The sequence below is a fragment of the Quercus lobata genome, chromosome 11 (assembly GCF_001633185.2).
Source record: "Quercus lobata isolate SW786 chromosome 11, ValleyOak3.0 Primary Assembly, whole genome shotgun sequence".
NCBI lineage: Eukaryota > Viridiplantae > Streptophyta > Magnoliopsida > Fagales > Fagaceae > Quercus > Quercus lobata.
The window spans coordinates 16,043,728-16,115,816 of record NC_044914.1 but is presented as its reverse complement, the minus strand read 5'-3'; the positions used below and the strand labels follow the sequence as shown (position 1 = coordinate 16,115,816).

Below are 72,089 nucleotides of genomic sequence, written 5' to 3'. Positions count from 1 at the left end.
AAAATGTCCTTCATGTGCCTAGGATAGCTATGAATCTTCTTTCAGTACATAAATTCTGCCTTGATAATAATTGTTCTTGTCATTTTGATGCTCATGAACTCAAAATTCAGGATATTCCTACGGGGAGACTCCTCTACAAGGGCTTGAGTGAGAATGGAGTGTATCCAATCTACTCAAAGAACTTCATCAAATCACCCTCTGTCAACACTTCCGTCAACACTTCTGTCAATTCCACTGCATCATCACAGACTTCATCTTTTCCACATTTTCAGTATCTTCTGTTTTTCTTGTAAATAGATCAAATAAATGGCTTTTGTGGCACCATAGGTTAGGTCATCCAAGTAATAAGGTGTAACGCCCCAAAATCATAAGTAATAAAAGTCTATTTAATTTGAATAATCCATAAAAGTATTAAATAAAAGAAACCAACAACCTTAAATCTCATCACAAATGTTAGAGCTCTAATTCACCAAAGACAAAACATCCTCAAAATAATTCTCCAATACAATGTTTAATGCCATAAAAATAATAATAAAATTCTTAGTTCCACAAAATAGTTCGTAACAGCTGTCTCCCAAGAATCTCTACTCCAATAATCCCACTAATGTATCTGTAATGGGAAATAAAGGGGGGTGAGATAACTCAATAAGTGAAAATTCACTAACATTGGGGTGTGGGAATAAACTTTTCAAATATATAATACTTATAACAATTTCATAACTTGTAACTCATCAATATTTCACATAAAAAAAAATATATCTTTATATTGTGAGCCATCATAATATATATATATATATATATATATATATATATATCAATACTATCATATAAACAATTACCTAGGTTTTCTTGTGGTCAATGTTTACACCCCGTTGACAGGGTTGTGCTGTCCCATTTTTGGGACTGGAACCTCCTTTTCTTCCCTTTTCTTAAGGATGGCTCATTTGGAACCTAAAGGTGCACTCCCTTGCTAAGGAGCTTCCTTTTTGGATCCTCAACAGCATACTCCCTTGCTAAGGAGCTATCAAATGTGTACTGTCCCCTTTTCTGAGACCATCCTTTGCTAAGGACTAGCTGCAGTATGATTGTCCCTTACTAAGGACTAAATACAATACTGATCTTTTAATCACGACTTGCCATAGGTTTTCAAAATATATTCAAGATGTTCACTAAAATAATCAATTCAAGATGCTTACAAAAATAATCCATTCATAATTCTCAAAAATGTAAGGATATATTCAAACATACAAGTTTAAATAAATTTGGGTTGTCCCACAAGTTTTTCATAAAACGAATAGTAAATGTGCACATTAAACATTTAGAAAATATCAATTTATATATAGAATATCAACATATTCATTGATATAAAATAGTTTAATAATCAACACTGTTTAGGAAAACCCCCAAAATTAGTAAACACCACTTACATCTTAGTTGCCAAAATAAAAGAAATCAACCTCCCTTGAATCACAACAATTCAGTAGAATTAAAACCTAGCAACACCAAATATAGGTTTATCAATACATAATTTCCCACGTAAAAATCTATTTTCACACTTAAACGGTTTTATCCTAGACAATATTAATATATCCAAAATTCTCCATTTATTCACCTAACTTTCCAATTTAGTTTCAGCTTTGATCAAATTTCTGGACTTAAAAATATTGTTGCCTAATTAGATTTTTTCCATTAACGTAATCATAGATATTAATGAAACTTCAATATGGCTGAACCTAATCGTAGGGTCACATGTATGGAATAGCTTCAAGTAAAATAAGACTCAATATAGGCTGAATGATGGATGTTTGATCCATCTAACAAAAGAAGCCATATTATATATATATATTAGAGCCACTCTTTTCTGGCCGGTGGTAGTGTGGTTGTGTTCTTTGTCTTCTTGTCCGTGTCTACCTGAACGCTTAATATTCCGTTGTTGTGTTCCCTTCTTACCGTCGTTGGCGCCACCCTAGTCGTAAAGTGAATTCCTAGGACCTAACTGTAAGGCCCGTTTGAGCCAAGAGAGGGCGTGTAGGGCATGAGAGGTATAAGTTTGGTTAGGGTATGTGTTACGAAATGCAATGGTTGTGAGAAAAACATGATAACTGAGTGTTGAACCTAGGATAGTATGGATAAGTTGTGGAGATCCAACTCTTCTATCAGCTCCAGGACTAGTTGTCCTCCTGATATTGTAAACGAAGAAGATCACACTATTGATGATAATGAGGTGATCCCTGATTTTCGTAAATGGACTATTCCTAAAGTTGATACTAAAACTATTTATAAACTAGTTTTGTTGAAAGTACTTTTCATTCTGCTTATAAAACTAGAACTGTTGAACAAATTTTCTCTATTTCGAGAATTCATGAAAAATGTTGTTTATTCACTAAAAAGAATATTAATGATTTCATTGCTGCTAAAAAATTCTATTATTTACATATTGGTATGGTTCAAGTTGCTATTAAACCGCTTACCCGAAAGGGTATTAATGCTTCTGTTCTCATGTGTTTAAGAGATGCTAGGTTTAAGATTTTTAAAGATAGCATTCTTGGTATGATCACTGCTTCTTTGTATGATGGTCCTGTTTATTTTAACTGTTATCCTGATCTTACTCTTGCTTTGGATGATCCTAATATTGTTAAAGCTTTAACTTTGAATATTGCTTCATCTGGCTATCACATGGAAGAGGGCAGTAAGCCTTTTGCTTTGATCTATTGCATTTATTACAAACTTATGGGTACTCAAATGAATCCTTGTGCTATAATGCCTAGAGAACCTTCAGGTAAAACCATGTTAATTCAATGTTCAACTCCTATGCTAAAATCCAAGTTCCAAAAATGATTCAATGGCAAGATGTTAAACTTCCCAAGGATTGGTTGTTAGAACAAGAAACCCCTCCTGCTAAACCCATTTTTGATGAGCTTGATCTCACCCATATTCAACAATATCTTGATGGTACTGTTAAAATAAGTTTTCAAAACAATCCACCTTTGAGGATCAACGAAGGAAGACATTCCTTTGCTGGATCTGAAAGTATTTCAAAAAGAGATCGCGAGATCAATGAATTTTTGAAAAAGAATTTGGAAACATCCTTTGATTTAAAGCTAAAAGGTATTTCAAGTGATAAATCCCAATTTAGCTCTGTTTACTATTTAACTAAACTTGAAACTTCCACTCCATTTAGTAAAACTGCTAATGAAGATGAGGAAGATACTGTTTCTGTTACTCCATCTGATTTTGATTCTCCTATTGAAACTCCTCCTGTTTACCAAAATCAATTAAGAGTTTTGACTGTTTTAAATGATGATTTTGAAATTGATTGGGATTCTTTGTACAATGAGTTTATGCTTGCAACAAACAAAACCAAGAGAAAATATTTCCAAAATAATTTTGCTCAGTCTGATAAAGACCGTGTTAAAAGAAAATGGTTGGAAATGATGAATCAATTGAAAAAACATATTTTGTTTTTTGATTTTCTTGAAAACCATTATGTTCCAAATAATGAGGTTTCAAAACAACATTTGAATGTGATAAAGAAATCAAATTTTGTTAAGATTGATAAAACCATTATTAGGTCTAGTCATCCTCCTCTTGATTCAATTTTGATAACTACTAAAAAAGATGAAGTGACAAAAGAGGAAGTGAAGGCCTCTCCTTTCAAAATTGCTAATGATCAAACTCCTATTGTTAGCCTTATTGAACAAAACAATTTTACTAACCAATCTTTGCATATTATTGGTCAACAGCTTGACCGTATTGAAGAAAAATTTGTTGAAAAATCTGTTTCTGTTTCTGAAAAATCTGTTCCTGTTAAAACTGAGAAACCTTTGATTGATTTACCCAGTCAAAGAGAAAAAGTTATGTTTAAAACTTCTCAGTCCAAGACTCTTGAAATCGTTGACAAAATGCTTTCTAATCTAAAGATTAAAACTGAGGGTTCTGGTACTTCTACAAGTACTCCAACTGCTCGAACTATTTCCAAAAAAGAAATTGTTTCTGAAGAAAGTACAGATTCTGATACTGTTTCTTCTGTTTCTTCTGTTCCTGCAAAAAGAATCTTTGATGACGATTTCCTAGAAATTAAAAGATTTGTTGGGAACTCCAAACCCATGTCTTTTACAAAAAATTGGTATCCAAAACCTACTCCTCCTGATATGCAATTTGAAGAGAGATCTTTTCAAACACAGTTTTCTGTCTCTGCTGATAAGCTCTATGAATGGAATATTGATGGTTTGTCTGAACAGGAAATCATTAATAAAATGAGTCATATGTCTATGGTTGGTATTGCTTATCAAAACAACCATGATCTTGATCAACTTGAAATTGTTAACTTGCTTCTTACTGGTTTTTCTGGTACTCTTCGTGGATGGTGGGATTCATATATCACTGAAGAATCCAAAGAATCTATTAAACATGCTGTTAAAAAGAATGAGGAAGGTTTGCCTATTTTTGATGAAAGTATTGGTCGAGGTATTCCTGATGGTGTTAATACCTTGATCTATACCATTCTCAAACATTTTGTTGGAACTCCATCCAATATTTCATCCCGTGTTTCTGATTATCTGAATAATTTGAGTTGTCCAACTATGTCTGATTACAGATGGTACCAAGATGTTTTTACTTCCAGCGTGATGCTCCGGAAAGATTGCCATAAGCCTTATTGGAAAGAAAAGTTTATTGACGGTCTGCCTCCTATCTTTGCTCATAAGGTAAAACAAGAATTAATGGGTAAAAATGATTCTATTGATTATGATAACTTAACTTATGATGATATTTTCAGTACTATTAAAAAACTTGGTATTAATATGTGCAATGATGAAAAATTGTTAAAACACCAATTAAAGAATAAAAGAAAAGCTAAATATGAAATGGGAAATTTCTGTGAACAATATGGTCTGCCTCCTATTGCTCCCTCTAAGAAAAAAAGTAAAAAACATGATAAAAGCCATAAAAACTATAAAAAATACAGAAACAACTTTGTTAAACCCAATGATTTCTATGCTAAGAAGAAAAATGTTTCTAAAAAACATGTTAAACAGAGGTCAAGTAAAGGTAAATGTTTTAACTGTGGTAAACCTGGACACTTTAGTAAAGACTGTAAAGAAAAACCTGGTAAATTGAAAAACAAGTTCAACATGTTAAACATTGATGATAATGCGCAAGAAGAATTATTCAGAATCCTTGAATCAAACAACTCGTCTGATTCTTTGGAAGATGATTTCTCTTCTTCATCTGATTCTTGCTATCAATCTGCTGATGATTCTTCTGATTCTCCTAATATTAAAATTGGTTGTAGAGATTCTTGTTGCAATGTTATTAATGCTCTCACCAAGAGTGAAGAAGATGAAAAATTAATAATTCAACTAATAAACCAAATTCAAAACCCTGAACTCCAGAAAGAATATTTGGATAGGTTTAAGAAAAATTTGATAAGAGATGAAACTGGTAAAAAACCAAAATCTACTATAAGCTTTGAAGAAACTTTGGAAAGATTTAATAAAAAGAAATCTAAAGAACTAACTGTTAATGATCTCCAAAGTGAAATTCATATTATTAAACATGAGATAAACGAATTAAGACATGAATTTAAAAGCATGAAAAGTGATAACCATAATCTCAAACAAGAATTGACAATGCTAAAACTTGATAAAGATTTTAATAAGTCCAGTAACGAACAAAATGAGCACAGTGATGGAAATGAGCCCAGTCAACAGACTCTTCTTTCTGATAAAGGTACTCCTGATACTTTCATTAATCCCCAACTTGCTTTTGTTAATAAATTATTTCCTCCAAAATGGTTTACAAAGGTTAAAATTGCTGTTTCTCCTGATTATCATTTCACTGTTATTGCTATGATTGATTCTGGTGCAGATATGAACTGCATCCAAGAAGGATTAATTCCCTCAAAATACTTTGAGAAATCTACTGAAAGATTGGTTTCTGCTAATGGTTCTCAAATGAAAATTAAATATGAATTGAATAATGCTCAGGTGTGCCATGATAATGTTTGTTTCAAGATTCCTTCTGTTCTTGTCAAAAATATGACTGATAAAGTGATTCTTGGTCTGCCATTTATTAATGCTTTGTATCCCTTTCTTGTTGAACATGATGGAATTACTACTGATCCATTTGGACAGAAAGTAAAATTCAAATTTGCTTCAAAGTTTGAAATTGATATTGATAATCTATCTTATAAGAAAGACTCTCCCATGAATGAACTTGTTCAAGAACTAATAATGAATTCTGATGATTTTAAAGGTAATTTTCATAACACCAAAATGTTAAAAACTATCCATTATCCTAACAATATTAATGGTTCTTTGCAGGAACCGGATAATGATGCGTGGATAAATACCACTAATAAGTGGGACAATAATAATATTCATATTTATACCACTACTAAGTGGATTATTATGGAAAGGAAAAACAAGGGAAAGGCTCTTGCACAGGGCTATTCTCAAAACAAAGGGTTCCCAGTGGGACGACCTTTTAAAATGCATGAAGGCGCATCTTCTAGTGTAAAACCCAGTGGATCAACATCCCTTCAAGGAGATGTCCCGGCAGAGGTGACATACTCTAATGGTGATATATTAATTGCTTTACAGGAAGTTTTGTCAAAAAATCTACAATTCCACAATGGAACCTATTCAGAATTACCAGATTCTATAAAATTCATTCTTGATAACCTTCAGTTTGCTTTTACCAAAAACCACAGTAATGTTTTTCACAAAACCCTTAGAGCCCTTGAAATCCACCTTGTTAACCTTACTACTCAAAACGAGATTTTTATGAGCCATTATGGTAACCTTATTCCAAATAATGACCTTGCTTCAAATATTGATTTTGTTCCAGAAAATAACCCTGTTTCAAAAAATGAGGCTCTTGTGAGCCGCCTTAAAGCCTACATTAGTCAACTCTTTGGCAAAGAGGAAATCCATTCGACGGATAAAAGGACTATAATGGGCACTGATTATGCTAGATTGAGTCTTAAGACCCAATCCATGTTAAGAAGTGCTGTTGCCAACTTGCCTTCAGACTTACAATCTCGTATTCTGGATAGCAAGGCTATGTCTAGGTCTTTTGACCTATGGTGCAAGTATTTCAGAAAACTTGTTACTACTACTATTCCTGACCCTAATGAAATAGACGAAGGTGATAATGTCTTTATTCAACTTGAATGAGAAGATCACTTTGGGAGCAGTCTTAGAGTATATGAAAAGAAACATCCATTTCCTGGTCTCCTTATTAATTTTGATGATGGTTCATATTTCACTGATGAAGATTCAGATGATAGTGATGATGATGATCCTAATTCTAGCTGGCTTTCCCAAATGTTTGAATATGGCTTTGTTAGGTTTATAAAGTTGACAAGTCATAAACAAGCCAGCCAACTTCCACAAATCATTCAGAATGCTATTAAAGGGTTTGAAAACTCTTCCACTAGACCTTTTGTTCCTATTAGATGCTGGAGCACTCTGCCAAAATGGGAGAAAAATAACTGGATGAATGTTAATCCCTCAAAGCATCTCATTCTCATTAATGGTTATACTCACCAAGGGCCTTGGTTCAAGGGAAATTCTCAATTGTCCTTTAAAGATCCTTTTGGTCTTGCAAAATGGTGGAGAAATTATTTTAATAATCAAATTCGCGAAGTTGCTCATGATCTATGGAAAAATTATCATTTCATAGGAAGCACAGGTAGAATTGCTGTTTTTGGTCCCAAACCCTATGCTGATGCCTTTGTTCACCTACAAACAAAAGATCATCCTAATCTAAACAGTCTCTTTATCCCAGGAAAAACTCCAAAGTTTGAGCCAATTTTATATTGTGGATTCTGTAACAAGTATGCTATTTACCATGAGCATGTATGTGATTCTCCACAAGGTCCTTTTGATCCTTTTGATGGTTATCCCTCCGATGCTCCCTCTACTGATTGATGAGGTCACTACTATTTCGAGACTGGTGTTACTTTATTTGTCTGGCTTGCACAACAGCCAAAATATTTTATTGTCCTTCACAAATATGTTGCGGAAAATCCGGAACTAATTCATGATACTCCGGATTTTGCGGAAGATTTTGATTCCCCTATTTGTCTAGCTTGCACAACGGCCACTATTTGTCTAGCCTGCACAACGGCCAGATCTATTACAATATTCAAAATAGTTTGAAAGGCACAGGCCATGATGGTTGTGAAGAAATAATGCTCTGACAAAGGCTTCCTTTTTGTCTACACAAGATGTCACCTTTGAAGTCTTTTTAGAAAAGAATGGAGCATCTACGTACTTGGTGGTGGCATGCATGCTTCTCCTTTTGCCTTTAGCCATGCTTCTCCTGACATGTTGGACCTAATAATTGTCAAAAGTTCAGAAGTTTTATTTCAAAAAGTGGAAAAAACACTATTCACAGATTACTGTTCACGGATTACTGTTCACGGATCATTGTTCACAAAATACTATTTACTTTTACTGTTCATGACACTATTCACTCCGAAATTTTGCCTATTTAAGGGGGGTTGTCCCTTAAATTTCAGGGTTTTTCAAGTCAAGATTTACTTCTGATTTCTCTTCCCTTAGAACTAGCCTTCTTAGAGAGAGAACTCACCCTACTTCTACTACTACTACCTTGTTCATCCTTATTCACTAAAAACTTTGTAATCCTACAAACCTTGTAACTAGGACTAGTTCAAGTTTTGTAATTGTTAACCTGTAACTGTTGAGATCTTGTATTCACTACTACTACTGTAAGTGTTTATCTTACTTTCAATAAGAAGTATTTTCAGTTCTATGTTCATTACTTTATTCGTTGCTACCACCACCTTGGACGGATTACCGCCATACCGGATGGTTCTAAATTGCTTTCATTTATTTTGAACTATTGTTCTTATTTACTTTGAAATTATTTTGATATATACTGCTTGGCTGGTTCTACCGCCTTATTATTGTTCTTACATTCAAGTTATTTACTTTCAAGCTATTTATTTTCAAGTTCTTTACATTATTTCCATTTACAATATTATTGTGCTTCCACTCACACTCTTCAGCTGTGCGTCCCCTTCCCCTTTATGGTATATATATATATATATATATATATATCCATTCACTCTAATATTATATATATTCAATCTAGTATTGGAAGCCATGTGATAGCCCTCAATTTATCAGTCTAGTTGCCTACAATTTTCCCTTGATGCCGTTGGACTAGTACTTGGACCATAACAAAAGTGTGATGGTTTGATGGTCAACAATTGAGGCTATATGCGATTACATATTAACCACAAGAACCCTTTGCCCATTAAAATAATCATAGTTTTAGATCCAAGATGGCCATATACAGATATACATATAAAACCACAAAGAAATCTTTTCCCTTTCACATGATAAAGTCCAAGCCTATTACTCTATTAGGTATAATTTCAAAGCTTGTGGCCCTTTTTTGACATATTGATCATTCCTTATCTAATATAATACAATTATAGGAGCCATTTTCTATTAGTATAATGATAGTCTAGGTTCATGGCAATTGCTAGCTATTGACTATTCAAACTTCTTAAATTTAGAGCAAGACAAACCATACTTGAACTACTTGTGTACAACCATAGAGAAGAAAAGAAACAGCCCAAACGTGTGTTGCAGTTGAAAACAAAAATGAACTTTCTTATGTACATACACGTGTAACTTGGAGAAAATTGGCAAATGCCATTTTCAAAAAAAAAAAAAAAAAAATCTAGCATTTTGCCCCCTTTCCCAAACTAATTAGAGAAATACCCCTCTTTTGAAACTTGATTTTCTCAAAATCAAGTTAAGCCTTATAGTGGTATTTTTAAGGAGCCTATAGTGACGCTTTAAGAACCTATAGTGGCATTTTGAAACTCGAGCTCCATGAACTCGAGTTATAAGTAAAAAAAAAAAAAAAAATTTGCATGTAACTCGAGTTCACGGAGCATGAGTTTCAAAATGCCACTATAGGTCCTTAAAATGTCACTATAGGCTCCTTAAAAATGCCACTATAGGTCTACAAATTTTTTTTTTTTTAACTCGATTTTGAGAAAATCGAGTTTCAAAAGAGGGACATTTCCTTAATTAGTTTGGGAAAGGGGGCAAAATGCTAGATTTTTTTTCTTTTTTTGAAAAGGGTATTTGCCCATTTTCTCCCATGTAACTTAAAAGGTAAAAGGCTAAGGTTATCAAGACTCATATATTTATTTATGCCATCTCACTTGGGCTTCATATCCCATAGTATTTATCTTATTTTTAATATCTTAGGCCCAAATCAATTTAATCCATTCAAATTGTAGGCCTCATTTATAATTTACGCACAATAATTAAATTGGTACAAAATTATGGGGTGTTACATAAGGTGCTTAGTACTGCACTTTCTTCTATTGATGTATTTTGTCCTTTACCAAGTGGTGGAATTGTATCTCATTGTATACATTGTCTCAATGGTAAAATGCATCAAATTCCTTTTCCTACATTTGGTTTTCATGCCTTTAGACCTCTTGAATTAGTCTATTCTAATGTCTGGGGTCCAGCTCCAATTACTTTCATAAATGATTTTCAGTATTATGTTCTCTTTGTTGATGCCTATTCCAAATTCACATGGCTTTATCTCTTAAAACACAAGTCAAATGTTCTAGATGTTTTTAATTTTTTTAAAGCCACTGTTGAAAATCAGTTAAACTCCAAAATTAAAACTTTAAGATTAGATAATGGAGTTGAGTTTAGTTCTAATGCTTTCAACCTCTTCTATTCTTCTCATGGAATTATACATCAGTTTTCTTGCCCTCACAAACCCCAATAGAATGGGGTGGCTGAAAGAAAACATAGACATGTTGTTGAGTGTGCCTTTACCTTGTTATCTCACTTAAAATTGCCTCAGTCTTACTGGTCTTATGCAGTTTCTGCTGCAGTTCATTTTATCAATAGGCTTCCCACACCTAATCTCCATAACCAATCACCTTGGGAAGTTCTTTTCCTGTCCAAACTAGATATTACCCATCTTAAAACCTTTGGTTGTGTCTGTTTTCCACTCTTAAGGTCTTACAATACCTATAAGCTTCAACCACACACTACCCCATGTATTTTTCTAGGATATCCAGCTCTTACAAAAGGCTATATCTGTAAGGACCCTATTACTTCTAGGATCTATATTTCAAGACATTTTTTGTTTAATGAGGCTAAATTCTATCCCTTTCGGTCTTTACCTACTAGTCCAACTTCACCTCCTACCTCACAGATTCCTAAACCTACCTTAATTTCTGCCTCTCAGTCATGTTCCTTTCCTACATCCCAGTTTGGTACATAGTCTAGTTCCCTTTCTCCATCATTCCCAGAGTCTGCTTCTACCCCCCAGTCTACACCTCTATCTCTTCCTTCACCTCCTATCACTCAATCTAGTCCTAATTCTGGGTCAGTTTCACCTTTATCTGTCCCTTCTCTCAGTGCCAGCCCACAGGTACCTGTTCCAGCTCCTTCATACACTCATCCTATGATCACTAGGTCCAAGGATGGCATCTTTAAGCCTAAAGCCCTTGCTACTCAGCTCACTCATGATTAGTCTTTATCTGGCCATTTTGCTTCAGCTGTTTCTCTAGTCAAGGCTGTCAAGTCTATTAAAACCACATCTGTCTCCAAGATTGACTATACAATTACTAAACCTCCTTCATATAGAATTGCAGCTCAATATCCCCAGTGGTGCTTAGCTATGGATGATGAATTTGCTACTCTTCAAAGACAAGGCACTTGGTCTTTGGTTCCACCTTCACCTTCTTAGAATTTAGTTGGGTGCAAATAAGTTTATAAACTCAAACACAACAGTGATGGCAACATTTCTAGATACAAAGCTAGGTTGCTGGCTAAGGGCTTTCACCAAAAATATGGGGTTGATTTTGAGGAGACTTTCAATCCTGTGATCAAACCACCAACTGTTAGAATCATTCTCTCCTTGGCTGTTTAATTCAATTGGCCTATTAGGCAGCTAGATGTAAGCAATGCCTTTCTTCATGGTTACTTAAAGGAGGATGTTTACATGGTTCAACCCCCAGGTTATGTTGATTCCAAGTTTCCCAACCATGTTTGCGGGCTTTGGAAATCTCTGTATGGACTCAAACTGGCTCCTAGAGCTTGGTTTGAGAGATTTTCTACTCAATTACTACATATGGGGTTTCAGGCTTTTCTTGTAGATTCTTCCTTGTTTTTTCTTCAACAAGGGAAGTTGGTTGTGTATCTCTTAGTTTATGTTGATGACATTGTCATGACTAGCAATTGCCCTTAGTTTCTGTCTTCCCTGATTGTTTAGCTCGGTACTGCTTTTGAATTGAAGGATTGGGCCCTCTTCATTATTTTCTTGGTCTCCAAATCACTTGGACTTCCAAAGGATTGTTTCTTAGTCAGTCCAAGTATGCTCAAGACCTTCTTCTCAAGCTTAATATGCAGTCCTTTAAGCCTGCTGGCACTCCTTGTGCTCCTCATCTCAGATTGGTGCCTTATAAGGGATCAGTTCTTTCTAATCCACATGAATACAGGAGTTTGGTTGGTTCACTACACTACTTAACCTTCACACGCCCTGATCTAAGCTTTGCTGTCCAACAGGTGTGTCAGTTCATGTCTGTTCCAACTGATACTCACATGGTTGCTGCTAAACGCATTCTAAGGTATCTTAATAGTACTCTTAATTTTGGGGTTTACCTTAGACCTGGCCCTATTTATCTCTCTACCTTTTTAGATTCTGATTGGATTAGGGACCCCTTTGATAGGCGTTCCACTACTGGATATATTATTTATCTAGGCTACAATCCAATTACTTGGAGTGCTAAGAAGCAAGACACAGTTTCTAGGTCTTCTACAGAGTCTAAATATCGCGCTTTGGCTTCCATTGCAACTGAACTTTATTGGCTTCGCCAGGTGTTAAAGGATCTTGGTCTATTTCTCCCTTCTCCTCCAAAGCTCTAGTGTGACAATGTCTTTGCTTTGGCCATTGCTTCCAACCTAGTGTTTCATGCTCGTACCAAGCATGTGGAAGTTGACTATCACTTTTTTCATGAAAAGGTCCTACGCCGTGATCTTCAAGTCAAATACATTGCCACTGGTGATCAATTGGCTGATGTATTTACTAAGAGCGTGTCTACTTACCATTTTTTTTTCTTCGTTCCAAAATCATGGTGTTTATAGACCCCATGGTTTTGAGGGGGAATGTTAAAGAGAGTAATGACACCGGAAAATAGAGATTGAAATTGGAAGAAGAAGAAGGTCAACGGCTAGATTTTAACGGCTAGTACAATACGGTGTCATTGTATTAAATGTATTAAATGTGCCTCTTAAGTTGTAATAGAAAAATGGTGACGTTTTACTTTAGTAGAACGGTGCCGTTTTAAGGCTTCTTCAATGTTAGAACTTTGGGCACTGACTCTTCCCTCTTCTGTCTACAAGTTGATGGTCATCATTGTGTGCTTCTTGAAGATAAGCCATAGCTCCACAATTGTCTTGGTAATTGTCAGTCCTGGAATCACAGAGAGTATGTTACAGAGGTGGTTATGAGTCTGTAGATTGAAGGTTCTAGAGGTTATCTAATCTAGGTCCTATAAATAGAGACTAAGTTATACTCTGTAATTTTGAGCTTGTATAATCATTTTTTCTTAGTTGCTTAGTAAAGATCACTCTCTCTCTCTCTCTCTCTCTCTCTCTCTCTCTCTCTCTCTCTCTCTCTCTCTCTCTCTCTCTCTCTCTCTCTCTCTCTCTCTCTCTCTCTCTCTCTCTCTCACAGAGTCATACTCATCCGCCATTGTTAATCTCACATAAGCTCCAAAATCTTACAGAAGTAAGTTAGGCCTACACTCAACTATTAGATTGTATTCTTATCGAAGCTTCTTCATGACAAGATTGACTCAAAGAAGCTAGTATTAGAACCGTCAGATTGTATTCTCATCAAAGCTTCTTCAAGACTGGGTTGACTCAAAAACGTTTTGAGGTGGAAGGTGATAACATTAAATAAGATATTTTTGTATATCCATTCAACTTTGTTTATTATTTCTCAACAAGAAAAAAAAAAAAAAAAAAAAAAAAAAAAACAAACAAACAAACAAACTTTGTTTATTATCAATTTCTTTGAAATTGCTAAGAAAATTATGTATTTAAGTTTGAGTAAAGAATAGGCCTTTTTGGATATACACCATTGTGAGTTTCTTTAAAAAACCTTATCACCTCTCCCAATGTGTGTGTGTTAAAAAATACTTAGTATTCTAAAAAAATAAATAAATAAATAAAGTTTGAGTAAAGAGTGTATATAACATACATAAAAAATAAAATAGACTTGTTTATCATAAATATGACATAAGCGAAAATTTTTATGAATAGGAAACATAATGAGTTGTTTGATAATAATATATTGGTTATCAACGCTCCATTTGTTTCGAAGTAAAATATTTTTAAGAAATAATTTCACATTTTACAGTGTTTGTTTTGCGGTAAAATATTTGGTCAAAAATAAAATATTTTCACCAACCAAACAACTAAGGCAAATTTGTGTAAAATGTTTTACACTTGAAATATTGGTAAAATTGGCACTTTCTTTTCTTTTGCAATCTTCCATGATTCTATACTTGCATTTTAAAAAAAAATTTAAAACACTCAAATTCTTTATTAGGATTTTAGGAATTCTGCATTGTTACAAAGGAAGGAAAAAAAAACAGCATTTTTAACAACAAAAATAAGCCTCAAAGCCTTTCTTTTCAAAGTTCTCTCTCTGTTGGTGTGAGTGTGAGTTTCTGTTTGAAATTTTACATATATGCAGTTACTTAGTTACTGGGATAGTGAGTGATTGGGGTGTATATGTTTCAATTTGCTTAGAGATTTCGGGAACTTTTGGCATATTTGTTCTAATTTTATTTTATTTTCCTAGTGTAGAACTTGATTTTCAAGAATCGAGGGTAGTTCTCTATGTGGTCCTTGTAGACCAAAAGTGTTTTGTCCTCTATCACAATGGTTTTAAGATAGTCCTTTTTGTAACCCTTGTAGACTTTGATGCTCCCTCATCCGCTTCTATGTATTTTTGGGAAGTTAATAAAATTAAAAAAAAAAAAATTAATAGTTTTTTTTGTCTATTTTACATTGTGCCAAACATCGGAAAATATTTTACTCAACATTTTCATGTACACAACCAAACACTGTAAAATGAAAATATTTTCTTGCAAATATTTTAAATGTAAAATATTTACCTTTGCAAATATTTTACATCGAAAAAAGCAAAGCACAATAAATGTTTTTTGAGAAAAAAGAAGAAGAAAGTATTTGTAGCTTTCTACTTAGAGCATTCCATTTGAGTAGTGCAAAAATGCATTTTGCAATAAAAAAAAAAAGAAAAAAAAAAAAAAACTAAAACACACTCCATTGGCTTATTCATTACTATATACGAGGAATATAATGAAAATAAAACAGATGAGAAAGGGCCTAGCTTTTATAACTAAATAGGCTGAATGACACTACTTAAAACCAATTGGCATTATCTAGCCAGGGCAAGCGCAATTGAATTTTCCAATATACTTCTCTTTTTGGGAGATAGTTTCAATGCTTCTGCTCTTAATGTTAGCTCTTTATCATTAAAGTAAGATATCAATAAATTTTTAGAGTAGACAATAATTGAACTCCAGATTTCTTATTCAACCATTAAAAACCACCAAGTAAACTAACTTGAATCCACTTTCCAATATATTAAGAGCACTATACCCAACTGAACCATCACTTTTAACCACTATACATTCTTGATGTGGTAGTCACTCTACAATATATAAATGCTTGTAGGGTGTAGGGGGTAAGGACCGGAATTCAAGTCTCAAAAAGGGAGTTTCACACACATATATACTTATATTAAGTTAGAGTATAAATTTTATCTTAAAAAAAAAAAAAAAAACTCTATAATAAAATAAATAAAAATGATCACATTTTAGTCAACCAAACAAAAAATTTATTCATGGAAAGTTATGTAAAAATATATAATTGAGTATTTAATGAAGAAAGATAGTAAATGATAGTTGTGTATACTATATGATTAAAAAAATCAATATTTTAATTAAATAGAATTTAAAATAGATAATATAATTTAAAATATGTTAAAAAATGAATATATAAAATACAAAAAATAAGTTTTTATAGTAAAATAAACAAAGTTTTGCAGGAAATGCTCTAACACAATCTATTTATAATATAAAAAAAATTACAAATGCAAAATCTCCTGTAAATAAAACAATAAAAGAACACTAACTCATCGTAGCAACTAAAATCCATTAATTAGTTAGCCTAAATAAAGTACAACTACATGATAACTTAACTACATTATTAGGTTCACTAGGAGGACTGCTGACGTAGTCTTCCCTGACCTTCCAACTAATAAAATATTCTTATTTATACAAATGTGACATCATCTGATAATTTTTATTTTTTATTCCTTATACTGATTAGAAAGCTCACACATACATTTACATAGATGGTATTATCTCATTGGTCAGAGAGGATCACTGGTCCTCTAGTAGTCCTCCTGGTGTAAATAATAATTTCTCCAAAGTCCACACAAATTCTGGTGCATCTTCCCTTGGCCCAACCAGTGTTCGATACAGGTACATCTTCTCTACTTTTTGATTGTCCTCATGGGCAAATTTCATCCTGTCATTTTCATTTATTATCTCCACATTAAGCCTTGGCATCTTCTTCGCAACTGTCTTGCAGCCTCCAAGAGTTACATCACAGGACGACATCCAAAGGGATCGCATTGTCTCATACTTTCCCACGTCCCTTAGAAGTGCCATGTCCCCGAAGGAGCTGTCCCTAATCTCAAGCTTGCGAAGCTTCTTGCACCCATTCAACACGTACAGCATTCCCTTGTCACTTTCGCCAGCAAATGCAATAGAAAGCATTTCAAGCTGCTCTGCATACATTCCAATGTAAAGGAAAACCCGTTCGGTAAAAAGGCCAGAGAGTGACAATCGCTGAAGACGCTTGCTTGACCGAACAATTGCTCCAAAACCTTCATCTAGTGGCTGCATGGTTACGGGGTCGGGGTTTATAGGGTCGAGGCACAACGTGAAGCGGATAAAATTTGGACAGTTCTTAGCTACAGCTATGAGAGCAGCATTTGTCATTTGCTGACAGTAGTACAGCAATGAATTAAGCTTTGGGCAACCACTGGATATAGCAACCAGGCCAGTTTCTGTTACAGCAGCATGCCCAGCCCCAACGGGATGACATGGGAAAACCCTCAATTCCTGCAAGTCTTTACAAGTTGAAGCTACAACTTCCAGTCCCTCGTCTCCGATACAATCCAAAATCTGAAGTAATTATGAAAACTATGTCATTGATTTATATAAAAGAAGAAAGTAAGCTTCAGTTAGACCAGGTTTAAAGGATCATACCCATAAGCGCTGAAGTTTCCCACAAAGGCGAATTAGCTTGATTAGCTCAGAACCATTAATCCCTGCAGCATAGCTCAGGTTCAAGCAAATAGGATATATGGCTGGTAGGCAGCGAGGAGCAGCCTCTAAAAACCCTGACAAATTCCTAATTGATCTACACTTCAGAATGGTTGCCCTCAGTTTTCTGTAGGTCTCAAAATCATCAGGATCACGATCAAGGACAAAAGATCCTGTTCCTAAATCCACTAGTTGAGGTGCTCGCATCAAAATCCTTTGAAGTGCCTCAAGAGGCACTGCACGGTTCAACTTCAAACCCTTAAGATTAGGATTTCTAGCTACAAGTCTCTCAAGAGCTGCTAAATTAATTTCTTTTAAGCATGCAAAATTCAGGGAGACTAGTGACGTGCAACTGTCGGGGAAGCAGCAAAGCCAGTGGTTTTTCTTTTCCTCAATTTCATTTTCTTGCAGGTCCAACTCCCTAAGAAACCTGCAAGAAACAAACGAGTAGAAATAGGATGTTAAAAAGACTAATCTCCCAACCAACTCTCAGCAATCAGCATAACAAAATCTATCACATACTATATCCTATAATCATCAAGTTCTTTGAACCTCCCTGCCAGTCAATTTTAAACAGAAACCCCCAAAGAGAAATATTACAATCGAAATATCAAGACCAAAAAGCTATTATACTACTGTTAAGAAACACTGCTCATAAACTCAATCATAATCCAAACCCAATGAATCCTAGACTAACCATATTCAAGACAGCACACGCTAAAAGACAACTTAAAAAGATATCAGCTTAACTATTTACATTGGGACGTCAGGGCATAGCTGCACATAAAGATTTTACCCAAACCACAGTTCACCCCACAAGGACTATAACCATACCTGCTGGGTAGACTTCAAAGATTTCAAAGACAATCACAAAACATTTCAAAAGATGTGCAATTTAACTTTCTTTAGTTAGCTACTAGCCACATAGCTGTCTAATAAGAAGCATAACCCAACATCAAGCCATAGAAAAATAATATAATAAAAATGCTTTAAAAAGAAACTCTAAAACAAGACATAACCCTTCTCTTAGCAGAATAATTTAGAAAGCAACAAAAACAAACTATCATACTCCATACATACCAAAAATCAACACTCAACTAGTCTAAGACCCAGTCAAAGAAACCCATTTATAACAATTGGAATCTTATAGTAAAAAATTAGCAAAATTATGCCAGAAAACCAAAACAAGAAAGAATATTTCTTACCTACAATTAGCAGCTATAGCTGCAAGGCCATCGGTGGTGAACCCTTCACAGCTAACAAGCACCAAGGACTTGAAATTTGTAAAAGAACGAGAAAGAACATCGAGGCTTTCATCTGAAACCACCATCCTCTTCAACCTAAGCTCCTCCAACCCAATACGACTTCTAGCCAAAGCTTCGATCCATGGCTGCACATAGCCTCCCCAATCATGAGGAACCAAATTGAAGTCCGCGAAATGAGGCTTCCCTTTCAAAGTCAGAGCTTTTACCCCAGGAAACCTGGCGATCAATCTCTCTGGACTGATTGCATAGCAGTTTCCTATGAACACTTGCTGCCTTCTAAATCTCTCTACGTTGTACCATAATTTACACACCAAAGACACTGCGTTTCGGTCTCTGTGCGATGTTACGAAATCGAACACGTGCTCTAAAACCTCGTCCGGAAAATAATTCATCATCGTTAACATCCAATCCAACACCCACAATTTTCCCGGGAAAAAAAATATTAACTTTCCGGAAAAGTTTTTTTTTTTTTTTTAAATGGAGGATTTTGAGAGATCTTGCTGGAACTGAGCTGAGATCTACACGAGAGGGTAGATCTGATGTGGGTTTAATCGGAAACTCTCTCACATAGCTTAGATCTGCGAAGAAAGAGAGACAGAAAGACAGAGAGATGGAAAGAAAAAAAAAAATCAAAGTTTCTCGAGAAAAAACGTGGGAGAGAAATGAAAAGAAAATGTTTTCTCCTCAGTGATCATCTTTGAAATCAAGTAAGTGATGATTGCAGCGATGAAAAACAAAAAATAAAAATAGTAACCCAAAACAAAACAAAAACAAACAACGTAGCCAAACAAATCAAAATTCGTAGATCTCAGAATCTCATAAAATCTTGACTAAATCGAAACCTTATGATTCTAAAATCTGAGAGAGAACAAAAAAAAAAAAAAAATCCCTACTCTCTCTCTCTATAAAAAAATAAAAACCCACACTTGCTATCTATGTGAGCGTTTGGTTTCAACTGAAACCTGCGTTCACGTTTTTTTTTATTATTTTTTATGCAAACTATGACAATTTTATTAAGAAGAAGAAAACATTACATAGAAGCTACTAATTGCTCCACAAAAGGAGGACAAGTTCCTAACCAAATGAAAGAATTCGGTAAGGACTTAGCGTGTTGGGCTAACCCATGCGCTACTTTATTACCACATCATGGCACAACAGGAAACAAGCAATCCCTGAAACGAGTAGCTTGAAGCAAGGCTCCTGAGATCAAAATTGTAGATACTGGTTGGAGGAGTAACAGAACCTGTGAGGGAGTTATGAACTACCAACGAGTCACCATCAAAGATTGCGTTCACGTTTTCATTTCACTTTTTTTTTTTTTTTTTCTAGTAAATGAACAGTAAATTTATGTACTGTTTACCTACTATAACAGCACTGTTTATATATTTAAAAATATTAAAAATAGATCCTACAATACTGTTTTCAATGCTCAGTATTTTCAGTTTTCAACTTTCAATTTCAATAATAATAATAATTTCAATCCAAATCAAACTTATAACTTTACGTGAGTTTCTCTAATCTCAAAGACACACATACCAAACAGAGAGCCTCGTGTTAAACTCAGAGTCAGAGAGAGAAACCCAGAGCTTTGAGCTCACTAACCAAGGTTAGTGTTTTAACCCCAGATTTTTTAACCATGGTTGGTTAAGTTTTTCGATCCAACGGTCATCATGGACTCGATAATAAAATAATGGAACTTGACTGTTGAATGCATGCGTCCTTATCACTTGTTTCGAAGAGCAAGCCCCTCTATCTGCCAAAGTCTTACTAAAGGGATTAGTAAATGGTCTGTCAGGTAAATGACACTGGTTTTGTATCAAAATACCATACAATACATTTACATATATTTATTTCTACTACGGCGAGTATGGTGAACTCGCCAACTTCGACAGAGACACTTCCATCAGTTCCATGTGAAGCATCTTTTTGCCCCACTCTATGCGCTGTCGTTTAATAAAGGCGAGTACTTGTATTTTCTACTCTGATATTTAAAACTATTTTGTGTCAGATATATATATTTTTTTTCACTTTTACTTTCTGGATTTTTTTTTTCTTTTCTTAAATTCATTTTTTAGATGTGAATAACTGGAATCATGGCTCTTTTTAATGATCAGGAAATTTCAGTTTCAGTATAGAAAGTAAAAAAAGAAAAGAAAAAAAAAGAAGTAAAAGTTCAAATAGTGAAAAAAACACCCTTAAACGTTTAGATCCTTAATTTACAAATTATCAATTCAAACTTTATATCAAACAATTAATGTGCGGAACATGAACAAAAACTTAATACAAAATTTGTAAACAATCTATGCCAATTAAAATCATATCCACAGCAAAAAATAAAAGGCAAAGATAAAGGGAAGAGAGATGCAAACACAAGGACAACACACGATGTGTTATCGAAGAGGAAACCGAAACCCTCAGCGTAAAACCTCTCAACTGCCCTCAAAGCGGTAAACAATCCACTAAAAAATGTAGTTGAGATACATGAACAGCAATAGACCCTCCAAGCATAATCTACGCAGTGTACCTAAGCCCTCCAAGCTTCTTGCTCCAACAAGGTTGCGCCGAACCTATTTCTTTTCTAGCTTCTCGAATTCTGCTACTTGACCATAGCATCAACTAATGTAAATTGATTCCTTTCTAACTGCTTCCCAGAACACCAAATAGCCCTCTCACAGTAATGGATATGGTGAGAAAAAGGTTTTGGTAAAATGCCTCTCAAGGATTTAAGAGCATCCACACCAGCTCTTTTATAAATGTGTAAAATATACATTTTGACAACTTTTACACATTTTGAACCAAAAAACCTTCTACATCAGTCCATCTAAAAACTTGTAAAATCATCTAAAATTTTCAATGAGCTACAGTACCTGTGTAAATTTACGCGGGCACTGTAGCATGTGTATTTAATTTTTTAGTAGTTTTTTCTCTCTCCTCTACCTGACTCTCACTTCCCTCTCACTTCCGCACAACACAGCTCCCACTTTCTCTCATCTAATCCATTTTTCTTCCTCTAGCTTCCACCGATCGCCATCGTCGCCGATGAGAATGAGGACGAGCAAGCCGAGTCGCTGGACGAGTCTGTCGCCTACAACACAAACAGAGTTCTTCGACGGGTCCGTCGCCTAGAATCTCGTGGGTTTTGATCCATTTTTGGTTGAGCTTGAAGCCGGCGACTGTCACGAGGAGGTGACGGTGCTGCGAGGCACTTTGGTTGAGGCCGACGGCCGTCGCGAGGAGGTGGGTTTTGATCCATTTTTTTCTAGTTTTAAACCATCTTATAACCCCATGCAAGCCACCCGCTTGCTCCAACACAACAACCCACCACAAAACCAATCACAAATATCACAAGTACAATGCCTACAAGTATTGAAATCGAATAAAGTAATATTCATCACATCTAATCAACAAGTTCCATTCACATTTGCAAGAAACTAAAAACACTCCTAATATGAATTTAAACCACCTTACAACACCATGCAAACCACCCGTTTGCTCCAATACAACAACCCACCAAAAAACCAATAACAAACATCACAAGTACAATGCTTACAAGTATTGAAATCGAATAAAGTAATATTCATCATATCTAATTAACAAGTTCTATTCACATTTGCAAGAAACTAAAAGTACTTCCAATATGAATTTTAACCACTTTATAACACAATGCAAGCTACCCACTTGCTTCAACAGAACAACTCACCACAAAACTAATTACAAACATTGCAAGTATAGAATGTTTACAAGTATTGAAATCAATTAAAGTAGTATTCATCACATCTAATTAACAAGATTCATTCACATTTGCAAGAAATTAAAAATACTCCCAATATGAATTTAAACCACCTTATAATACCATGGAAGCCACCCGTTTTTTCCAACACAACAACCCACCACAAAACTAATCACAAACATCACAAGTACAATGCATTTTATAGGTATTTAAATAGATTTTACTTACTATGATCAAGCTAAGTGTACAAATTTGATTTGTTGGCCAAGCTTTGGTCTTTGACTTTCACAGATCGAAGCCTCTTTCTATTCCCCCACAGCAACCCAAACAATCACTAATCTTGTCATCACATTCAACCAAAAACCATTAAATTCCTTCTACAGTACATAAATAAAAAAAACACAGTCCAATTATGGCTTAATTAACACTTGGTTATGAAGCTAGAATTATTAAATATATCATAAAGCTTAAGCCTTATTGTTCTATCAAAAACTCCTAATTATTATTTACTTTTGATCAATCGACTCTTTATTTGTGAGTATTCAAAATTTTTGGAACACTTAGATTAATCTTTTGAATGTGTATAGTTTCTATCCAATCAAATGATTGATTAATCTATATTGAATAAAGGCTGCAAATTTAGATAACTGGCTTGATGAGATTTTTAACCTAAATATGGGTATACTACACTTCTATTTTACATTACTCCTATAATCATATAACTTTACATCTATTAATCATGAATTCTTGATTATATATATATATATATATATATAGAAGTTTTGACATTATTACACAAATGGTGTTTCCACTACATCTACCTAATGCACACTACTTAGAATTCTTAGCTTGAACTTAATAGATGTGATGTATGGACAATACCAATTCCTTAAATCTTAAGACATATATGTTTGTTTTTTACCTGACAAAGTTGAAAGATTCACTCTTTAAACTGAACAATAGGCAAGGTACAATGTATCATATAGCATATTAGAAAAAGTAAAATAAAATAAAAGATGCAAATTGTCATGAGTCATACTCTTTTTCTAAAACTTCTATATAAAGTCAATTTAGCATTATGAAAAACTCTAAAGGGTTGGTGTACATGTTTTCAAGACTTGTGATCAATAAGGTTAATTTAAGTCTCTTAATCAAAATACCTTGGGATCACTTAAAAGAAATTCATTCTTATAATTATGTTTTTGAGATAGTCCTTATAATAATTTAGTGTGTATGAAATGTAGATTATATTTATGTGCAGTGAATACTTCTATTAAAAAAAAGCATTATAAAATTCACATTAAAAGAAAGCTATAAAAACACTCCCAATAATATGAATTTAAACCACCTTTTAAGTCCATGCAAGCCACCCACTTGCTCCAACACAACAACCCACCACAAAAACAATAATCAACATCATGATATATAATGCTTACAAATATTAAAAACAATTAAATAGTATCCATCACATATAAATCAACAATATTCATTCACAATTCAAAAAAAAAAAAAAAAACACTCCTAGTTCACTCACAATTCATTCACCTTAGTCATATGCTAAAACTCATCTCCTTGTACACAAACAATACCACCTTGCATTATTATGCAAAACAATAAGAATTCTGTCAATCCTCATTCTTCAATCATGTAACTCTAAATTAAAAATTTCTGAAAGTGCCAAACTATATTTCAGAAGAGCATAAAGATGCCATCTTATAGAAAACCCCCCATATATTATGCCAAATTGCCAATGCTAAGTTAAAGGAATGCCAACAAACTTTCTAAATAAAATAGTAATGATAACAACAATAACAACAACAGTGACTAATATCAACTCAACCAGCCAAAAATTGACGAGAACCAAACACAAAACATTCTTGCCTTGACCAATTTAGCATGTCTACAAAATCCCAACAAAGGAACATCACCAAACCAAAAAATCCAACCCATTACAAGAAACTAAAACTAAAAGTTCGATTAATGTGTAAAACACTAATGAATGTTTGGACCCCCAATTTTAACAATACCAACACAAGTTTATACACAAACAATATATGTGCGGAATGATGAATATAAGCTATAACCAAAAATAGTTCACTCTAGTCCATTCGGTCCATTTCAATACACTTGCTTAAGATTAAGAAAAAATAGGTTTGGGTTGAAAATATCTATTTTAAATATGAATTCATTAAAAAATATAGATCTCAAACTTGTTTCAAATTTTATTAAATTTAAGCAGTCTACATATATTTAATGAATCCAATCTCATTTTAAACCCATTTATTTATTTATTTTCTTTAAAAAGAGGCAGCTTAACATTACTTACTGTTAAGTTCTAACACACTTTTAAGTCACACTCAAAACTTAGAGACACTAAATTTAGTCCTTAAGCTTGATAATATATATATATATATATTTATATATATGATTATAATTATATATAATTTGTCCATTGGGATTTCAATACCAGTGTAGCATTTCGGTTAATTTGGTCCTGCTTGGTTCATTTGCTCAACTTCAGTCCAATTTAGTTAATTTTCGTCCTTTGGTCTATTCGGTCCACTTCAATCAATTTGGTTTACTTCAGTCCATTTTAGTCTTCTTTGGTTTACTTTAGTTTATTTCAATGCACTTACTTAAAAGTGAAAAAAATGAGTTTTGGTTGAGGATACCTATTTTAAATCTGAATTTATTGTAAAATAAATATCTCAAACTAGTTCTAAATTATATTAATTTTTAGCAATTTAATAGAATGTTCAAAAAATATTGATAGATTAATATTATTCAATGTGTGCAAGTTCTTAGGAGTAAATATAATGGCTCTAACATTTGAATATGATCTAATAATGTTATGTCTTTTTAGATATATATCACTGTTAGTTTCTTTAAGACTTTCTCTCATCTCCTCCATATATGTATATGTGTTAAAAGTACTTAGTTTAAAAAAAAAAAAAAATCTAATAATGTTTTAGAACTTAACAGTATTAATTACCATTATCATTAGTAATATTTAAACCATGTAATAATAATATTAATAATCCAAAAGAACATTTAGATTATATCGCAACATTGAGAGAGATAAATAAATGGTGGATAAATTTTATCATAAAGAAATTATGATAAGACAAAATGTCTAATCACATAATTTAGTCAACCGTTAATAGTTATACTCACCCAATAAAATAAAATAAAAAACTACAACACTTGTATATATTAGCTAAGTATTAGTCAAAACTTAGACCATGGCAATGAAGACGTAGATTAGGGGTTTGGAACGAAATTACAAGATTGTCACATTACATCTTAGAATAAGTGAGTGACACGGAGATAGAAAACATCAAAATGACTCTATAATTAAGTAAAGACTAATCTACGAAGTGTTTTTTAAGTCATGACTTTGAGGATTTGTTCCTAGAAGTCAGTCAGTCAAGAGTTTTAGTTAGCCCCTTGCTTTCTATTGTTTTGAAGATTAGTAAAGTGAGAAAATATAGTCTGATTCTCCTTAATATTCTTACCTGCTCGTTTTGATCAGTACCTGTGTTAAAACTAATGCCCTTTGCTCCATACTTGAGGATGCATCTGCTGAGACTAGTGGAGGACAGCAGTGCAAAAGTGGAGCAGCACCACTTGCACACAATTTCAGTTACAAACATTGCAAAGCAGAGGCATCAGATACAGAGCATCAGTGGGCTTGTAAGGATGTGCTAGAGACCATTGAAGCTGTGCCTTATCATGAAGTTTTCATACATAGTTTTGGAGATTATGATACACGTGGCTTGTAGCCATTGGTCTGTCATGTAAATATTGTAATACCATTGTATAGTTTAGGATTGTTAATAAACAAGTTTGCTGAATTTTAGGGAATTGGTTATGTTAGAGACGTGTATATATAGAATACCTTTATTGTTTTGGGATCAGTTGCTTTTGTATCATTCATTTTCTGATTCAATAAGATCTGATCTTTTATTCAGAAAGAGAGAAAGTTCCAGATTTTATATGGTATCAGAGCCAAAACGAAGCAAACCTCAAAGCTTCTTCAATGGCGTCCTCTGATTCAAGCAACCAATCTGATCCAGTCAACAACCAATTAAATCCGATCAACAATGAATCAATTCCTAAGAATCCATATTTTCTCAGTGCAAGTGAGAATCCAGGAAGCGTTTTAGTGACACAACCACTGCTTGGAATGCGAAATTATCACTCCTGGTCAAGGGCTATGATCTTAGCTCTCACTGCTAAGAAGAAGATAGGGTTCATCAATGGTAGAATCCCTATGCCCGATCCAGAATCTCCTCTCTATGAAGATTGGCAAAGCTGCAATACGATGGTACTTTCTTGGCTTATCAACTCAATGCATGTTGATGTATCCAGTAATATAATCTACTGTGAAACTGCTAGAGATATGTGGTTAGAATTAAAAAATTTGTTTTCACAAGGCAATGGTCCCAAAATCTATAATCTTCAAAAGGAAATTTCACACATCACTCAGAATCAATTGTCTGTGACTGAGTATTTCTCGAAATTTAAGAGATTATGGGATCAATTGTTGAATCTTGAGCCTTTACCAGAGTGTAGTTGTGGAGCAATGAAAACCCTAAGTGCTACTCATGATAAAGCCCATGTAATGCGTTTTTTGATGGGTTTGAATGAGAATTTTGAGACTCTAAGGACTCAGATTCTGATGTATAAGCCTTTTCCTTCAATTAGCAAAGTTTATGCCTTAGTTCTTCAAGAGGAGTCTCATAGGAACATTGGACATGGAGGATCTTTTGCAGCAAAACCAGATTCTGTTGCTATGTATGTTAACTCAAAAGGGAATAGTTCTGGGAATGCAAATTGGACTAAAGGAAACAACAAAAAGGAAAGGCCTTTATGCACACATTGCAACATGCTTGGACACACAATTGATAAGTGTTACAAACTTCATGGATATCCACCCGGGTATAAGCCAAAGGGAAAATCTAATGCTAATCAAGTCTCTTATGATCAAGGAGCTATGGTTGAGCATTCTTCACTTGGATCAGTTCAATGTCCAATCACAAAGGCTCAATGTGAGCAACTATTGGCTTTCTTCAACACTAGCTCTAATTCTGGTGATAAGCATCAAGCTGCTACTGTAAGCAATGGTGATGGAGTGCCAAGCTTGATGACTGGAGTTGCTGGTGTGGCTTCTTCATTTGGTGTTCCTGCTGGTACTGGTTTGGCAGCCACCGTTTCACATCCATTAACATCTAATTCCTATCTTGAGACTATGGCAGGTATGACTTCTAGTTTATCTTTTAATTCCAACTTGAAGCATTCAGTTTTCTCTGCAAAACTAGTCAATAAAGATATGTTTTCATCCACTGATTGGGTCATAGACACAGGTGCTACTGACCATATGGTGCATTCAGTTTCTTGTTTTAGTTCCATAAATTCTACACTAAACACACATGTAAACCTACCTAATGGTGAAATTGCCTTAGTAACCCATATAGGAACTGTCAGAATTTCTGAAACTCTTATTCTATATGATGTGCTTTGTGTTCCAGCTTTTAGTTTTAATCTCATATCTGTCAGCAAGTTAGCCAAATCTGTTCTTTGTTGCCTCATTTTTCTTGGTACTTTCTGCTTCATCCAGGACCTTGCTCATTGGAGCACAATTGGTCTGGGTAGAGAGTACAATGGCCTTTACCTGCTGGAAGAAAGCAAATCCATTTCTACTTTAGCTTCTGCAGTGTTTTCTGTCAATTCTGTTCAGCCACATGTTTGGCATCTCAGATTGGGGCATTTATCAAATGCTAAATTGGCTTTGATGAAGATTAATAAAGTGCCTCTTCATGGTTTTGTAAACAATTTTCATTGTGACATTTGTCCTCTTGCAAAACAAAAACGATTACCTTTTAATAAAAGTGTTCATATTTCTGAAAATTGTTTTGATTTGGTGCATTGTGATTTGTGGGGTCCTTTTTCTGTTGCTACTATTGACAATTGCAAGTACTTTCTAACCATTGTAGATGATTGTTCTAGGACTACTTGGGTCTATTTGTTGAAGCACAAGTCACAAACACAGACTGTTTTAGAGCAATTTTACAATTTGGTTGAAACTCAGTTTGGTAGAAGGATTAAGGTTGTGAGGACTGATAATGGGACTGAGTTCTTCATGAAGGATTTCTTTGCTCAAAAGGGTATCTTGCATCAATTAAGTTGTGTTGAAACCCCTCAACAAAATGCTATTGTTGAGAGGAAGCATCAACACATCTTAAATGTTGCAAGATCTCTCATGTTTCAATCCAAATTACCTTTATATCTATGGGGGCATAGTGTTTTAACTGCTGTCTACTTGATTAATAGAATCCCTAGTTCACCATTGTCTCACAAAACACCTTATGAAGTCCTTTTTGGTCATAAGCCAACCTATGATCACTTAAGAGTGTTTGGTTGCCTTTGTTATGCCTCTACTCTTTCTCATACCAGATCTAAATTTGATCCTAGAGCAAAAAAATGTGTTTTTTTAGGGTATCCTTTTGGGGTAAAGGGTTATAAGGTCTATGATTTTTCTAGTAAGTCAGTTTTCATCTCTAGGGATGTAATTTTTCATGAGAATATTTTTCCTTTTGTTGGTACACATTCTGCTCTTGTTGATCCTTTTCTTTCAGATTTTACCTTTCAAGGTACTGATTCTTCCAGCACAGGTACTGACTCTTTTGTTACTCCTGTCTTTATACCAGACTCACTTTCTGATTGTTCTGGTTCTTTAGTTTCACCCTCTGCCCCTGATATTGTTGATCATTCTATTGAAACCTCTAACACCTTACTTGCTGAATCACCCACTACTGATTGTCTCCCTTCTCAGTTTCCTTTACTACCTTCAGCTGCATTACCAGACCAGACTTGTGCATCAACACTAGAAGCACCACCTGCACCTATCAGAAAGTCAGCTAGGACTTCAAAACCTCCAGCTTACTTGCAGGATTATTCTTGTGCTTCAGCTTGCTCTCATGATTCTGGTGGTCCTTATGATATTGGTCATAGTCTTACCTATGCACATCTTGTTCCCAGCTATCAATCTTATGTCTTGGCAGTTAGTTCTACTCCTCAAGAGCCTCAAAGCTTCTTCCAAGCTGTCAAAGATCCACTTTGGAGAGAAGCCATGGATAAGGAAATCCAAGCTCTTGAACAAAATCATACTTGGGACCTCACTACCTTGCCTCTAGGTAAAACCCCCATTGGTTGTAAATGGGTATATAGAATTAAATTGAAGGCAGATGGGACTGTTGATAGATACAAGGCAAGACTAGTTGCCAAGGGTTATACTCAAAGGGAAGGTCTAGATTTCATTGAAACCTTCTCCCCTGTAGCTAAAACTGTTTCTGTCAGGGTGGTTCTTGCTCTGGCAGCTGCTAAATCTTGGCCCCTTCATCAATTGGACATTAACAATGCTTTCTTACATGGTGATTTGCTTGAAGAAGTATACATGTCACTGCCTCCTGGTTTTCACAGTAAGGGGGGGTCTTCAACTTCAAATTTTCATTCTCCATCTACATCTACTGCTCCTACTGTTTGTAAGCTTGTTAAGTCACTTTATGGGTTAAAACAAGCTTCTAGACAATGGTACACTAAGCTGTCTTCAACCATTCAGCAACTTGGTTTTGTTCAATCCCAAGCCGATCACTCATTATTTGTGTTTGCCAAGGGTCCTTTGTTTACTGCACTACTTGTGTATGTGGATGACATGATGATTACAGGAAATGATCCAAACTGTGTGGCAGTTTTAAAGTCAGTTCTGGATGCTAAGTTTGGAATAAAAGACTTAGGTTCACTCAAGTATTTCTTGGGACTTGAGATTGCAAGGAGTGATAAGGGAATTAGCTTGAATCAAAGGAAATTTGCACTTGAGATTCTAAAAGAAACAGGAATGATGGGTTGTAAGCCATTGAAGTCACCCATGGAGCAGCAACTTAAGCTATCAAAGGGTAATGGAGAGCTTCTAAAAGATTCAAGTCAATATAGGAGGCTTATAGGGAAGTTGATGTATTTGACTTTGAGTAGGCCTGACATTACCTATGCTGTAAATAGGTTAAGTCAGTTTCTAGCTCAGCCTAGAGTTCCTCACATGCAGGCTGCTAATAGGATATTACAGTATATAAAAGGAACTCCAGGTCAAGGGGTATTTTTTCCTTGTGATTCAGACTTGCAGCTGAAAGCATACTGTGATGCTGACTGGGCAGGTTGTCCAGATACCAGAAAATCCCTTACAGGGTATTGTGTATTCCTTGGGGACTCATTAATATCATGGAGATCAAAGAAACAATCCATGGTTTCAAGATCTTTAGCTGAGGCTGAGTATAGATCCATGGCAACCACAACATGTGAAGTCACATGGCTGTTATATCTGTTGAAGGATTTGCATGTGCAACATGATAAACCTGTCCTATTATACTGTGATAACCAGGCAGCACTACACATAGCTGCAAACCCGGTATTTCATGAACGATCAAAGCACATAGAAGCTGACTGCCACATTGTTAGAAACAGGGTTTTAGATGGAACAATTAAGACTTTTCATGTGGCTTCTAAAAATCAGCTAGCTGATGTTTTCACTAAGGCCTTGGGTGTAGACAATTATGTTAGATTGATCAAGAAATTGGGTTTTATTAACATCTTTGCTGCCAACATTGAATTTCCAGAATCTGCAAGAGCCTTGCTCTTGAGGGGGGGTGTTAAAACTAATGCCCTTTGCTCCATACTTGAGGATGCATCTGCTGAGACTAGTGGAGGACAGCAGTGCAAGAGTGGAGCAGCACCACTTGCACACAATTTCAGTTACAAACACTGCAAAGCAGAGGCATCAGATACAGAGCATCAGTGGGCTTGTAAGGATGTGCTAGAGACCATTGAAGTTGTGCCTTATCATGAAGTTTTCATACATAGCTTTGGAGATTATGATACACGTGGCTTGTAGCCATTGGTCTGTCATGTAAATATTGTAATACCATTGTATAGTTTAGGATTGTTAATAAACAAGTTTGCTGAATTTTAGGGAATTGGTTATGTTAGAGACGTGTATATATAGAATACCTTTATTGTTTTGGGATCAGTTGCTTTTGTATCATTCATTTTCTGATTCAATAAGATCTGATCTTTTATTCAGAAAGAGAGAAAGTTCCAGATTTTATAACCTGTGAAGAATTTTCATATGAAGTCCACTCCTTCTCTCTTTGTTTAAATGATGTTACCAGTTTTGGTCACATTAGGGATTGATCTTCCATTTTCTTTTGAGTTTGTTGATGGAATCCATTGCACTAGCCGATGTGTCTCTGCCTAGTACACCAGACAGAGAAGTACAAATTCCACTTTCTAATACTTCTATCTCTTCACTCTTTCCAGCAGCCAAGTCTGTGTCTGGTAGTAGTGATAGTTCATTATCTAATTAATCGCTAATTCCCGACTTCTCTCCTTCCATACCATACTTCTTTCCACAATACAATTCTCAGTCAAGCTCCGAATCCGCTCCAACCAAACAAATCTCTCCTTATCTCATATCATCACTATTTCCACCCTACCAGTCACAGCTAAATTCAGTATCTAGTGATAAATCACTTCACGGATCTGATCATCCGATACCCTCAATCTTCCCGCCAAACTATTCTTATTCCCCTTCGGATGAATCAACCCATCACCATCACTTGATTAAAACTGAAGAATATAATGTCCAGTGGCCTAATATAGCGGGCTGGCGCTCAATCAAATTCAATTCCAATTTTGAGGAAGAGAAAATCTTTCCTCGACAAGTTGAGGCAGCATTAACTCAGGCGAATGAGAGGTGGACATATGCTATCTACTGGGAGTCAGACAGGCCATCCAATTCCCCTTTAGGGCACACTTTGAGTCCCGTCAAAGGGTTCTACAATGTCAGCGATTTCAAGTTTAAAGACAAGGTCGTCTTGTTCTTCCAGCTCAGGGAATTGTGGCGCGACAACTTAACCTTTGGCAGTGTCCTACGTCAAGTTTTCAGGCGTTCGATCCCCATCTGGCGGGTCGGGGAGGACTGCCTGGCAGGCTCGTTGTACTACCGACCCCGCCAGGGCCACAAGCATGGACTCCGGACTATGCCTTGGATACGCGTGGCAGACGGTGTCATGGAATTTGGCTCCACAGAGTTGATTCACGGAGCTTGAATCTCATACCAGAAACATCCCAGGAGAAATGAGAGGAAAAAGCAAAAGGGGATGATCAGTGAATATTCACCTTGTTAGAAAATTAATCTTTCATAGCTCCATAAAATATCTTTTTTCTATCAATGCATGAATTTCGTAAACAAAGCTAAAAGGTCCTGGTGCATGTTGATTTGTCGATTACCATAAATGAAAGGTGGCGTTGATAGCGATTACAACGATAATGTTCGTGATGATAGTGTGGACGTAATAGCTGCACGTTCTTTGTGCATTATAGTATTTTTCCTTTCTTATAATAGCACATTTTCTGTAGAGCCGCAAATTATTTTATTAACATTTTATAAACTAATAATATGGCATACTCCAAATTAGCTATTGAGAAATTGAGTTTCCACCTCAAATATTAAAATTAATCAAACAAAAATCTCACTACAACGCCTTAAAAAAGGAAAATCAATTCTGAAAAACCAATCCGGATTTCTCTCTTTGTCAACTCTCCACTAGAATCTCTTCATCTCTAGTAAATCCAAAAAACCCATTGCACAGACCATCCATCTTTCTCTCTCACAATTTCAATGGCAAGATTAGTTACAGAGATGAATAGAAAGACCATTTTGAAAACGAAATCAAATTTCGTGTACCAAAATGAAAACCATCCATCTTTCTCTACCACTATTTCAGTGGTAAGATTAGTTACGGAGATGAATAAAAAGACCATTTTAAAAACGAAATCAAACTTCCTGCACCATGCAATTTAGTTTTATTAATTGTCAGCTATAAAAGAAACTCTTAGTTTGTATTTGGGTTGGGGGCTTATTTAGCATAATATTGTTTACAGGAAAATTTGTTATGACTATATGACAGGTGTGATGTTATTTGGGAGAATGAGGAAAGAAGACCGAATTGAGTACAGACTTGACAATTATAAAAACCAAATTGAGGTGAAATGTTGAAAAAAAAAAAAAGTGATAATGCAATTTGGTATCACAAATACTGAAGTTTATGTGTAATTAGGCATTAAGATAATAATAATAATGCACATTCTTTCTGAAAGTTTTATATTGCACTTCTACCCTAGCTGCTCGCAAGACTTGCCTGATTTTTGCTTGCGAATTGCATAGTAATGCACATTCCTTTTGAAAGTTTTATTTTGCATTCCTTGAAAAGTGTAGAAAAGAGATGATATTTGAAGAGAAAGTTTATAATTCTATCTTAATTATTCTCTCACATTTGTTGATATATACTTTATATATTAGTAGTAGAGTCAGGATTTCAGTTCAAATGAGGCAAAATTAAAAGACAATATTATAAAAAAATAATCTAAAAATATCAATTCATATTAATAATATATCAATAAACAATTGTAAACTATAATTTATTCTTTGCATCCAATTTAAATTATTCAACAACTATTGGTGTCCTTTCATATTTTGAAATTGCGCTACATGATTTCGATTTGAACCCATTATTATAGTAAATATTTTTCATAATCTCAATTAACTATAAATATATTTTTCATATCATTAAAATTAAATAGACATAACCAATTCATAGTTACTACAATCAAATTTATTAAAGTATGAGATTGACCTAAATATATAAAATTTAAACATCTAATTTGTTTCCTTAAAATAAATTGAGAAAATAAATCACTTTAAAAGTATTAGAGAATAAACCTATTTATGTTGTATAATCTCAAGGAATGAATGCTTTTAACAATCTATAGAATTCAAACTTTTCTTTCTCTATTATTCTCAACAGTGAAAAAGTGAGAGAATGTTAATTTAAAAATAAAAAAAATAAAGTCTTTAGGTTCTAGTAAAGTACAAGGACATTAATTATTTTTGGTATGCTAATTTAAAATTTTAGTAAAATTGTTATGACATTTTTTGTTGTTTCCCTAACATCACTTTAAAAAAAAAAAAAATTATATTGTGTATAATATTAATATGGGGTCCATTGATTGCAGTGCTGTGGTTGGTGAGAGGGGGAAAAAAAGTAGGGATTAGGGGGAAAATATAAAAGGGCAACCCGAATAGTGTGGTGTGGTAAAATTGTGTGTGATAGTGACTAAACTAAAGTGAGAGTTTCGTGCCCTTTTCTTAGGTGCTAAGCTCGATTATAATAGGATAAGATTTTGGCTTTTTTTCTTATGTTAGCAGAACCATTTGGTTATTGTGGAAATTTTCCTTAAATTTGTTTTTCTTGTCAGGAGGGGCAAGACCTTAAAAAGTTAAAATTTTTGGTCACCCCCCCCCCCCCCTTGGCCCTGCTATATATATGTCTATAATTTTATTGATATATATATTACAACGTTGAAATAGGTGATTTATTTGAACGATTTACAATAACGAGTATGAGAGAATCAATGCTCATGCAATTATTGGTAAAGAATATATCATGACTGACCAAAAAGCTTATTATTTTTTCTTTTACTGAAAACCAAAAAAAATAAAAAATTGTGGCATTTAACTCTTCAATATTGAATTTAGCTTCTAATGCAATTAGACAAAAAAGATGGCCTTTTAATTTATTTTTTTTCTCCCGGTTCAACATATAATATAAGAAGAAGATTTTAAAAATAAAATCAAAACAAAACAAAATATGCATACTAAAATTTTAGCAGCATATGATGATGCTCTCGCCACTTAGCAAGAATTAATGTGATATAGTTGAGCTTTGATTAAATGGCTGGGTTGGACAAAACAAAGATAAACCCAAAATAGGGCCAAAATGGGGATATATTCATTTCATACAAAAGTTTCAGCAAAATGCCTTATGTCTAAAACTATTTAGAGATATGCTCATCTTTTGAAATTTGATTTTTAAAAATTCGAATTTCAATGAAAAACTCAATCTGGTAAAAATCGAGTTTCTTTCTTAAAAAAATATGCATAGAACTTGAGTTTCATACTGTTTTTTTAATTTTTTTTTAGATTGCTTATAACTCTATTTTTGTCAAATCGAGTTTTTCCATTAAAACTCGATTTTAAAAAAAATCAATTTTAAAACAAAAATATATCTCTAAATAGTTTTAGAATATATACATTTTACAACATGTTTTTGCGTGAAAACTAATGTTATTCTCTACTTTTGGCAACGAAGTCGGTGTCATAAGAAAATGTTGATGTTGACCAACGTGAAAACTAATGTTATTTTCTGCTTTTGTCAACGAAGCCGGTGTCATAAGAAAATGTTGATGTTGACCAACGTGAAAACTAATGTTATTTTCTACTTTTGTCAACGAAGTCGGTGTAAAAAGAAGATGACGTTGACATTGACGTTGTTTTAGCAACGCAGGGGAAAAGTCTGGTGAGAGACTGAAAGTTTTCCTAACTTTTTCAACCATTGACGGGTATTATTGTTTAAATAATAGTTTTTATTGTTTAAAATGTGTATTTTTATAACATTTTTTTTATTTATATATATTTTTACAATACTTCAACAACATTATTAATAATTTCTTATCAAATGGATCCTGAGTTTTTTTATTTCTGTGTGTCGGTGGCTTACAATTTAGAACGAGAAATTATCAGGTAGCCTCCTAAGAGTACTCTGAAGTCTCAAAAGAGTGATAGGCCTTATTATGGATCCCACATGTGGGGCCATTCTTATATGAGAGCTTGGACTTTGAGCAAATAACTTTAAAATAAAGTAAGGGGTGAACATGCATTGGTAACCAGAAAAATAACTCAAAACTTCACCGTTTGTATTTTACTCATTTCCCTCTTCAGATGGGTTTCAACTACAGTTGCTTCCTATCTTTAGAGAGTACTATTTATTCCCTAAATATTTGTTTATTGATTTTTTATATTTTTTAAATATTTAAAAAAAAAAACTAAAAACGAGAGAGTATATATGGGTCTTAGAAGAAAAAATGTAAAAGGAATAATAAAAAATGATTGAATTTTTTTTTTTTTTAAATATGGTTTAGAATTTCCTATGAGTTAGATGAGTTAACGTTGTATATTAGAACCTTTTTTTTTCACTTAAAAAGGATTGTCAATCTTAAAAGAGTAAACAATGTTGTTGAGTAATTAACTCAATAAAGAAAATGTTAAAAGTACTATAAATTTTAATACAAAAATTTTATAATATAATATGACAATAATTTAATTAATGTCAATATAATAAATGAATGTTTGAATTTTTTATTAATTTTTTTTGGTGATTGATATAATAAAATTTTTAATATCCTTAATAACACCCAATTATATTCAGTCAACTGTTTGTGATTATTTATAGAACATGATTACTGGAAAACATTGAACATTTCTTTTCTTTATATTATTAATTGCTTAAGTTTGAGAATTTCGATTATATTGATTATGTGTATTCCTATTTGAATGAAGAAAAATTATTGTGTACTTTCAAAGTATCATAAATTTGTACTCCCTCCTCTCACATGAATGGTAGATCCTACTAATTAAATTCATGATGAGACTCACCATTTATATGAGAGGAGGAAACACATATTTATAGTATTTTAGAAATACTTAATAATTTTCATTGAATGAAACTATGGAGTGATAGGTTCGATTATGTGAAGAAGTTTCCCTTGAACTTCAATGCTTCTATTTTTGTTTATATGATGTGCAATCCATCAATAGGTTTTGGTCACAATAATCTTACACATCTCGTTTTGGAGTATTAATTTGATGGAATCCATTTCCCCAACCGATGTGTCTCTTAGTACACCAGTCATAGAGGTAAGAATTCCACGTTCTAATCCATATTCACTGAAACGGAGAGAAATCTCTCCCTCCATGTTTTTACTCTTTCCAGAAAACGATCCTCAACCAAGCTCTGTACCAGTTGAACACTTTTCTCCTAATTCCATACCATCATTCTTTCCACCTAACACTTCTTCACCATCGCCAAGCTCTTTACCAGCTGAAACAAAAAACTTTTCTCTTAATTCCATACCAAAAGTCATTCCACCCAACACATCTCTGCCAATCTCATTACATGTTGAAAGGAATCACTTCTCTTCTTCCATACCATCATTGTTTCCACCCAACACCTCTTTGCCAAGCTCCGTATCTTCTCAAACCAAACACTTTTCTCTCTCCATACCATCATTTTTTCCTCCCAATCAGTCTCAGTCAAATTCAGAATCTAGTGAAGTGGCAGTACTTCACGGATTTGCTGATTCCAGACCCTCATTAGTTTTTCCACCAAACATTCGGAATATTATCATACACAACTATTCTTCAATTCATGAAAGAACCCATCACCATGATCAGTTTACTTCAAACAAAAACAAAATTTTTTGTGAATTTAAAGATGTTGTAAACATGTTTCATTCATCCAAAAATAAGAAACATCATTCACAGTCGCCTAATGAAACTCGCTGGCGCTCAATCAACTTAGATGTCATAGACGATGATGAGGGAGTCTTCTCCCAAGAAGTTAAGGCGGAGTTCGAGCAGCTGGCTGGCGAGAGGTGGACCTACGCTATCTTTTGGGAGGCAGAGAGGTCGGGGGATTTCAGTCCGGCCAGAGGTTTCTACAATGTGGATGATCACAAGTTTAAAGACAAGGCCATCACATTCTTCCAGCTCAGGGATTCATGCTCCGAGACAGTCGCCTTTGTCAGCTTCCTAGACCTAGTTTTCCGAACCGGGAACCCCATTTGGCTGTTAGGAGTGGACGGCTTGAAGAGCTCGCTGTACTTCCAGGCCCACCAGGGCTATCAGTATGGACTTCAGACCATGTTCTGGATAGGCGCAGACCAAGGTGTCATGGAATTCGGCTCTACAGAGCTGATATACTGAGCTTGAATCACATATAGGAGGAGAATATGAGAGGAGAAAATAGGAAGTAATAATGGCCCGAGTTCTTTTGCCATATTTTTACCTAAGTTCATGTCTATAATAGATTAACAATAGTTTTTGTTTTCTTCTAAACTTAGTGTTTATTTTAGAACTATTGGCAGAGGACAGAAATGTAAGATTCTATACAAAGCAAGGAAATAGAAAAGCTAAAATAGGAAAGAATCGTGGGTAGCAAAGCGTGTATAATATTATAAGTATCAATAAAACTTTCTTTTATTGAGAACTCAATTGTGTATTGTGTTTGAGTGTGGTTAGATTTTTTAGAAAATATTTGATAAGATATTTTCTTCACAAATGTTAAATTGATTATTCTGACAAAATTCTAAAACGCAATAATCGATATCACCATAAGTTTGATCCTAAAACAATCTAAACATAAGGAGAAGACGAAAAGTGACTTGGGTTTCACATCTCAAGGAAGCTCAACAATTCTAACATTGGAAATTGGAGGTCATAGACTTAGTGTCTTAATAATAGGTAGTAATAATTATAGTCATCCATATTCTAAAAAAAATAAAATTTATAATCATCCTGTAAATAAATTGAAAGATTAATGATTTTACAATACAAAGGTCTATTCTCATGTATACAGACAATAATTAGCCAACGGTATAACTGAATCTTTATAATAATGCTCAGCAAATATTTTTCATTGTGGGATCTAATAGCTAATAATAAATTTAAATTTTATCAATTGTTCAGTAAATTAATTATTTTAATGACAGACTTAGCAACTAACTTCAATAGTTTAACATGCTTTTATATGTGACAACTAACTTGAATTTGTTGCTAATGCTTCGAGTCTTTTGACAACTAACTTGAATTTGTTAATCAATTTTACTTTAAATCAGATGATCAATTAATTCAATTTTAGTTTGCATTGGATGAACAATAACAGAAAATAAATCAACACACACACACCAGGGACAGAGCTAGGACTTCGAGTTAAGGAGCAGAAGTATAAACAAATTTTTTTTTTTAAAACTCCAAATAAACATCCATTTAATAAACCATCAACCAAAAAAAAAAAAAAAAACACAAAATTATTGATTTTTAAGATATTACAATGCAATTATTTATGAAAATGGAACTCACTGTCTACAATTATTACACACAATAGACAAGAACTATGCACACAAGCATTCAACAACTAACCAATAAATTTTAAAGTTGCAAATAATCTCTTTAATTATTTAACCAGAAAAATATCTCTTTAATATTTTAAAAGACACTAAACTAGTAGACAAAAACATTAAACGGACAAAACTACAATAAAATACACAAAACATCATAGGCGCTGTGGGCATAAGAGTTGACGTCACTACAAGAAAAAAGACTTAATACAACGGAAAAAGTCATTGCAATAACAACTAACGTCGTTGTAATAAGTGTTATTGCAACAACAAAAAAGTTAATGTAAGCCGTTGCAATAAATTCCGAGCCAATAGGTTTATACACCAATAAATTTTCGTTGTAATAAATTCCACATATTGCAACAATTTATTTTGAAAATCTCATTATAATAGGTTGATTTTGTTTTTTTTTTTTTTTTTTTTAAATTTAAATTTAAAAGTAAATAAATAATATTTTTTTAATAATAATTTTTTCATTAACCTGTTTTGCAATTCAAAAATCATATCTTGGAACTATACTAACAAATTAAAGATATGCATAAAAGATGAAAAATTTGAAACACTTCATTTCAATATGTATATCAAAAAACACAAATATATACACAACATGTTGAGTTTACATTCAATCACATAGTTTCAAAATTTTGGCAAAAATCAATACAACATGAAAGAAAAGTTTCTTCCCGAAGGCATTATCCAAGGCTTCCCGACCATTTCATTGACTTACCACCTATTTTGGAAAAAAAAAAGGATAAAGTTGAAAAACATCTTATATACAACACAAGGACACCAATATACACCATCATTGATTCTAAAAAAAAAAAAAAAAAAAACACATGTAATACAATACTACTTGAAAACTTTGCAATTAAACAAAGAAAAATCAAATTAAAATTTAAAGAGAACCAAAAGATAACCTGAAAGTTAGAAATAAAATTTTTAAACTGAGAAAAAGTCTCTTCAAGGAGACTATATGAATTAAGAGAGATTGAAATTTGAGAGAGAAAATTTTGAGTTAGTAGATATGAGAATGAGATGGAAATTTGAGAGATACGTTTTGTAGTTAGTGGATAAATTTGAATTTTGAGATACGCTTAAGAGAGAGAGAGAGAGAGAGAGAGAGAGAGAGAGAGAAATTTAGATGAGAAAAATATGGAGATAAATGTTGGTGAGAGAAAGAGGGAAACTAAGATAAAATAAAAGAAAAAGAAAAAGAGGTAGGTGTGAGATAGAGAGAGAGAATTTGAGATTTAAAATTTAAAAAAAAAAAAAAAGCAAAAAATAAGGAGATAGAGATGGGTGAGATAAAGAGGGAAACTAAGACCAAAAAAAGAAAAAGAAAAAAATAAAGAGTTAGGCATGGGTGTGAGTTAAATTTGAGATGAGAAAAAATAGGGAGAGAGATGTGGTGAGAGAAAGTGGGAAATTGAGATGAAAAAAAAAAAAAAAAAAAAAAACGAAGACGTGTGGGTGAGAGAGAAAAATTGAGATGAGAAAAAAAGGGATAGACATGGGTAAGAGAGAGGAAATTAATGAAAAAATAGCGCCAATTTCCCAAATTTTCCCGCTACTCAATTACTCACCTTTATTACCTTAACAAAATTTGTTGTGAAATAAAGATTTAACCTATTACAACAATATAGTTCGATGTGAAATAAAAGATTACATATTGCAATAACATATCTTAATGTAAAATAAGATTTACCTATTACAACAACACATTTTGATGTAACATAATAATTATTGCTACAATCTCATATCAATGTAATAAATTTAAGTTACAATTACAACAAAAAACAACCTAGAGATGCAATAGTATATATATTACATCCATTATTTATTTTTTTTGCAATAATACTTGCTGTATTATGTCTTTTTTCTTGTAGTGCATGTTGTGTTTGTTACCCATAAGAGATGACAACTTTTTTATTTATAAAAAAATATAAATTTTGGGCTTTATTAAAGAGAGAGACAACGATGGGGTCAAAATTTTACCTCTCTCTTTGACTCTTTCTCTCTAGTTTCTTCTAGTCTCTTCTATGTCTCCCCGTCCTTGCTCTCTTTAAGTTTTCTTCATAAGTCACAACACTGTCAACACATAATTAAATCTAAGTTAATCAAATAAAGATTCAACATGAGAGGGATACCTCTGCTTCTGCTATTTTGCTGCATACTTGTAGTGCTGCTGCTAAACACCTCTGCTTGACTACGTTTCGCTGTAAGTTAGGTTTTCCTTTCTTTTTTTTTTTTTTTTTTTTGAATGGCTTAGAAATCGGCTTCTTTTTCCCTTTTATTATATTTATGTCTTGCCGTAAGTTGGGTGTTTTCAACTCTTAGCCTAGTTAGATCTCTAGAATTGACTTTGAATTTTTTTTTTTTTTTGCTAGTGTTTGTTTTGGGGTGTTGTTTGGGCTTAATTTTTGTTGTTGGGCTATTTTTTTTTTATAGCTTTTAAAAATATCAATAATATTGTTGAAGGGGGCAAAGTGCAATTTTATTGAAAAAAATTGCTAAAAATAATTATTATATATATATATATATATATATATATACATATACTAAAAAATTATTAAAAAAATATGGAGGGCCACTGCCCCCCCGCCCCCCAAATGTCCAACAATAGCTCCGTCCCTAACATACACACACAAAGTCATTATCTAATTATGGAGAGAAACTCGTTAGATATAAAAACTCTCTGGGGCCTAGCTTAGTATATGGAATCTACTATGAAAATAGCTCCATTACATAACAACTTACAAAACGTCTAGTTGTGCAATGTACTTGTACGCGAGTCTCTAAATCCATCTAACAATATACTGCCCTAGTTAATTATGTTTACATGTCTTTAAACGCAAGTCATGACACCTACTGTAAGTCCAATTGCTCGAACACTTCAAGGCCTTATGTAGATTTCGTATGGTCTCTATGATTTTTAGCACTCTAAAGCACTCAAGCTCTCGCTAAGTGGTTTTGTGGAATTTTCTTATCAAGGATGTTCAATGGGAGAGGGTGAAGGTATGTGAGAATACATGATTTTATTTCTAGTGATAGAAAAGCCTCTACTTTCATTTTGTGGAGGTATGAAAAAGATTTAGTTTTTCCTCATGTTTGGTTGGGAGGATGGAAAAGTAAAAGGATGAAAAAACTCTTTTATTTGGTTGAGAAGAAAAATGAGATGATAGAAAATTTAATTTGTTTAAATTTATTTTCATGCCTCTATTACATAAAAAAATATTTTAAAAGAAAAAAAAATTTGATGTCCATATAAAAAAGGCTAAGGATTTGTTGTAAATTAAGTTGAAGTAACTTCTGTAAAAATGCACATGTGTCAATGCCTTAGATACACACTTGTCTAGATTTATATTTAAATGAAAACTTTCATATCAAGATTGAATTTTTCACCTAATAGTCACTTGATACATGTGCATTTTGCAAGAGTTATTGCAACTTAGTTTGCAGCAAATTCTTATCCTTTAAAAAAAAAAAAAAAAAAAAAATCCAACACACACATAAGTGGGAAGAGATGGGGATTGATGGGTAATTTCCCATCAAACTCCCTCTTCCCATCACATTTTCTCCCCAAAATGAGGAGACTTTGAAACCATCACAAATGGTGGGCTATGAGAGAAAACTCATGAACCCCACCAAAATCTCTCTCATTTTCTCCGCTCAACCAAACACTCTCTCATACCATTTTCTCCCTATTTTTCATTCTCCCAATTTTCAACCCAACTAAACACACTCTTAATCAAGGAAGACAATTTTGTATCGTACTGACCAGTATCGCCGACATTTATTTACACTTTATGATACTTCACACAACATCTCCACTTTATGCTTCATGTATCTGTTGGGAAAACACATGGAAAATATAGTTTTGTATCTCATATATAAACACGCAGCGGAATATAACGGATCTACTTCATTCATGTGAGATAACATGCAACATTTGAGTTTTAGAAACAAAGAACAAAGAAACGTTCCTTGATGCAGCGAAATTCAAAACAAAAATGAATATTGGACTTGGGAAGCCTTTCAATTTTCATTCCAATTCCACAATTTGCCCAAGATGTGTGATCTCTCAATCAATTCTATAACTCTTATTAAACAAAAAAAACAAAATCATACACATATTTCTGCACATAGTAGTTACGTTTTTTAATAACTCTTATTAAATAAATAATTGATTATCTAATTAAATTGGCTTTTTGGGCCAGCACAATCGGGATTTAGTGTATGGCTTGGAGTGAGACCAAAAGAGACAAATAATGCTCTAGTTCCAATGAGCTTTAGACTTATCTGTCAACTCTTGACAAGCTCAAAATTACCATTAATTATATTTAATACCACTATATAAATATAATTACATTACAGGACTTATTAATAAATTATATCCCAAGACTTTATTAAACATATAATCCATTCGTTAAAATATTCACAGTAATACAAAGTCATAATATATAACTGTCATTTTGAAAATTACTACATCTTGATTTTTGAATATCCGGTTTAATCCTTTAAGTTATTTATATATATTTTAGAAAATCTAATTTCATAAAATACAAACTTTAGTAACTCTTTATTAAAGTAGTTAGGCCTAACAGTCTGAATAACCAAACTCATTAAACTTATCTCAAGAAAATATTTTATATCTTTATAAAGAATTTATGAATTGCATCTTGAGAATATGTGTTCCTTTAACATTACGTGTGATTGCCCAATATAATGAGGCTTTAACTGTTTATCTAGATCTCACTCTTAATATATTAAAGCAACCTACATTTTTATGATCAGGTTCACTATTCTCTCAAGATTAAGAGTTTATATAAATAAGAAGTCGTAAGATTTATTATTCATTTGACAGTCGTTAATAGTTTAATATGTTTTATACACTTAAAACATATTAACATATCAACTAGAAATCTTCATTTCTATGATCAAGACAAATTATCTTAATTAATATGTTATAGTCTTTACAGATGAAATACCCAATTTCACCATTGACTATGAACTAAGATTTTGAGTTTACAAAGAACTTGTGATTTATATTATCCGTAACTAAATCACATAAATTACATACTATGCATCACATAGACTATATGATAATGTCCAAACATTCATGCTACCATTATTTTAGATAATAATAAAACAAGTTTATTCCATAAAACATAATGTCATACATAGCATACAATAAGATTTTAGAGCATTAATCCTAACAGTATCCACACTTTATTCAGTTATCTTTTTTAAAGTCTAGTATCCACACTTTATGCTTCATGCATTAAAGAGTGTGAACAAATGTGAAAGTAAAACCATCAAAGCTCTTTCAAAAATTGATTTAATAAAACAGTCGGTCATAAAGTCTTTAGCCGGCCTGGAAACTGAAAACATTTGTAATGAACTTCTACCAAACTCGGACGAAACCATGGAGCAATAGATGCTCAGGAAGTTTCCTATGAACTCCACAGCTTCTCTTTTTATTTATATGATGCTACCCTGCCCTCAGTGTTGTGCAATCCATTTGTAGGTCCTTCCCTCCCAGTTTCAGTCACATTAAATTTTCCCTTTTTGCCTTTTTCAATCACAAAATTATTTGATGGAAACCATTGCCGAAGCCCGCATGTCTCTGCCAGATAGAGAAGAGGGAATTCCTACCATCTTTTCACTTTTTCCAGCAGCCAACTCCCTGTCTAATAGTTGTGATAGTTCATTGTCTAATCGAACACTTCAACACTACTTGTCTCCATATTCCATAACATCGTTCTTTCCACCAAACAACTCTGTGTCAAGCTCTGTATCTTCTCAAACCATACACTTCCCTCCGTCCATATCGTCACTATTTCCACCCACACAGTCCATGGACTCTCAGCTAAATTCATTGTGTAGTGAAAGATCGAATCCCGGATTTGGTAATTCCATAACCTCAATCTTCCCACCAAGCTATTCTTATTCTAGTTCAATTGAATCAACCCTGTACCACGATCAGTTTGGTTCAAACAAAAGCAAATTGAATCATGAATTTAAAGATGTTGTTACTGGTAAAACTGAAACCATACGCTTCCCTCCGTCCATATTGTCACTATTTCCACCCACACGGTCTGTGGACTCTCAGCTAAATTCATTGTGTAGTGAAAGATCGAATCCCGGATTTGGTAATTCCATAACCTCAATCTTCCCACCAAGCTATTCTTATTCTAGTTCAATTGAATCAACCCAGTACCACGATCAGTTTGGTTCAAACAAAAGCAAATTGAGTCATGAAATTAAAGATGTTCCTGGTAAAACTGAACCTCATTTTCAGGAGCCTAATATAAATCATTGGCGCTCATTTAAATTTCATATCTCGAACGAAGAGAGAATCTTCCAAAAGAAAGTTGAGGCAGAGTTGAGGCAGGCCCAGGAGAGGTGGACCTATGCTACCTACTGGGAGTTAGACAGGCCATCCAGTTCTCCTCTATGGGGCACTTTCAGTCAGGTCAAAGGGTTCTACAATGTGAACGATGACAAATTTAATGACAAGGCCATGGCCTTGTCGTTCTTCCAGCTCATGGATTCGTGGTTTAGCATCTTTGGCAGTGTCCTAAACCAAGTTTTCAGCACTTCGAGTCCCATCTGGTTGGTCGGGGTGGACTGCCTGAAGAGCTCAAAGTACTACCAGGCCCGTGAGGGCCATCAGTATGGACTCCAGACCATGTCTTGGATACGTGTAGCAGATGGTGTCATGGAATTTGGCTCCACAGAGCTGATTTATCCATCTTGAAATATCAGGAACACTGATTGGTTGTCTGTCAATGACAGACCTACTTAAGATAGTTTGGCCAAATGGAATGCAAAAACTGCATGTTCTCAAAAAATTTTAATTTGAGAACTTCTTCGAGCTCACTTTCTATAACCATTCCTATACAGCGCCAAAAGTGTAATCTATGGATTCGATTAAAGTTATTTTAATTATTTTTATTTTATACACGGTGAAGGACTCTAGTGTCACCAACCTTGATTGTTTTTCCTCCTTTTAAATTTTTACGCTGTTTTGCTAATACAACGCTATTCTTTAAAAACAAAACATCAAATTTTTAACACTCAGGATAACGTCGTCCAAATATATATTTAACCTTATTTAGATACAATGGCCTTAAGGAAACAATCAAAACCTTTATATAATTGCATACTGTTGAAGTGGGCCGTGTATGGCTTGAATTGCCACAGGCCCAAAGTCAGTCACGAGTAAACCCAATTCAACTAGGAATATACATCCTACTACAACCGACCTTGACATATATATATATATATATTTTTTTTTTGGTTGCCTACCACAGTATCCAGGGCTTCGCCCCGACTAATCTGTTGGTCGACCCTCGTCGCACACCTGGCCTGGTGGGTGAGTCTCCCAACGGGGATTTTCTGCATACACAAGCGCTCGAACCCGAGAGCCCCTCAAACTTGCTTAAGCGATACCAAGCTGCTTACCACTTGGACCAACCCCCGTTGGTTATATATATATATATATATATATATATATATTAGGTTTGGGTTGAATTGAAATACATAGAGAGAATTAGAGTAATTCCTAAAACCCTAGCAGCAACCGCATAAGAAGAAGAACAGTGTTTTCTTGTCTTGTGGGTGAGAGAGAGTTAAGGTGTATTGAGATTTGGGTTTTTTAAGAGTGTTCTTATGCATTATTGTATCTCCCTATTTTTTATAGTAAAATTTCTCCGTCGTCTCCGTGGAGGTGGACAGTTTGCCGAACCACGTAAATTATTGTGTTATTTATGTGTGCTTGTTATTTGATTTCCGCTTATTTACTGTTATTGATTTGAGTCCTGGGGTGCTATCTGCACAACACATACAAATGACTTGAAAGATGAATGGTTGAAATATTCTATAATGAGTAAAATTTTTTGATATCAAAAAACAAGGTACATGCTAAGATAATCTACTTACAGTAGAGTTAAAAACATATATATAAAATTATAAATATGTATGAGAAACATTCATAAGTATAAAATGAGTGAAGACAAAGTATACCGATGAAATTAACATAAATTATGGATGCTTAAACTTATTTTTTTAATAATTCATGTCCAAAATAAACAGCTTTTAAAAATAAAATATGATATTTTCTAGAGTGTATGTTGCTTAACAATGACATAGTATTCATAAAAAAAAAAACACATATATAAATAAGTAAATAATCAATTTTTAATGTATATTTTCAAATTGAAATAGAATGCCAACCATAGTTGATATTGGATTATAAAATTAGTTTTCAAGATTATAAATTTCTTATGTGATTTTATTTTTGTTAAAATTAGTTATCCAATAAGGCATTTATAATTTTGTTTTGTGCTTTGAGATGTTGATATTGTGTAGAAAGAAAACTTGTGTTTTTATTTTAATTACCCTTTTTGCTATTTTGTTTTGGTTAATAATTTTGGCATTTTTACAATTTCAAAATTATTGAAAAATTATTAATTTGTTTAGTCTCATTAATTCTTGATATGAGTGGTGAATATAAAACAATGCATTTTATGTCAAGTAATTTATTGCATTATTTTCTAAATGGCAAATACATTTTCTCTTCTTTTCTTCTTTTTATAAAAAATTTCATGTGAAAAAATACAGGTTAACCTGACTAGACCCAAACCCAATCCGACCCGCTTGTTTATCACGTCCAAATTATAGGGAAAATGAATCTAAAATGTTGGTTGGATATTTTGAACTGAGAACCTCATAAGTATCTTGAGGCCTTAAAAATCATTTGAATTTACCAAATATGTCTTAGAGTATGAGAAATTGAGAAACATAAAAATAGTAATAATAAAAAATAAATTAATTAGCTTTTATAGACACGAAAGTTTTGATGATATATACATATGTATTTTCTTTCCTTTTTTTCTTTTGCTGATTTGGAAGATATCTTTCTAGAAACAGTCAGTCAAACGAGAGTTTGTAGTGAGCCGGCCGCAACATGCAAGTTTTGACATGGTCGTAACTGACAATATTCTTCCATATTACAAAAAAATCTCAAATTTATTCCACATAACTTGAAATTGTATACCTTATGGAAATGATGGTTTAGCATAAAAAATATCAGCAAAGCGCCAAGAGAGAAGTCTGGCCTGGATAGTGAAATGGTTAATGTGGGTAAAAGGAGCGTTTAAATTTGGGCAAAAGTATAGTGACTCATGAAGGTCAAGCTCGCTCAAGCAAAGTAGTCGCAAACTGTCAAGAAGGGCCTGGGCTTAGAAAGCTATTGAAATTCAATGCACAAGTCCTAAATGCCTTTACCAAGCATAATGGATGATCACATGACTTCCTTCCCCTACACAAAAGAAACTGCTGTATAACCAAAACACAACTTTGTTTAAATATATACAGTGGATCCAATCCATCGCTAGTGGATTCTCTCTCTCCTGTGCTCATTTTGTTTTTTCACATAATAAATAAAATCTTTGTTCCAAAAAAACAAAAAAAATCATAGTAACTATTTCTATAGTATATCATTGTCCATGCGTACGTGGCATGTTCCCCCCATCCCCAATCACGCATATTTGATTATGTTTCGCTTAAAGTTATGGCGTTATTTATTTATTTATGAATTTCACTAAAAATAAGGCCACTATAGGCAACGTTTTTTTAAAATTAACTAAATAGGTCATATCAATTGAGCATAAAGTACATAACAGATTAACATTCTTACTTATTACCGTTTATTCATGGGTACATGGCAATTTTTTCCTCTTTTATTTATTTATAATCCATTTAAAACAAATAAAATAATGTATTGTTTGAATGACTAATTTAAATCTCGCTTACATTGAAAATTAACTGGCGTTTTGGCATGTTAATTAAGAGATTATCATAGAACTGACCTTACAAGTTTTGTTCTTACCCCCATTATGCTATTGTAGAAGCCAATTATTGCCCTTGCCAAAAAATAAAATAAAATCAAATCAAATCAAGAAAAATCGTAAACTCAATGGTCTAGTGTAAAATACCAAATTTGACAAACTTTGACCAAAATCCAACAGTTTGATTAAAGCGACTCTTTTTCCTAATGTATAGATAATTGATTCCATTTTAAATGATAGGTGGATTACCAAAACCAAACTTAATATGAATGAAATGTTGCAAAAATGATCAAACTTTACAAACTTGAAATCTTAGCCCCAACTAGAATTAGGGTTTCGTTGAAACCCGACTATATCGATCTTCAAATTTATCGATTAAATTTATCATGGGCAGTTACAGGCAACCAAATTCTTAAAAAATTTACATAATATATGTCACACAAAGAAACTCTAGAAAAACTTTAGAGGCCTATCACTTCCAAAATTGATGTACAAAAAGCTCCAACCAAAGCACGTTTCTAAAGTAGGAGTTATAAGCTCTCCAATAGCAGGGGGTGTTTGGTTTGTGTTTTCAAACAACAATTTTCAGTTTTTAAACACATGTACCAAACGGGCCCGAATGTGGCACATCCATTTCTGAGTTCGATAAGGTCTCCATGCAATTTTTAGTTCAATAATTGAAGAAGTTTATGACTAGGGAGCCATAATTTTCACAAATGTCATTCGATTCATTCAAACTTACACCAAAGAGTATTTTCTAAAAAGCCATCTTATTTTTCTATATATGGTACTAACTTTAAAAATGAGCTTAAAATGTTTTATGGTGTTTGGTATGCACAAAAAATCACTAACGTTTCTTGTATAATTCAAAACATATATAAAATGCATATTGTGTAAAACAACTACATAATCAATATTAAATAGAACATAACCAAAAGTCTTGTTGTTCAATTGGTTGACACTTTCTAATGTTTTTAACAAAGACATCTAAATATATATATATATATATATATTATAACACTTAAACATTACAAAAATTATAAAACATTTATATAATTTTTTATAATTCTATATGTGATAGCCAAAGGAAATTATCCAAGTAGGAAAAAAATCAAATTGTTGTCCTCCATCTAACGTAGCACCATGAAGGTTGAAATAGTTTTTTTTACGCAATGGCCCTATAGGATGCACTTCCTCAGTAGTTGTAGAAACCATCTAGATTAGCCTATTAGCCTTGCTGAGAGTTGTTGAATTTGTTACTGCACAAGGCATTGATGAGCTTTGTTACATTGGAAATTGGATTGGAAACCTCATTAGACACCATCTAAAGAGGGATTACAAAGGAAGACAGAGAAAGACAACAAGAGAAGTGAGAGAGAGACATGAAGATTATTTCTAAAAAAATTTAGCGGAAACATTCTCTAAAAAATTAGCATTCTTTTTAATAGAGTTTTTTTATTGACCAAAGATTTTTTTTTTTTTTTGATCTATTTTCTTTTATGATACTGAACATTGAAAAACACACAAAAAAAAAAAAAAAAACTATTTTTACATAAAATTTTCCATCGAAACAAACCAAAAGATTGAAGAATAAGAAATTTGAATAAATAATTTGAAACATTTTAGTTATACCCAAAAAAGGGAAAAACTTACCACATTACAACAAAAGATTGAAGAATATAGGTCAATTAAAAAAAATAATAATATCAACCAAACACCGTCAAGTTTCTATAAAAGAAAAACCCCAAAATAATAAAGCAATATATTTATAGATACAGGGAGATGAAAAATATTTTTAAAAATAGTTTAACTGTTAGAAAATAAGATCATCAATAAATTTTGAAAAACAAACTATACATTAAACAACATCACAAGATAACATATATTAACATGCATCAACTGAATTTGTTACTAGTTAATTACGTGAGGTTATTGTTCAAGAGGATGCAAAACAGATGTAATCAATGGGTGATGTGTTACTATTAAGGTGAGTTTCGTACTGAAATACTCCGCTGAAAATTGATCAAAACTATTAACGTCTTAAAGCACAGCACGTGTACCCTTTTCAGTTTTCTCTGACAAGAAAATTAAAAAATTCGAGAATTTCTTCGTCCTCTCTTTCCAGTGCCTTTCCATTCTTAGACACAGCCAAAACTATTAGTCAACAATTCTCTACAAAAAAAAAAACTATTAGTCAACAGATGCGACAGAAATTATTTTAATTCTTTTGAAAATAAATAAATAAATAAAGGATATAAGAGCCACCAACGTTGACTGCCCAGACAGCTCAATCCAAAAAAATAAAAAACACACCCTAGGTTAGCTTTACAAACCCAAAAAAAAAAAAAAAAAATTAGAGCCCGTTTAGTACATGTGTTTAAAAATTGAAAATTATTATTTGAAAATATTTGTGAAAATACGTGTGGGTGAAAAAATACATTGAAATACGTAAAATATTGTTTAAAAACTGAAAATGGTTGTTTAAAAATACAAACCAAACACCCCCTAAACACTTTGTTTTTTTCCGTCCTCCCTTCCCACTAAACAGCCATTAAAAACATATTCTACACTTTTATCTCATCAAATTTTTATCTTCCTTAAAATCTTTAGAAAATAAAAAAATACAGTAAAAAAAAAGTAGAGAGAGAAAGAGCCGTGTTAACAGTTGGGTAGGTGGGTATTAATGAATTTGCCACTTTGCCTAGTTAATAGAGTTTATCATTTTATATTTTATCATTAATTAGGTAGTTGTAGAGTATTTTCTAGGTACTAGAAAGTAATAATAATATTATATTATATATAAGAAATGTATAATAATATTTAATATATAATTTAAAAATATTAAATAATAATTAATTTTATTACAAATTTATTATTACCTATTGTTAATTTCATACTAAACAGTTATAAACTTACTATATATTTGGTTTCATTATTTTACTTTTCTAGGTATAAGATCCTCTTTTTTAAATTTTGGTTTTTTTCTTTTTAATATAAGATGTAAACTACTAAAAACGTACATAAATTATTTAAAAAGATGTTACATATTTTTACATATTTATTACTATTAGTTTATGGGAAATGCTAACGAGTGTCCTTAGGGCACTGGTTAAGAATCCAGTTAAAGAAAGTTTTTATGGAAAAAAAAAAAAAATTAATGGTTTGACAGTTTTTTTCATTTCCCATAAAAGTGATATTAAAACTTTCCTAAAATGGATTCTTAACCAGTGCCCTAAGGGCACTCGTTAGCATGACCCTTAATTTATTAGTATATGAAAAACACTTGTTATTATTTATATAATTTAAAAATTATTAATTAAATTAAATTTTATATGACACCATCAATTCAACCACTAGTTCGACCCTGGTCAGACCATAAAACCAATAACAAATTCTTTCATTTGGTTTTTTTAATTGTACTGGTTTCTAAAATAATAGATTTACTACAATTTCCCCTATAATCAAACTGTCACACAAATTTAACAAAATAAAATTTGGACTTGCCCACATTGCTAACTTATAAATTTTGGATTTACTCACTTTTTTTTTTTTTTTTTTTTTCATATACTTTTGCCTTGTAGCTTGAAATTCTCAGTCCGTCCTTACTATTAAGACAATTATTAAAAAATCATATTATGAAATTTTTAAACACCACTTTCATATAAAATGTAAAAAACTTTCAAAAAATTAATTATTTTATCATTTTCTCATAAAATATTTATAAAATTAGTTTTTAAATTAATACACTTAGAACATCAATTAATATTTCCCTTATTTATTTCATTCAACTTCCATCGGCTTACAAACTTCAGCTTCAAACCGTGAGCCGTATAGAAACTAAAAACCCCAAAGTTTGTCGAGGATTCTGGCATTTTACCCCTAATTTTTAAAAAAAATTAGCAATATGCCCCTGTTTGCAAACTATTTAGGAGTGTGCCCCTATTTCGATACTCGATTATCCTAAAATCGAGTTCAATTAAATACTCGATTTGTAGAAAATCGAGTTATGCCCGATCAAACTTAAAAAAAAATATTAAAAAAAAAAATTTCCATGGAACTCGAGTTTCAGGAAATCGAGTTCCATGCAAAAAAAAATTTTTGTAAGTGTGATTGCCCTATATTTAGGGAGCCCTATAGTGGCGTTTTTAAGTCCTATAGTAACGTTTTAAATCCCTATAGCGGCGTTTTTCTGCAAATTTTTTTATAGGTGTGGTTGGCCCATATTCAGGGTGCCCTATAGTGGCGTTTTTAATCCCTATAGTGACGTTTTAATGCTCTATAACGGCGTTTTCCTGCAAAAATTTTTTATAAGTGTAATCGCTCTGTTCTGGGTGCCCTATAGTGACGTTTTAGATCCCTATAGCGGCGTTTTCCTACAAAAAATTTTTATAAGTCCCTGTACCAAGTTCAAGGGGCCCTATAGTGGCGTTTTTAAGTCCTATAGTGACGTTTTAAAGCCCTATAGCGGCGTTTTGGAACTTGACTTCCCTAAAATCGAGTTCCATTTTTTTTTTTTTTTTTTTTTTTTGCATAACTCGATTTTCTGCGAATCGAGTATTTCATTGAAACTCGATTTTAAGGTAATCGAGTATCGAAACAGGGGCATATCCCTATAGGGGTATATTGTTAAATGTTTTAAAAATTAAGGGCAAAATGCTAGAATCTCCCAAAGTTTGTCTTTCACAATGCACCCAAAATAAACTTTAATCAATGACTTACTTTTGCCCTTGGAATATGATATTTATATTGCTTTTGGAAAAAGTCAGTCTTTTTTTATTTTTTTTATTTATTTTGTGAGAAGAAGGCAAATTAAAGTCAGTCAATGATTAAAGTTAGAAAGTAAGTCAATGATAAAGTTAGAAAATAGAAACCCGAAAGAAACTAAATTTTACTTTCACATAGCATCCTAGAATATTATCCTATTCACTTACTATAATATATGAAATTTATTCTATTTTAAAATTTCACTACCTCACATTTCTTACCCAATTATTTATGTATTTATTTTATACGTATATGATTATTATTATTATTATTATTATTATTATTATTTTTTGAGAAGCATGTATATGATTACTTTACTGAGTTAAAAAAAATAAAATAAAATAAGAAGTGCCTTCGAATACGCGCATGAGTGGCTATGTTAGTGTGTGTATATATATAGTCATCCTCCGTTGCTTTAGCTATGCAATCTGCAACCACATACTTGATACTTGTGTTGTGAAGTTCACTTAACTTAATACTCCGGCCAATGCATTACGTTTTCTGTTGAAGGCTTGAAGCACTCGTCAGACTCAACCATCAAAATCCTGCTGCTTTTGCCTGGGTGTCTAAGACACAGAAAGTAACAGAGTCCAATTTACAACGCCTTTCTTACTGGTAAGTTATAACTTCTTATTTGTAATTTTGTCATATTCATCGTGATCTAAAAGTGGAAGACTATGATAAGTGCTTCTCTGTTATTTGAATAACATTTTCTTTTTATTTTATGATTTGTTTCAGCTATTTTTCGATTGTTCATTTTTCTTTAAAAATTGGAAACGAACACTTTTTTCTATTTCTAGTTTTTGCATTAAGCAAATAAGCTATGTATATTGTATTATATTATGGGCTTTAGGCCCAATTACCTTTCTTGTATAGCACACTTGTACTTGTACTACACTTTACTTGTACCGCACACTTACGCCTCCTATATAAGGCTCTGATGTATATTCTCTTATTATGAAATACAATACACTCTTCCAGTATTTCTAACATGGTATCAGAGCCACTGCTCTGACCTTTTCTTAGCAGTCTTTTCTGTATTGGTGTTACTCCACTCTCAACATCGCTTCCGCTATCACAACAGTCGCCGCAGCCTCTCGCCGTTGAAACTCCGACGTCTTCAGCCGTCGTCCTTGGGTTCCGGACCTGCAGCCGCTGTCGTTGAGTAGTCCAACACTGCACAGAACACTGCACGTGTCATCGCCGCCACGAATATTGCTCCGATCAAATTTCTGGAGATATCACTGTGTTCGTCTTGAACCGATCTACCAAGCGGTGAAAGCCTCGCAGTCATTAGGTACTGCACGCGCCCTCACGCGCGGCCTGATTATTCTGCATCAGAGACCCACGCGCCACACGCGCCGCCATCAGATCCAGCTGACATCACCTGTGACGTCATCAGTGCCACGTCAGCCCTAGTTGCGTCAGCATCCACTCATCTGCTGACGTCAGCGCCACGTCATCTGCTGACCGTTGACCGTTGACTGACCGTTGACCGTTGACTTTGACTGGCCGTTGACTTTGACCGTTGACTTTTCTCCAGGGTTGACTTTTGCAGTCCAGGTTCTCCTTACCCAGTTTTTCGCGTAGATTTCATTTTTGCATTCTGTTTTTGCATATTGTGTCTCTAAATGGATAAAAAGGATGTTTTTCTTCCTCGCCCCATCAATACTGTATTGGAGGGGAACAAGAATTACTTATCTTGGTCTCAAGCTATGCGCAGTTTTCTTAAGGGTCGTATGCTCTGGCATTACTGTACTGGTGCAGTCGCTATTCCTGTCAAAGGAGCAAGTGAAGAAGATACTGTCTTTCTTGGTCGTATGATTGAATGGGATAGTCACAACCACATGATCCTCACATGGATTCGGAACACTTCCATTCCCTCCATTTCCAACCTGTTGGGCAGCTATGATGATGCCAAGTCAGCGTGGGATATGTTGGCCAAAAGGTACTCCACTACTCATGGCTCTATGAAATATCAGTTAGTGGTTGAATTGCATCAACTCAGACAAGAACCAGGGCAATCCATCAATGACTACTATGATCAGCTTCGCTTCATTTGGGACCAAATTGACCTTTCTGATCCAACTTGGGCATGTTCAAAGGATGCTCAACAATATGCTTCCATCAGAGATGAATTTCGCCTCTATGAATTCCTGATGTCCCTTCACAAGGACTTTGAGCCCATTCGAGGCCAGCTACTAAATCGCAGTCCTGCTCCCTCTCTTGATACTGCTGTGAATGAGTTGGTTAGAGAAGAAGCTCGTCTTGCAACCCTTCAAGCTCAGAATAAGCTCAATGTTTTAGCTATTACACCTTCTGCTCCACCCTTAGAGCAACCTCAACAATCAGGTGATTCCTCTGGCTCTAGCAATCGTCGCAAGCAGACCTACAAAAAGTTCTGCAACTATTGCAAGCGTCCTGGCCACACCATTGAGACTTGTTATCGTCGCAGCAAATCTACTGCTGCTGTTGCTAATACTGAGCCTACTCCGCCGATGGCTTCCATTTCAGCTGAGTCCCAGTCTTCTGGATCCACTATCAACCTCTCTCCCACTGAACTACAGGAGATCATAGCTCAAGCTGTTCGTATGGCTGGTAATGCATCTCTTTCCACTGCTCTCTCAGTTCTGCCCGGTAAGTCTCAAACTTGGCTCTTTGACTCTGCCTGTTGCAATCACATGACACCTCACTCCTCCTTATTCTCCAAACTTGACCCTGCACCACACCCTCTAAATATTCATATAGCTGATGGTTCCACCATGCATGGGAATAGTCTAGGTTTTGTTTCGACCTCCAACCTTTCTGTTCCTGGAGTCTTCCATGTACCTGACCTATCCTATAATTTGTGCTCTGTGGGACAATTAGCTGAACTAGGTTATCGCCTTATTTTTGACTATTCTGGGTGTATTGTGCAGGATCCGAGGACGGGACAAGAGCTTGGGACCGGCCCTAGAGTTGGGCGTATGTTTCCCGTGGACAATCTTCATCTTCCACCTGTTGCTCCTGTTTCTGTTGCTGCTGCAGCTGCTGCAGTTTCTTCCTTACCATCTCTTGCACTTTGGCATTCTCGTCTTGGTCATGCTTCATCTTCTCGGGTACAACAGTTAGCTTCTAGGGGTCTGTTGGGTTCTGTGTCCAAAGACAATTTTGATTGTACTTCATGTCAGTTAGGAAAACAACCAGCTTTGTCTTTTAATAACAGTGAATCCATTGCTAATAGTATTTTTGAGTTAATTCATTCTGATGTTTGGGGACCTTCTCCTGTTGCTAGTATTGGTGGATCTCGATATTTTGTTGTCTTTATTGATGATTATTCTCGTTATAGTTGGATATTTCCTATGAAATCTCGTTCTGAAATTTTACCAATATACAGCAACTTTGCCAAAATGGTTGAAACCCAATTCTCCAAACGTATCAAAACTTTTCGTTCTGATAATGCTCTTGAATATACTCAATATGCGTTTCAAGCTTTGTTACATTCCTATGGCACTGTGCATCATCTAACTTGTCCAGGTACCTCTCAGCAAAATGGTCGAGCCGAAAGAAAACTTCGTCATATTCTTGACACTGTTCGTGCCCTTCTTCTTTCTGCCAAAGTTCCTGCTCCATTTTGGGGTGAAGCTGCTCTTAATGCTGTTCATGCGATTAATCGCATTCCAAGTGCTGTCATCCATAATCAGACTCCGTATGAGCGTCTCTTTGGGTCACCTCCTGAGTATCATCACCTTCGATCCTTTGGATCTGCTTGTTTCGTTCTTCTTCAGCCTCATGAACACAACAAACTTGAGCCTCGATCTAGACTTTGTTGTTTCCTTGGTTATGGGGAAACTCAAAAAGGGTATAGGTGTTATGATCCTGTCTCTCATCGTCTTCGTGTTTCTCGTAATGTTATCTTTTGGGAACATCGATTGTTTGTTGAACTCTCTCACTTTCGTTCTTCCCTAACTACCTCCTCTGTTTTAGAAATTTTTCCAGATGAGTCTCTTGTTCCTTCTACAAATACTTTAGACCCTTCTCCAGATATTTTTGATACTCCTCCTAGACAGGTTGAAGATGAACAGGTTGATGACGAGCTACCCCACCTAGAGCCTGGGTCCCCTGCCCCTGCTCCGCCTGAAGATCCTCCACAAGACATTCCACATCGCCACTCAACCCGGGTAAGATCCATTCCTACACATTTACTTGACTATCATTGTTACACTGCCCTTGCTACACTTCACGAGCCTCAAACCTATCGTGAGGCCTCCACTGACCCTTTATGGCAGATTGCAATGAAAGAGGAACTTGATGCATTAACCAAAAATCATACCTGGGATCTGGTCACTCTCCCTCCTGGACAGTCTGTGGTTGGTTGTAAGTGGATCTATAAGATCAAGACTCGCTCTGATGGGTCCATTGAGCGCTACAAGGCTCGTCTTGTTGCAAAAGGTTTTACACAGGAGTATGGGATTGATTATGAAGAGACCTTTGCTCCAGTTGCTCGTATCTCATCTGTTCGTGCCCTCTTAGCTGTTGCTGCTGCTAGTAAATGGGACCTTTTTCAGATGGATGTTAAAAATGCTTTCCTTAATGGGGATTTGAGTGAAGCAGTCTATATGCAACCTCCTCCTGGTCTCTCTGTTGACTCAAACAAGGTTTGTCATCTTCGACGTGCACTTTATGGTCTTAAACAAGCTCCACGAGCTTGGTTTGCCAAGTTTAGCTCCACTATCTTTCGCTTGGGTTACACTGCTAGTCCGTATGATTCTGCCTTATTTCTTCGTCGTACTGATAAAGGCACCATTTTGCTTCTTCTATATGTGGATGATATGATCATAACTGGTGATGACCTCAGTGGCATTCAAGAACTCAAGGATTTTCTCAGTCAGCAATTTGAGATGAAAGATCTTGGACATCTCAGTTATTTCTTGGGTCTTGAAATTACTCATTCCACAGATGGTCTTTATATTACTCAAGCCAAGTATGCTTCTGACCTTTTATCTCGAGCTGGACTTACTGACAGCAAGACTGTTGACACTCCGGTTGAACTTAATGCGCATTTGACACCCTCGGGGGGGAAACCATTGTCTAATCCTTCTCTTTACAGACGATTGGTTGGCAGCCTAGTTTATCTCACAGTTACTCGTCCAGACATCTCCTATGCTGTTCATCAGGTGAGCCAGTATCTGTCTGCTCCACGATCTACTCACTATGCTGCTGTTCTGCGCATTCTTCGATACCTGAAGGGCACTCTCTTCCATGGCCTTTTCTACTCAGCTCAGTCTCCTCTTGTACTTCGTGCATTTTCTGATGCTGATTGGGCAGGGGATCCCACTGATCGCAGGTCCACTACAGGTTATTGCTTTCTCCTTGGTTCTTCTTTAATTTCTTGGCGAAGTAAGAAACAAACCTTTGTGGCCCGCTCCAGTACTGAAGCAGAATATCGTGCCCTTGCTGATACCACATCTGAGCTCCTTTGGCTACGATGGCTTCTTAAGGATTTAGGTGTGTCCACATCCTCTGCTACTCCCCTTTATTGTGACAACCAGAGTGCCATTCATATTGCTCACAATGATGTCTTTCATGAACGGACTAAACACATCGAGATTGATTGTCATTTTATCCGTTATCATCTTGTCCATGGTGCTCTCAAGCTCTTCTCCGTCTCCTCCAAAGATCAACTTGCAGATATCTTCACCAAGTCACTTCCTAAGGGACGCACTCGTGATTTGGCTGACAACCTCAAGCTGGTCTCACATCCACCTTGAGTTTGAGGGGGGCTGTTAATGTATATTGTATTATGGGCTTTAGGCCCAATTACCTTTCTTGTATAGCACACTTGTACTACACTTTACTTGTACCGCACACTTACGCCTCCTATATAAGGCTCTGATGTATATTCTCTTATTATGAAATACAATACACTCTTCCAGTATTTCTAACAAGCTAAAAAGCTAAAAGCAAAGCAGGAGCCGATCTTTGTTGTTGCATGTGGCAGGACCTGTTTGTGAAGATCTATATCTAATCCCAAAATTTGGGAAGTAAAACTTGGTGGTGGTTGTTGTTGTTGTTGTTGTTTAATTTCATTACGACACAGTTTGTTCAGGCCATATATGATGTTTGCATTCTCATTCAACTAGAAAGAACGAGGCTATAATGATTCTCCAGTTATTGTGTTCTTAGTGTAACTAGGTTCAACCGTTCGAGTTGTGCTGCCACTTCCCTGTACTACTAGTTGAAAACTTTAGAGCCAAAACCTTTAATGAATTATGGCCTAAGAAATTGGACTAAGATAAAGAACAACTTTAAAAAGAATCTGGAAAACCAGAATATATTACCTTGAATCCATTAAGAGAATTTAAGCCCAAGTCTTGAGATTGTCTTATTGTAAAAATTGAGAGCTAGCTCTGAAAAGTATTAGTTGATTGTAATGTAGCCCTAGTATAGTCACAGGTCAATGAATTATTCACTTTTTATGTGATGATGATGTAGTTTGATTGAGAAGATTAAGAAACGAAAGTCTTCTTATGTGGCTATACCTTTGGACTCATTTTCTTGAGCTTGTTTACCATAATTCTGAGTCGAATTAAAACAGTTAGATCCAAATCAATTGCATGCTTATATGCACAGGCGTGCATACTCACACACACACACAGGCGCACATGTGCTTCATTTATGTCTCATATGATTTTATTTTTATAACAGTCAAACGAAGATGCCTCCTAAAAGAAGAGGAGAGATAGAGGTGACTACAGAGGAGATGGTGAATTCATCGCCTCCAACTTGTTTTCAATCTTCTTCTCCCTCGAGTTGCGAACCTGCTCTTGGACCTCAGATCAATCTAACAAGACAGAAATCATATTCCTTTGAGGGGTCAAGCTTTCATCAGCTGCAGCCTATATGTAATTCTAACTCCAGGAATCAACTCTCTGCACTGCCTTCCTCTAATAGAATAAATATTAGCACTTCAATTCCAGGACCCAGTATTGGAGCCATGCCAATGGAAGAAGACATTTGTCTGGATGCTGAGGGATTAAGTACTCAAACACCTAGTGGATCACAAATTGAATGTGCAACACCCAATAGAGAATTGCCATATCTAATTCTTTGTGACGGTAAGTATCACTATTTGTGGAGTAATATTTGCAGAAAGCTCTGTACATTGTACCAGAGTAATTGTCCAAATAGTGCTTGCTAGATAGCTTTTGGGTTTTTGCCTGGTCAGAGTCCTATATTAGCCCTCAATGCTAAACACATTCATTATTACTCCAGCTAGGAAACGTTGATGGAACTTGTTTGTGAAGTGTGAACACTAATTGGTATTGGATCATGTATATAGTTAAGTTATATCACTTCACATATCAATAACATATATAAGGAGATGGTGATTTGCTGAAAATCTTAAATAATTGCAAGGTCCTATATAACTCATATGAATGATACGATGTACGACATGTACTTAGTATGTAATTTCAGACCGCCAAGCATGTAGTATCTATTTTGGCTCACATTGTACCATCTTCATTGAGAAAGCTAACTTAAACTTCGAATCTGATTCTGAAACTTTGTCTGTCAAGTGAAAAAGCAGTTAAAAAGGTAAGATGCAGTTACTGCAGTACTTAAATCCACCCTGAATCTCTGATGCAATATCAATAACCTAGGAACTTGTTTAGTGTTTCTGGCTAGGAACGTTAAAGTGTTGCCTCCGTAGGCCCAGGTTGTGCACGTGTTTTAGGTTACTCACATATCTGTTTTTCACTGAATGAAGGCCCTTAAATTAGATTGGATCCCTTAGCTTTAAAGCTGATGGAAGGTCAACTATATTGATCTCTTACCTTAATTAGGACAAACTGCTCTATTAAATGTACTGAGTTTTGTATGCAGGTTTCCATGGACGTGCCTAAATCATTACACTGCCATTTGCCTCCTCATCTATAGTTCAAAGGGTTTTTTTTTTTTTTTTTTTTTTTTTTTTTAATTTTATATATATATATAATTTTTATTATTAACTTTTTGTATTAAAACTGGATATTGTTAAGTTTTAGACCCCAGATGTTGATTATGGTGCGAATTAATCAAGAAAATTCAATTGATCTTGTGGCATGGCAATCTGTATCATGTGATAAATTTTTTGAGAAGGCAGGGGAAAAGATTTGGGAATCGTATGGCCATTGGGGTAGATATTGTTTGACAAAATTCTAATACATTTTTCTCATGCTTGAAAATTTTCAGAGGAAAGAAGGAAGGAATACCTCTCCCTATGTGTACCTTTATATCAAGCTGCAATCAAAGGAGACTGGGAAGTTGCTAAAGATGTCATTGAAAAATATCCAGTTATTGTTCGTGTTGCGATAACAAGAAAGTGGGAGACAGCTCTGCATATTGCTGCTGCAGAAAAACGCACTGCTTTTGTAAAGGAGCTGATTAAACATATGAACGAAGAGGATCTAGCCTTGAAAAATAAAGATGACAACACTGCTATTTGTTTTGCTGCCGCATCAGGAATTGTGGAAATTGCTGAGGTCATGGTGGAAAAAAACAATAACCTTCCCATGATTCGAGGTAATAAAGGAATGAGACCCATATACATGGCAGCTTTGTTTGGACACAGGAATATGGTGTCATACCTCTATCCTGTTACTAATTTTGGAAGCCTAGCTCGTGAGGAACAAATTAGCCTCTTTCTTGCTACTATTTCAGCTGATTTATATGGTATGATGCACTTATAACTAGATGTTAGTATGGCATGGGATAATCTTCTTTAATAGCCTTACCTTTTTGGCATTTTTGAAATGATTTATCATGCTGTGGCCTCTCACTAGCCATTTCCCTTTTAGAGGGTGCTAATTTTGTCTGTACCAGGCTGATTCTAATTTACTGATAATTAGGATATGAATGTTTGTTTGATGCCCCGGATAAAAAATTTGGGCCACTGAGTGTAATTCTTGTAACCAGTGGAAAGGTAGTAGCATATCTGCATTGCAAGTTAATTCATTCTCTAGTTTGGATTAGATTATTATAAAAAATGTCCTCCAAGAATGTTTAGTTTTTCAAAAACCATTGTTAAATATATGTAACCAAAGCTACACAACTTAGTCATTTATTTTATTCATTTATCAATTATTGGTGCATTGCTTTAAGAAGCACCTCATTCTATGTGAAAGCTATCCTTTATTTTATTTTATTTTATTTTTTGGAATTTTTGAGCCCTCTCAAAATCTCTTGGCAAACAATCCATGCTGACCATGAAAGCTTTGGGCAAATACATTTCGCCTGAGTCTTACTACACATAGGCAAGTAAATTTGATTAGTAAGCCACTCTACACCTTGATTACATGTTCCCTTTGGCATTGAGATGATGGTACATACCTTAAAAAGTTCAGATGGTATAAAATGCCATATTTGATTCTCCAGGGGCTCATCTATATATCCCCTGAAGTCTCTAGGGACATGCAATTGGTAAAAGTTCTCAACTAAATAGGATGCTATAAATAATTTAATCGGTATTTTAGAATAGACATCTCATTTATTTTATGTCATTTCTGTGTAATTCTATATTTGAATTAACATTAAATTGTACCTATAGGTTTCAAATGGATATATTACAAAGATCTGATGCAGACGTTAGCCCATCAACTAGTCGAAAAATTTTGGGAACATGTTCTACAATTGCAAGATTGGGAGATTTCAAAACTAACTAAAACACCTTCAGAACTACTCTTTGATGCGGCAGAATTAGGCAATGTAGAGTTTCTGATCATCCTTATTCGCGCATATCCTGATCTGATATGGAAAGTTGATCAAAATAATCGAAGTTTGTTTCATACTGCGGTTCTTTATCGTCAGGAGGCCATCTTTAATCTAATATATGAGATTGGAGCAATTAAAGATTTGATAGCAGCATATAAGGATAAGAATAATACTGATAACAATAATATCCTGCATCTAGCTGGAATCTTGGCACCACTTAGTCGACGTCAAATTGTATTAGGAGCTGCACTTCAAATGCAAAGAGAGCTATTGTGGTTTCAGGTAAATAATAACTGTAATCATTTGCCTTCCATTTATTTGGGTTAATTGCAAATAACAGTTTTGAAAGTGATATTTTTTTAATAGCTTGAATTGGACCTTCTATTGATTATCTTGTATTAGTATAACTTTGATTCAATGTCCATTATAGGCAGTGGAAAAAATTGTGCCACCTTCATATATTAAGACGAAGAATTCAAAAAACCAGACACCCAAGGAGCTATTTTCTGAGGAGCACAAGAAGTTGTTAAAAGAAGGAGAGAAGTGGATGAAGAGCACTGCAACTTCATGCATGCTTGTTGCAACGCTCATTGCCACTGTGGTATTTGCTGCAGTTATTACAGTACCGGGAGGAGAAAATAATGATACGGGTGTTCCTATATGTCTAAGAGAGAAGTGGTTTTTTATTTTTGTCATATCGGATGCAATAGCACTGTTCTCTTCCTCAGCTTCAATAATAATGTTCTTGTCCATTCTTACGTCACGTTATGCAGAAAACGATTTTCTTATATCACTACCCACAAGGTTGATGTTTGGAATCTCGACACTGTTTATCTCTATTGCTACAATGGTGCTAGCCTATACTGGAGCCATCTTTCTGATCTATGATCATAAACATGTTTGGGTTCCTATCCTTATTGAGTTTCTTGCTTGTGCTACAGTCACATTATTTGCTTGGCAACATTTTCATCTTTGGGCTGATACAGTCCGCTCAACCTATTGGTCTAGGTTTCTCTTTCGGCCGTTTAAACATAGGCTTTAGAATTGAATTGTCAAATTTGCTGATGTACTTATGGAGATAGTGAATAAAAATCCTTTATCTCACTTTGACTGTTTTAGCTTATGCTTTATATACTACAATATGTTTTATGTCTAATATATGTGCATATTTTCTTTCAATTTAAATGTTGATTACTTTATAATATTAAAAAAATTGATGTGTAACAAGTTGTGATTAGTGAAATGGGATAGAGGATTTTTATTTGGCAACTGCTAAATCTTTAGTTTCCTTAGTTTGTTTCTCTAAATGCTAAAGAAAGAATATATTTCTGGTGTGTAGACAATTGTAGGTTTTTTTTTTTTTTTTTTTTGAGTTATATATATATATATATATAGCGCATTCCTTTTTCTTTTTTCTTTTTTTGGTGCAGAGTGGTTAACGCATTCCTTAATTCTCTTCAATTCGACTATTAGCTAAGTCGAGTTTGCATTTGTCAAACATTCCAAAGTATTAGTTAATTGACATTTGAAAATGAAGTAAATACATATGTTAAATATTATTTATATAAAAGGATTTTGTACTTATGATGCTATTTTATAAATTTTATATAATTAACTATTTTTATTTTGAATACAACTGCACAAGAAGTACTTATACAACTTTATATAAGAATGCTTGGGCTAAGCAGATAAAATTTGAAATTGAATGAATTATGAAGAGTAAGGGAAAAAATGCCAGTTCTTCTACCGCTCAAAAATTGACAGTCAATTTGTTCTTTTCAATGGCTTTCTTTCTTTTTCTTTTTCTTTTTCTTTTTTTTTTCATTTTTTTTTCCTATAAATGTCATTTGGCATCCACTCTGGCCTTTAGTCAAAATAAACAAATTATTTTATTCACTATGTTTGCAACCTCATACTCTTCCATCCAACATTTAATGGAAAAAACTAAAATAAAACATTTGAAATTTTAGGGATTATTTGAAGATAGAGGACAAAGGCTGATGATGAAAGTGATAATAAAGATGAAGACAAAAAGTATTTTAAATTTCAAATATGTAAATAAATAGCAGGATGAAGAAAAAGTTGGCAATCTCAACAAAAATTTTATGGCATAATTTGAGTGACCTTACCCTTGTATTTTATTGCAAGATCATATTGCCATATTGGTGCTAGACTCGAAATATTAGGTGTTTGTGAGATCGTGGTGTTTTTTTTTCCGGTGTATATGACTAGGATTTTTAAGTTGAGTTTGTGGTATGTTTACGTTGTTAAAATTCTATTTTATCTCCTCTGTGCGTATTTGCACAAAGATGTTCAAAAATAATAAATGTAAATAACTAAATTTTTATTATTGATTTATAATAAAATATAAAATTTTGAAAATGAGAGTTTTAATTGGCAGTATATTGTTATTTATTTGTCAGTGTTTGCTAACTGTTTGAAGGAAATTAGCAAGTCACGAAGTATTGAATTCATTCTTAAATCATCACTGACTTAACCGTTGAGCTAGTTGGTTGAAAGATGGTTGCTGATATGGTGACATAAATTTGGTACTTTTTTTTTTTTGGAGCTGAAATGATAGTAAATTTTATTAATTAAGAAATATAAATACGATGAGAAAGAGAAAGAGAGACATATGACCTCCTTTTTTCTCTTTTGCCATACTAATATATGCTAGAGTAGCACAATTACATGTAAAACAAAGAAATAAGAAAAAATTCAAAAACCAAATTATTGTAAGAAAAACGATTCTTCTCTTGGATGCACAGGAAACTTGAAAAAACTGCCAAACGACATCTTCATGATATACATGAACATCAAAATGAAGAGTTATGTTTTGTTTTGTTTTGTTTTTTTTTTCATCTTAGAGCTATGTTCATATCCAGCATGGCTACCCTGCAACCTCCGTCGATCCCATAGTTGGCACAACACCTTACTCATTCTCCACAATTCTATGTTTCTTTTTTCTCATAACACCCATAGCCTCCTTAATCAAATTTTCTGCTTGCTTCCTTCTATTCCTAGGTTCCACGTCAACAATTGATCCATTAATAAGAATCTAAGATCTTGTGGTAAGCCTCTTCCAATTCCTCATTGTTTTCGGGGTTCCAATTGTTGACCCCTCCATGAACTCAACTTTTTTTGGGCTATACAAAGATTGACTCACACCTTTATCCTGATTATCACTCCTTTTGGGCTGGCCCTTACCAGTATTCTTGTTTTCTTGCACGTTACCGCAACCAACCTTAAAACCTATCTCTAATCCCTCAAAACCTGATGGAGATATATGCTCGCCTTGTTTCCCCATTAAGTCACGATTGAGGATGACAGTATCCTCATCCATGACTACCACCTCAATCAAATTGGAGGAAATCACGCTATCAGTGGGAGTCACATTTGAATTTGAAAAATCTGAATCAATTTGATGGTGCCACTGTGGTTCATTCCCTTGATTCTCGGCCTCCACATTTATGGGTTTTGATGGTTCAATAACTGGTCCCACCATGATTGTAGAGTCAGGCAGTATTGTAGTTGGAGAGGATATTATTGAATCTTTATGAAATAAATTCTGTTGTGCAATTGTTGGGCTTTCCGTTTCAATTTCCTGAAACTTTGCCATTTCCTTATCTGTATTCATGCTCCGTTTAGGCCTAGTTGTCATTGGCGCAATATCAGTTTGGATGTTCGGCTCTCCTTGTCGGTTTGGGCTTTGCTGATCAGTTCTTAAAGTCTCTACTCTGCCCCGAAATCCTGCTTTCATCCATTCCCCGTATGGCCTGTCTTCGGTATTATGTGTATTCACTTTTAGACATTCCTTTAATTCATGCCCAATTCTTCCACAAGTGAAACACCACCCTACCAACCGCTCGTATCGAAATGCAACTCGGACTTCATCTCCCTCCGGGCTAACGACCGGTCCCCCCCTCCGTAGAGGTTTGTCCAACGGAATCTCAATGCGAACCCTGAGAAAGCGAGCCTGATTTGATTTGGAGGCCTTATAGTCCACGTCGATAAACATCCCTAATCCCCAACCAATATCCTGACCAGCTTCTTCATTTATGAGATCAAAGGGCAAGCCCCATACCTGAACCCAGATTGGTATATGCGTGAAACTCACTGTCCTAGCAGTCATGCCTTTTTCCCATCGCCGGAGAGCTAGGATTTGGTTGTCAAAACACCAAGGACCATTGTTCCAAACCCACGATAATTGGCTTTCCATTGAGAACTTGAATTGTAAGAGCCCATCGCCGACGTCCACTATCTTCAGATCATCTCCTAGTTTCCACATAGACCGTAATAAGTTTTTCGCTGCCCTGGTAGTAAGAAACTGTCCTATAAGACTTCATGAGTACTCCTCCAGAATCTGTTGTCTTCGTATTGGGCGTACAATCATTGCCTCATCTTCATCTATTGTTAACTTCATTCGTTGAATACGTTCCAAGAACTCCGAGTCCATATTGGCACTCCTAAGGCTGAAACGACTTGAATGACCACAACTCTTTCACCCTTAGACAAGCAAAGGAAAAAAGAGAAAAAGAGCTCACCCTGGGTGAGAAGAAAAGCTCCTACCAAGAACAGAGCTCCATGAGCTCTGTTTTAGAAGAGAAGAAACAGAGGTTAGCGCCTATTGCACTGTTCATTTAATTTGGTACTTGAATTGCAAAATCTAAGAGAATATGTTGGAGTTTAAGTGAGAAAAACCAAAAGAAATGATATTGTTTTATTGACAAAATTAGTCACGGAGATGGGCAGATGGTCCATTTTGGAAACAAAATCAAAACAAACATAAGAATTTAAAACTTATGGGACCAAAATAAAATCAACTCTGAATTTTAAGGGTAAAAAATGTAATATAGTCTTATTAATTTATAACTAGATTATTTCTAAAAAGTTTAAATTTAAATTATTTGAAATAAGCTAATATAAAAAGTAGTATGAGACTCATAAATAGTACATAAAATAAACAAAAAGTCAGCTTAGAATCAAATGTTAAATGCACGCTTGAGGTTTTTTTTTCTTTTTGGGTGTTTGACAGTAGAAATTTGTTTGTGCATATACATGGAAATTATGAAAATTTGGTAGAGGAATTGTAGAAATTGGTTAAATTTTTTTGAAGAAATTTGGGAAATTGTTATTGCTTATATTATGATTTTTTTTACGTACAAAATTATCTAATTAAATATAAATTAATATAATTTCCTTGTTATTGGAAATCGTAGAAAGTATCTGATTAGAATTTTGTAAGTGCATTACTTTTCATACTTGACTCTCCTTTACATGTACTTGGAATAGGGTATGCATTATAAAATCAATTTAAAAAAGAAAAAGAAAATAGCAATTAGGGAACCATCACCTTTTCATTGGCAAAAAAATAAATAAATAAATAAGCAAAGAAAGAAAAAAAGAATTATAACTAAACACAATATTCAGTATAAATTTTTTTTAAAAATGTTCCGGAATTCAAGGAGCCTTTTGGTTGAATATTGCAAAAAAGTGAGTTTCTTTGTGATATGGGAACTGTTTGAAGTAATTTGGAGAAATGAGAAAAGAAGCAAATTTCAACAACACCATTGCCAAAATTCTAACAAAAAGTATGAGAGAGGAGAGAGAAATGATGTGATGGCTGGAGTGAGAAAAAATTTGAATTTTGTTAATGAGGTTATCGAAATTCCTGCTGCCCAGATGAAATGCCCGAAGGAAAGAAATGCTCGAAAGGAAAAAAGCAATTGTGGCAACCAAGTTGCCAAAAATGTGGGGGGGGGGGAATTTGTGGCAACCAAGTTGCCGAAATTGTAGGGGAGGAGAGAGAAATATTTAATAGGAATTTTGGCAACCAAGTTGACAAAAATGGGGGGAAAAAAAAGAATTATGGCAACCAAGTTGCCAAAATTGTAGGGGAGGAGAGAGAAAAATTTAATAGGAATTTTGGCAATGAAGTTGCCGAAAATGGAGAAAAAAGAAAAGAAGAAGAAATGTGGCAATGGATTTGCCAAAAATTGGAGTCAATTGCCTCTGCTTGATTCTTATTCTCCAAAGACTTAAGTAAATAGAATATATTCTGAAAGTTCAAATAGTGTGTAAAACACCCTTGAACGTTTAGACCCCCAATTACAAAATAACTAATTCAAGCTTTATGTCAAACAACTAGTGTGCGGAAAATGAACAAAAGCTATAAAACAAAATTGGTAAACAATCTAAGCCAATTAAAATCACAACCCACAATAGATAATAAAAGCCAAAGATAAAAGGGAAGGAAGATGCAAACACAAGAACAACAAACGATGTGTTATCAAAGAGGAAACGGAAGCCCTCGGCGTAAAACCTCTCCACCGCCCTCCAAACGGTAAGTAATCCATTAGAAAATATAGTTGGGATACATGGACATCAATAGACCCTCCAAGCCTAATCTACCCAGTGTACCTAAGCCCTCCAAGCTTCTTGCTCCAACGAGGTTGCGCCGAACCTATTTCTTTTTAGCTTCTCGGATTCCGCTACTTGACCATAGCATCAACCAATGTAGATTGATTCCTTCCTAACTACTTTCCAGAACACCTAACAGCCCTCTCACAGTAATGGATATGGTGAGAAAAGGTTTTGGTAAAACGCCTCTCAAGGGTTTAACAATGGAGAGGAAGAGAGTTGAGGAATTTGAAGAGACTCTTATGTAAAGATTGTAGATGAATCAATCTTGTTTTTCTCTAGGTTTCTCTCTCAAAATTCTCTCTAGAAGATCTCTTTCTTTTGTGGGTATAAGGGGTATTTATACTAGGGTGAGAATGGAATGTGAAGAGTCAGGTTTTCCAAAACAGGGGTGGCTCGCAGCTTGATTGAGTCTCGAGATCCAGCCGCGAGATAATAGAACGACCAGTTGTCTTATTTTGTCCTGTAGTGCTGCATCTGGCGGCTTGAAGCCACGATTCGAGTCACCCGCGAGATCAAGTTGCGAGTCTTTGTTTTCTTGCACACTCTTGAGCATTTCAATACTCTATCTCACTCACTACCCTTACAACAATCCTACCTAAATACAGGGTTACTAAATGCTAAAATACAAGAAAATTTGGCACGAAATAAAGCCAACAAGATGGTTGATTAAATTCAACCTTACAATCTCCCCCTTTGGCTATTCCGTGACAAAACCCTAAAACAAACTCTAAACTTAACATGTGAGTTGGGAACAGTTGAGCAAAACTCACTCACACCTAACTCCAGAAGCTATGAAGCTCTTGAATCATATGAGCATGAAACTCCTGAAACACAACAATACACCATGATCATTGTATGCAAAAAAGTATGAAATGCATATGAAGCAGGCTATATGTGATCAAGCAAAGATGGAGTTAAGAAACAAACCATGACTTGATCAACAAAGCAATAACTACAAGGTAGTGACCACAATGCTCATTCACACTTGGAATGAACACCTAAACAAAAAAGCAAACTGTTGACACCCTGTTTTGCAACCCGTATTTAACCTCACATGGAGGGTAAAAGGGTAATTTTACATTGGAAATATGCATCTTTATTCTAGTCATTAGATCCTTAATCTTATTTCACCAAAATGATCTTGATGTTGTAACGATAAAATCGACTGGTCATGAGCCCTAATCGAACCATTAGATTGAAAGTTATCATCAAGTCAAGTTTTAATGGCTGAGTTACAAATTGAGTCTGACTATATGTGATTATGAACAATTGATTTTCATTGGTTATAAATATAATCAATTTGAGATCGATGATGTGTCATAATTTGATTGGTTAGGAATACATTTTATGGTAGAGTCGCACACACCTAATTAACTAGATAGTTAAATATTAATTATTCAATGAGTAATTTGTGCAATTATCTTTTAATTAGAGTAAATTTGGAACCAATTAAGTCTGAAATGTGAGTGATTGGAGTCATTTAATGTTAATTGGGAGCTAATTTGGGACCTATTAATGTTAATTGTGCTGAAACCATTTTCTAACAAATGACCACTGCTCACCATTTCATCGATATCTCTCAGAATATTTTGAATCTGTGAATAAGGTTAATTTTTCCAGAAATTAGACATCCGGGGCTTCAATTTGAGCTCAAGAATGAGACAATTCCGATCAGAATTGAGGTAGATATGATTTTTCAAAATTGACTCTACAAGCTGTTACAGCAGCTACGGGAAAACCGA

At 34.3% G+C, this 72,089-nt stretch overlaps 4 protein-coding genes across 7 annotated transcripts; 3 read left to right on the top strand and 1 right to left on the bottom strand.

Annotated features, from left to right (window-relative positions):
* Positions 1-16,251: 16,251 nt before the first annotated feature.
* LOC115969052 (protein AUXIN SIGNALING F-BOX 2-like) lies at positions 16,252-19,956 on the bottom strand. The gene is made up of 3 exons (XM_031088611.1): positions 18,658-19,956; positions 17,396-17,882; positions 16,252-17,311 (listed from the first exon to the last, which is right to left on the bottom strand). Exons 1-3 carry the CDS (start codon positions 19,119-19,121, stop codon positions 16,502-16,504), a joined length of 1,761 nt encoding a protein of 586 aa, XP_030944471.1. The 5' UTR covers positions 19,122-19,956; the 3' UTR covers positions 16,252-16,501.
* A 7,400-nt stretch (positions 19,957-27,356) lies between these two features.
* LOC115969251 lies at positions 27,357-29,395 on the top strand. 2 transcript variants are annotated; one of them, XM_031088860.1, is made up of 2 exons: positions 27,357-27,705; positions 29,283-29,395. In XM_031088860.1, exons 1-2 carry the CDS (start codon positions 27,444-27,446, stop codon positions 29,369-29,371), a joined length of 351 nt encoding a protein of 116 aa, XP_030944720.1. In that variant the 5' UTR covers positions 27,357-27,443; the 3' UTR covers positions 29,372-29,395. The 2 variants fall into 2 exon arrangements, with proteins under 2 accessions (XP_030944720.1, XP_030944721.1); XM_031088861.1 differs by lacking the exon at positions 29,283-29,395 and adding an exon at positions 28,068-28,357.
* Positions 29,396-37,901: 8,506 nt separating this feature from the next.
* On the top strand, positions 37,902-38,381 carry LOC115966459 (transcription factor MYC4-like). The gene has a single exon (XM_031085692.1). It carries the CDS (start codon positions 37,902-37,904, stop codon positions 38,379-38,381), a length of 480 nt encoding a protein of 159 aa, XP_030941552.1.
* A 16,206-nt stretch (positions 38,382-54,587) lies between these two features.
* LOC115967286 (ankyrin repeat-containing protein ITN1-like) lies at positions 54,588-64,996 on the top strand. 3 transcript variants are annotated; one of them, XM_031086363.1, is made up of 5 exons: positions 54,588-54,807; positions 60,880-61,289; positions 62,407-62,736; positions 63,761-64,206; positions 64,355-64,996. In XM_031086363.1, exons 2-5 carry the CDS (start codon positions 60,890-60,892, stop codon positions 64,964-64,966), a joined length of 1,788 nt encoding a protein of 595 aa, XP_030942223.1. In that variant the 5' UTR covers positions 54,588-54,807; positions 60,880-60,889; the 3' UTR covers positions 64,967-64,996. The 3 variants fall into 3 exon arrangements, with proteins under 3 accessions (XP_030942223.1, XP_030942222.1, XP_030942224.1); XM_031086362.1 differs by having other exon boundaries at positions 62,407-62,886; XM_031086364.1 differs by lacking the exon at positions 54,588-54,807 and having other exon boundaries at positions 60,990-61,076; positions 61,152-61,289; positions 62,407-62,886.
* Positions 64,997-72,089: the final 7,093 nt, after the last annotated feature.

Bases quoted from the DNA above. Each gene is read 5' to 3' on its own strand.
- LOC115969052 (XM_031088611.1), bottom strand. From the start codon at position 19,121: ATGTTAACGATGATGAATTATTTTCCGGACGAGGTTTTAGAGCACGTG. The intron at 17,883-18,657 runs GTAAGAAATATT...TGTTTCTTGCAG, and splicing joins GCTATAGCTGCTAATTGTAG to GTTTCTTAGGGAGTTGGACC. The intron at 17,312-17,395 runs GTATGATCCTTT...TAATTACTTCAG, and splicing joins GGAAACTTCAGCGCTTATGG to ATTTTGGATTGTATCGGAGA.
- LOC115969251 (XM_031088860.1), top strand. From the start codon at position 27,444: ATGGTTGAGCATTCTTCACTTGGATCAGTTCAATGTCCAATCACAAAG. The intron at 27,706-29,282 runs GTATGACTTCTA...CTCCCTTCTCAG, and splicing joins CTATCTTGAGACTATGGCAG to TTTCCTTTACTACCTTCAGC.
- LOC115966459 (XM_031085692.1), top strand. From the start codon at position 37,902: ATGTTTCATTCATCCAAAAATAAGAAACATCATTCACAGTCGCCTAAT.
- LOC115967286 (XM_031086362.1), top strand. From the start codon at position 60,890: ATGCCTCCTAAAAGAAGAGGAGAGATAGAGGTGACTACAGAGGAGATG. The intron at 61,290-62,406 runs GTAAGTATCACT...GAAAATTTTCAG, and splicing joins ATATCTAATTCTTTGTGACG to AGGAAAGAAGGAAGGAATAC. The intron at 62,887-63,760 runs GTATGATGCACT...TTGTACCTATAG, and splicing joins TATTTCAGCTGATTTATATG to GTTTCAAATGGATATATTAC.